At 49.9% G+C, this 71,257-nt stretch overlaps 1 protein-coding gene across 1 annotated transcript; it reads right to left on the reverse strand.

Annotated features, from left to right (window-relative positions):
• Positions 1–1,894: 1,894 nt before the first annotated feature.
• Positions 1,895–35,451, reverse strand: Myoz2 (myozenin 2). Its single transcript, XM_027952318.2, has 5 exons — positions 35,376–35,451; positions 23,180–23,349; positions 16,424–16,553; positions 12,584–12,767; positions 1,895–2,129 (listed from the first exon to the last, which is right to left on the reverse strand). Exons 1-5 carry the CDS (start codon positions 35,449–35,451, stop codon positions 1,895–1,897), a joined length of 795 nt encoding a protein of 264 aa, XP_027808119.2.
• Between the last annotated feature and the right edge of the window lie 35,806 nt (positions 35,452–71,257).

The raw sequence follows: 71,257 nt of genomic DNA on the forward strand, positions 1-71,257 counted from the left end.
TCTCCCCTCCTCCCCACTCCTCTCTACACCTCTCCCCTCCTCTCCCACCTCTCCCCTCCTCTTCCCTCCTCTCCCCTTCCCTCCCCTTCTCTCCCCTTCCCTCCCCTTCTCTCCCCTTCCCTCCCCTTCTCTCCCCTTCCCTCCCCTTCTCTCCCCTTCCCTCCCCTCCTCTCCCCTTCCCTCCCCTCCTCTCCCCTCCTCCCCACTCCTCTCTACACCTCTCCCCTCCTCTCCCACCTCTCCCCTCCTCTTCCCTCCTCTCCCCTTCCCTCCCCTTCTCTCCCCTTCCCTCCCCTCCTCTCCCCTCCTCTCCCCTCCTCTCTCCTCCTCTCCCCACTTCTCTCCTCCTCTCCCCTCCTCTTCCTTGCCTCTTCCTGTCTCTCCCCTCCTGTCTGTCCTCTCCCCTCCTCCCCACTCCTCTCTACACCTCTCCCCTCCTCTCCCACCTCTCCCCTCCTCTTCCCTCCTCTCCCCTTCTCTCCCCTTCCCTCCCCTTCTCTCCCCTTCCCTCCCCTCCTCTCCCCTCCTCTCCCCACTTCTCTCCTCCTCTCCCCTCCTCTTCCTTGCCTCTTCCTGTCTCTCCCCTCCTGTCTGTCCTCTCCCCTCCTCCCCACTCCTCTCTACACCTCTCCCCTCCTCTCCCACCTCTCCCCTCCTCTCCCCTCCTCTCCCCTCCTCTCCCCTCCTCTCTCCTCCTCTCTCCCTCCTCTCCCCTTCTCTCCCCTTCCCTCCCCTCCTCTCCCCTTCCCTCCCCTCCTCTCCCCTTCTCTCCCCTCCTCTCCCCTTCTCTCCCCTTCCCTCCCCTCCTCTCCCCTCCTCTCCCTACCTCTTCCCTCCTCTCACCTCCTCTCCCACCTCTCCCCTCCCCTTCCCTCCCCTCCTCTCCCCGCCTGCAGGAAGCTCTCCAGGGACAGAGATGCTCATTTGCGGAGCGCCATCACAAGCCCCCCAATGGATAAGGTTGGGCTACCCTGAAGCGCAGGTCCCTGTGCCCCCCAGACCTGCCCTTTTGGGCCGCATCAGGCCCCATGGCGGAGGGTCACTGCTTTGGGTTCGGACCCTGCTTGCTCACCATGTCTTTCCCTGGTGTTGCACCCCTGAGCTCCCAGACCCCAGGGCCGGGTGGAATTCAGGCTGCCCTCTCTCCCATGCACACGTTGCTGACTTGTGGGTAGATTAGTAGCACGTCATTTGTAACCCTCGTCTAACGACACCTGTGGAAAGTCGACCAACCAACACACTGGACCTGTGGAACCTGGATTCTGAGCTCAGCATGGCCACTGGAAGGGAGGGGAGGAGGTCCCTGCAGCCGCTGGCTCCCAGACTTGGGAGGAAGTGCTACGTGAACTTAATGACCAGTGAACTCTGGACAGCCTCTTCCGGCAGAGTGACCTGGTGACTCGAGGCAAGCTGCAGAACACAGAGTCAGAAGTCCAAGGAGGACATGAAAGACTTCATCCAGACCCTGCCAGACTGGCCACCAGAAAGAGCCCACGGCCCCTACACCAGCAGTGAGAGGAGCTCCTTCCTTGTCCCCCCCCCCCCCAGCGCCCTGGCGGGGTCTGCCTCTCCATTCTGCTTGGAAGACTGGGTTCGCACTAACTCATCAAATGAGGCAGACGAAGCTCTGGAAAGTTCCTCTGCCTCTGAGCCTTCTCTCAGAGAAGGCTGGGTGGTTCGACCCGGGTGAACATGAGTCATGAATGAATACGGCGAGTTAAGGGTTTCATAGCCATTTTAATCATTCACTGCATCTGAGACTGAAATGCAGCACCACACAGGAAGGCCGCCGGCCGGGATGGCTCTCTGCCAGGGACACCTGCGGGTGGCTTGACAGAGAGGAGTGCAGGGACAGCCACTCTGCCGCGGAGGTCCTGTGGCACCCGCCGCCTGCTCACAGGTCCTCCGACTCTGGCACCGTGGTGTCCTCTGCAGACTCAGCAGCTACCACTATGGGAATATTCTCAGACACCCATCCCTTCGGAGTCCTGTTGAAGGACCGTCGGCCAGAAAGGGGGTTGGCAAAAGCCATGAACCTAGGATCTGTCAGCAGCAGTAGCTCAAAATCTGGAACTTTGAATTTCACCATTTTTGATGCCTTCTCAAATCCTCCAAATGGGGTGGCCACTCTGTGGGAAATGGAGAGAAAAACAAGTAACAATTAATATTCAAAGTTAATAGGGAGCAGTTCACATTCTCAAGGTTGTGTCAGGATGGTCCTGCACGCTCAGTGCACAGTCTCCAGGCTTGGCCTGCCAGGCCAGCTTTCCCGGAAGGACCAGGTCTTTAGATGGAGCTGGCTACGTGCTGAGTTGTGAAGTACAGGAGCCCAGGCCTCTGCCTGAGCCCGTAGGAATGGTCCTTGCTGGTGCCGTTGCTGGCAATGTCCCCTGTTTAAGGTCCCTCCTCCTGCCTTCTTCTGCTGGTCTACACCTGGGGTCCCTTGGAGCCACCCTCCCTTATCCCAATTCTGTAACCTAGATGGTCCCCCAACTTCCTACAGCTTCTTTTTTCAAGTACATGTTTGTTTGGGACACCTGTGAATTACAAATTCTTTGAGGACAAGGAGCATGGCTTTTGCATCTTTCTGTCTTCATCTCAGAAACCTCCACATTCTCCCATGCTCTCTCGGTAGCGTCCCGCTTCCTTCCCACACATTTCTAGTGGGTGGTGCTAATTTATTCATTCAGCAAGAGGCACGGTTCTAAGTGCTCAGTGGAATCAAAAGTCGGAGTCTTGGGTGGTAACCAAGGGCAGCCTGAGACAAGAAAGAAACTCAAACATGGCAGGGTGCCTCGCGGTGATGGAGCTGGGCGGACAATCACAATGGGCCCTGTGATCCTGGGCGCCGGCTTCCACGTTCTCGGGACTCCCTGTGGCCTTTCTAGTTAGTTCACATGCTCCTGCCACCAGATAGCACCTTTGAACACCTCAGGAAACCAGATGGGGACCGTGAACGTCCACTCTCCCAGAATGTGAGTAGGCATCAGGGAACTCTCCAGGGTGCACAGGAAGCACACGGACTTAGAACAGGGTCACGGCGTCAGATGGAGGCTGCCCCAGCTGCTGGGCACCATCAGGGCCACAGCTGTGAGCCAGACACAATGGAAGTCGTCCTTCCTGGGCTGGAGGGAGAGCTTACAGAGCCAACGTCATCAAAGGCTGGGAAAGTGGTGAGAACGCAGCAGAGAGACCCTCGCCCACTCCCTGTCAGAACTTTCGTCTCTCTAAATGGAACGAGGTGGGCAGGGGTGAGGGACGGGCGAGGCCTAAGAGGGACCAAACAGGCTGGCCACAACCTTCTTCAACACATGAAATCCTGAACCAGAGGGGCGCAGTGCTGGCTGCGTGCTGAGGAGAAAGGGCTATGCCTAGGGAGGCCGAGGCAGGAGGGTGGCAAGTTCAAGGCCAGCCCTGCCATTTGGCGAGGTCCTGTCTCAAAAAATAGAAATAAAAATGGGTGGGGATGTGGTCCCCGGTAGGGTTGACCTGGTTGAACCCCAAAAGAAGAGAGAAAAGGCTGACCCGGGATCATCCACGTGCCCAGGGCTTCTCTCCTGAGGGGAGAAGGTGTGGACTCTGTTTCGGGAGACGGGCAGGTTGGAGGCGAGAGAGTGTTCCGGCCTGGCGGGCAGTGCCCGGGCCTGCGCTCCTCGATTCAGGGAGAGACAGTTGGCAGAGCCACGCCTTCCCGCAGCCACGCTTAGCCCGTGGGGACACAGCCATGGTCCCAGACAGCATGGGGCCTCAGCAGCCCAGCGGGGTTGGAGAGAAGCCAGGTCAGGGCTGCCCAGGGATGGTAGAACTGGGCAGGAGGAGGAGGGGGCTCAGAGGGGCTGTTGGACCACAGAAATGGAGAAGCAGGGGTGAGCGGAATGGGGCATCAGTGAAGGAAACGGTACAGGGCAGCAAGGGATCGCGGTGGCAGAGGGAGTCCTGATGTCGAGGTGACAGTGATAATGGCAACTGTGCGGCTAGCAGGGAACCTCCGTCCACACACCCTGGTCCGCTGGCATCTCTCTCCCGGCTGAAGAGCAGTGCTGTGTGTCTGTGCACCTGTCAGGATGCCTGTCCTATGGCTTCCCAGCGACGTCACCGGCTGGTCTGCCACCCCCGGCTGCGGCTCTATTTCAGCAGCGTCTCATTATTCTGGAAACGAGGGAGACGGACTTGGAAAGCACCCTGAGGAACCAGACTGGCCTTGAGGTGCTTTGATAATCGGCTTTGGAGGAAGCAATGAGAGCAAATGTTTGCCCAGCGGATACCACGTGCCAGAGGCCTGCTAACGGCTTCTCGAGCTTTTGGCTCACCCTGGGCTCCTGCTGGGGTGCGTCGTCTGGGGTGGGCTCTGAGACCCCGTTCTAGCTGTTGCTGAGGGCTCTTGGTGGCCAGGAGAACAGAGGCAGGTGGGTGATGGTCCCCCTGGAGCAGCCGCAGCCTGCTCTGTCAGTGAGGAAAGGCGACTGACTTGAAGCCTGGGTCAGGACCAGCTACGAAGTGTTAGGGACCATCAGGGACCGTAGCAGAACGAGAGCTGGCTCTGCTTGTTCAGGATCATGAAGAACTGCAAGCCGGGCCCAGCAGTGCCCCTGCGGTGCAGCCCCTCCCGGCCCCCAGCACAGGAGGCTGCAGCCAGCACCTCCAGATTCAAGCTGATTCCATGGCCTGAGGTGACATGTCACTAAAAATGACACGGAAGCCATTCAGCAGGAATGTCTGGCATTGGGAACTCCCGGCAGCACCCTGCTGGGTTGAGACCGCCCACTACATGTGCTTCCTACCCAGCTCTGTCTGAGTGCAGCACTGCACCAGAGACCAGGTGGCCCCCTGGAGCCACACAGCCACACAGTCTCTGGGAGATGGGTGTGGCGGGCCAAGATGCCAATCAACCTGTGACCGCAAGGCCCCGCCCACCGAAACCTCGTCCCTGCCTTGGATGTCCTCCAGTACAGACCAGAGCCACCTTCGTTGTTCCGCTCCAGCTCCTTGAGGACTGGAGGATGTGTCAAGCGCTCCTCTTGTCTAATTTCTAGCTTTGTCTCTATTTTTCACCATTTCAACTTTCTGTTTCTTAGGCGGCTCACACCTCCTGAGCAGGAATCTACCCTGGTGGGGTGCTGGCCCCCCGCAACAGATCATGTGCTCATTGATGCCAGATAGATTTCACTGATTGCCCCTGATCTGCATTAGAGGAGGAAAGTTCCTGTGCACCCAACCCATGACCCTTCCTTCCTAACAGCTCCTTTCTGTTTTTCCTGCAGGCTTGGGGGTGACTTGCTTTCCTGTAAATGACAGTGCTCCCATGTCCCATCGGCACCTCCTGCCAGACCGGCAACGCTGCTGTTTACACAGCGGGCTTTCTCTTTTCTTTTGCACCACTGAGGCCATGTCCTGTTTGAATTTCACTGCCCTCCACACACACGTTAAAGAAAGTCCACTAGCAGAGATGCTCAGCCTTCCACAGAGAGACTCATTGTGAGATTTTTAAGATCTGTGAAAATAATTTTAAGTTTCAGGCCAAGTTAATGAAGCAAAATTTTCCATGGAAAGATCTGAAATGTTCTCCTGAAAGATGATGGGCCAGCCCTGTAATTCCCTGAACATTAACTCTTCCAACGCAGGCTTGCCTGACGGACTGGCTCTGGGTCATCAGGTGGCAGGGAACAAGCCAGTCGACTTCAGATCCACAGCCAACAGACGCTTCCTTGTTTCCTTGGACTGATGGGACTCCACTTGCAAAAATGAATTGTGCTCACATACAAAACCTCCATAATCACTAATTATTTTGTAAGGCAAATGGTTGCATAAAATCTAAAATAAACTCTTCTACAAAGTGGCTAAAGCTATACTTTATTTAAAGTTTTCTTAATCCGTGATTGTAGGATTTATGCTGTAGAGGAGAACATGGAGATCATCAGAGGTGGAGGGCCACATTCTGGCCGTACACAAAGTGGGGAAGCCCCTTGCTCCCAGTTCACCTTTTCTCATGTTACATGGGTTTGACTTAGAATAAAACTTGAATGTCCTTTAAGGGAGCCCCGGAGCACAAGGTTGAGTTCAACGCTCACCCCTCGTTGCACTTGGAAGCCAGGTTGCATGCAGCCACCCTCGCTGCCTTGTGTGTGACTGGGGCTGCCAGCCGTGCCCTCTCACTCTCCCCGGGGACTATCTGGAAATGGCATGTTTCTCTCCCTCCCTCTCTCCCACCATCACTCTCCCTCTCTCTTTCTATCTGTTGATCCTCTTTGTTTTTTATAAAAATGAAAAAATGCAGCGGAATAAAATCTTAAAGTACTAACATGTTGAATTATCTAAAGATCAGAAGAGAAGATGCTTATGCCATGTTACCTTGACCATATGTGCAACATCACGTCAGAAACTAAGTCTTGGCCCGGGTGATTCTCCCATGGTCTTGAGTGGTTAGATGAGCGCTGTTGCCCGAGGATAGGGTCAGCCCCCTGGGCACCTGGGGAGCGTTCTGACCTTGGGTGACTAGGCTGAGCCCTGGACTGTCAGGGTGCTTGGGGCACAGCGAGTGCACAAAGGCTCAGATGTCTTCTGGGGCTATTTTTCTTTCTGAAATAAAGCAGTACTGAAGGCCAGAGGTGTAAAGAAAGCAGAAGTCACTGGAGACGGTCAGGGAGCACTGCCGGCTGTCCGATGGCCCATGGCTGGCCTGTGACAGCTGACGCCTGGGCTCTGCTGAATGCCCTCACCAGCTGCCATGATCTGCCAGTGACTCTTTGGATTTCCTGTGGATGTGCTCGGGTCCCTTGCCACAGGGCAGTTTCATTTTCCCATTCCTCCTGTTGGTGCTCCTCTTGCCCAGCGGTCTAGGAGGGACAGCAAACACAACTTTTTGAGACATGTGTGTGTTTGCTTGGTTCAGACTTTTGCCCCTGGAGGTCATTTCCACTGGGTGTGAATTACCAGCTGCGGCTCTTTGGTGACTGTGCAGTGCTCTCCTCTCTCTTCTGGGCGGAAGGCAGCCATCCTGTTTTTTCCTGTGCATTGGGAGTCAGTGGGTCATTTGTTCCCTGACTCTGGGAGCCCCTATTGGCCTGGGTTTGCCCTTCTTGAGGTGCAGCCCTTCTTGGGGTGTAGCACTTTCTGGTATGTAGTACTTCCTGGTACGTGGTACTTCCTGGTGTGTGTACCTTTTGTAGGGCTTCTGGGTGTGAATAGTTCTCGGTGGGTAGTACCTTTGGTATGAAGCACTTCCTGGTGTGCAGGACTTCCTGGCGTCTTTACTTCTTGGCATGTTTATTTCCTGGTAGGTGGTACTTCCTGCTGTATAGTGCCTCTTGGGATGCAGTGCCTCTTGGGATGCCGTACCTGTGGGGATGCAGTACTTCCTGTGTGGAATACTGTTCTGATGTGGATATGAGGTATCTTCCAAAATCTCATGTGTGAGACAATTCAAGAATTTTGGAGGTGAAAAGATTAGATCATGAAAGCTATCACCTAATTGGTGATTAATGCACGGATATGAATTAAATGGGTGGTGATTAAGGCAGACAGGGTGTCTCTGGAAGAGGCAGGTCACTGGAGATGTACCTGTGGTGAGCCGGGCTCCTTGTCCGCTACATGGTGGCCGTGACCTCCGCTGCTTTCCTCCTCCAAGCCCTTCCACCACGACGCTCCGCCTCACCTCGGGCCCAGAGCCATGGCTTTGGCCAACGATGGACCAAACCTCGGACACTCTGAGCCAAAATAAACTTTTCCTCCTCTTGTGCTGTTCTTGTCAGGTCTTTAGGACACAGGGACAAAGTTGACACCAAAATCAGTACCAAGAAGTGGGGTCATTGCTGTGACTGACCTGACAGCATGGTTCAGAAGCCTTTGGAGCTAGTTCTCAGGGACAAGAATTCTGAGAAGAAGGTTAGAGATCCAAGCTGGAAACGCTCTGGAATGTTGTGGGCGGGGCTTAATGGGCGATGCTGGTGGAGCTCAGCAGACCAGGATGTTGAGGGTGAGTCTGGGACCGTGAGGTTCCAGAGCAGGAGGAGGACTCTGTGGAAACTAGAGGGCGTTTGTGTCATGTTCTGGCCGAGAAGTTGTCGACATCTGCCATACCCTGAGAATTTCTGTGAGGCTGAATGTCAAGGTGATCTACTAACGAATCTGGTGGAGGAAAGTCCAACAGCAGAGTGTTGAGCCAGTTGCATGAATATTTCAACAAATTTCCTGTGACATCAGGAACAGAAAACCAAGCAGAGGGATTTGAAAAATGCAGTTTGGCTGGAGAAGTGTAAAACTGGGACTAAGGAAATTGTAGCCATTAAAGACAGATATTATAGTCATGCAAAAAAAACACTGAACACTTCACCCAAAGACAGTCAGAAAGATGACTTGAGGCATCTCAGGAGTGGGCATCTACTCAGGTGTGAAAGTGAAAATCCCTCAGGAAGAGAACAGTGGGACACCTGCTTGCGCAGGGGGCGGGAAGTTGTTCACTGTGCTCAGCCACCAGGCACTTAGAGGCTCTGCTGCAGCCATGGCCCCAGAGGCTTGGCTACTGCTTGAGATGGCAGCCAGCATGAGGTGCTGGTTCTGTAGGAATGCAAGAAGCTGGAGTCAGGGGGTCATGGAGTCTTCCCCCAAGATTTGAAAGGCCAGGGAGGCCAGGAAAAGTATGGCAGGCTTGGAGTCCCTGTGGGAAGCCCTAAGAGGGCAAATAGTGAAGATTGAGAAGGAAGCCAAAGCCGCAGTGGAGACCCCAAGATTAAGAAATGCCAGTAATGTGGGATGTCTGCCAAGGAAAGCTGCAGGAACTGAGCACGGACAACCAAGAGGCTGTGACCAGCAAAGCCACAGGGCAGGACGTCACAATGCCCCGGGACATGGAGCCACAGGACTTGTTTGCCCAGTGGATTTTGGTCTTGCTTTGTCCCCATCCCTCCTTTCTATGCCCTCTCCTTTGTCGTGGAACACAAGTGTTTACTCTGTCGCTACATATCAGATGTACATAACTGGCTTTCGATATTCACTTTCCTAGCTAAGAGTTTGCCATGAGTCTCTGCTGAGATTGTAGACTTGGACTTTTAGGCGATGCTGGAACTGTCAGGATGGTGGGGACTCTTGAACCTGGACTCGATGTATTTTGCATTATGAGAGAGAGATAAGCTTTTGAAGCCAGGATCAGAATATTAAGGTTTAGATATGAGGAGTCCCCCAAAAGCTCATCTGTGAGACAATGCAAAACTTTCAGAGGTGAAATGATAGTTTACATGAGAGCTGAAACCTACTCAGTGGACCGACTGGGAGGCAGAGCAGGCCGGCATGGTGTGGTGGGGAGAAGTGGGCCACTAGGGAATGTGCCTCTGGGGCTATACTTTGTCCCAGGTGAGTGGAGCTCTGCTTCCTGGTGGCCATGTCCTTCCCGGTGGCCATGTGCTTTCTTCCTCTGTGCCCTTCCACCACGATGCTCTGCTTCTCCTTAGGCCCAGAGCTGTGGAGTGGCAAGCTGTGGACTCAGCCTCTGAAACCATGAGCCCAATACACTTCTCCTTCTTCAAGTTGTGCTCAGGTCTTTTGGTTGTAGCAATGCAAAGCTGACTAAAACAATAGTTCTTGGTACGTAAGAACTCTTGAAGTACAGCACTTCCTGAGGTGGAGCTCTTCCTGGTGTGCGGCACCACTTGTGCTGTACCTCTTGGTGTGTGGCACCTCTTGGTGTGATATACCTCTTGGTGTGTGGCACCTCTTGGTGTGATATACCTCTTGGTGTGTGGCACCTCTTGGTGTGCAGTACCTCTTGGTGAGTGGTACCACTGGTTTTCTGTACCTTTTGGTGTGCGGTACCTCTTGATGTGTGCTACTTCTTATATACACTACCTCTTGAACCTAAGGCTAGAAGCTTTTTGTCAACTTTGGAAACTTCTTGTCTGCTAATTCTCCCTCTCCTTCTGGAGTCGCAGTCACACACACCATCTGCGTTGTTACTGCTCTGTGTGTCTGCTGCTGCCTAGCTGCCTTTTGAATCCTGTTCTATGTTCAGAACATTTCCCTGTATCATGGTACCAGTGCAGCCCTTAGCCGCGGCTAGTCCGCTATTCAATCCAGGCACTGAGTTTTAAAGCATCTCTATCATTCTGTCCAACAAGTGCGGAGGCCTCGTAAACACACTCGGCATGTGTGAAATGAACAGCCTGGAAGTTGTGCACACATGCGCAGCTTCCACAGCCTGAGGTGTCCCTGCTCGATCACAACCCCTCCACTCCTGGCCGTGGTCAGTGTTTTGAGCTTCATGGTAACATAGACTTATATGATATTTCTAAAATTGGAATGAAACAAGTCATTCCCAAAGGACCAACTCTGTGATTCCTCACAAAGAAAGGACTGAGCATGTGAAAATCACAGTCAGAAAGCAGGATGCGGCTACAGGACCAGGGGTGGGGGGAGCTGTCATTCATGGTGTGGATTCAGGTTTTGGGGGAGGGAGCACCTGGAGATGTGGTGGTCCTGGCAGCAAGCCAGGCTGAACGTGGTCAGTACTGCCGACTGTGCACTTAGGAAGGGTTAAGAAGGTAAGATGAGAGTGTGTTTTGCCACAGTAAAGAAGACGAAGGAAAAGCCAGTAGAGAGGAGAGGACTTGAGTCTGTGTTCCATCCTGCTTCCTGCTGTGAGGGCCCTGGATCTAGAGGAGGACCAGGGCCAGCCTGGGGGTGTGCAGGGCAGCCTCAGTCCTGGCTCTGGGGCCTCCCCTCCAGGGTGAGGGACCTGCAGGGCTTCCAGAAGGACGCGCCAATGTCCTGGCTCCCCTCCTGCAGCCCCAGAAGGATGACGTGGAAGGTGTGCTCTGTTGGTACCCAGGATATTACCCAGCAGGAATATCCTCCAGGGCCTGGGGTTCACATCTGTACTTCCTGTCCTCCAGGATGTTACCCACAGTCCTCCAGGGCCTGGGTTCATGTCTCACTTCCTGTCCTCTAGGATGTTACCCAGCAGTCCTCCAGGGCCTGGGGTTCACATCTGTACTTCCTGTCCTCCAGGATGTTACCCACAGTCCTCCAGGGCCTGGGTTCATGTCTCACTTCCTGTCCTCTAGGATGTTACCCAGCAGTCCTCCAGGGCCTGGGGTTCACATCTGTACTTCCTGTCCTCCAGGATGTTACCCACAGTCCTCCAGGGCCTGGGTTCATGTCTCACTTCCTGTCCTCTAGGATGTTACCCAGCAGTCCTCCAGGGCCTGGGGTTCACATCTGTACTTCCTGTCCTCCAGGATGTTACCCACAGTCCTCCAGGGCCTGGGTTCATGTCTCACTTCCTGTCCTCTAGGATGTTACCCAGCAGTCCTCCAGGGCCTGGGGTTCACATCTGTACTTCCTGTCCTCCAGGATGTTACCCAGCAGTCCTCCAGGGCCTGGGTTCATGTCTCACTTCCTGTCCTCCAGGATGTTACCCAGCAGTCCTCCAGGGCCTGGGGTTCACGTCTGTACTTCCTGTCCTCCAGGATGTTACCCACAGTTCTCCAGGGCCTGGGGTTCACATCTGTACTTCCTGTCCTCTAGGATGTTACCCAGCAGTCCTCCAGGGCCTGGGGTTCACGTCTGCATTTCCTGTCCTCCAGGATGTTACCCACAGTCCTCCAGGGCCTGGGGTTCACATCTGCACTTCCTGTCCTCCAAGATACCCACTGTCCTCCAGGGCTGGGATCATGTCTGCACTTCCTGTCCTCCAGGATGTTACCCAGCAGTTCTCCAGGGCCTGGGGTTCCCGTCTGCACTTCCTGTCCTCCAGGAGCTCGGTATTCCAGACCCTCTTCCCTGGTAGCCTTTCAATCATTTAAAAACTTTTGCACAACATTTCTAGTTGTTTTATGACGTTCTCCTGCGGCTGGAAAGTAAGTCCTACCTGTGGCGTATTCTCCCTCCCAGCAAGCCTTTACTGCAGAGGTGGTCTGCTTTGCTAGATGGTGAGCAGTGCACAGCCTGGAGCTCCTAGCACCTCGTGAGCGTGCCGTGGGTGCAGCTTACATTCTGGCTTTTCTTGTGGGGTGAGTTGGAGTGTCAGAGGTAGCTTACTCTAAGGTGAATGTCATGTGACCAAAGACTGGATTGTAACAATTCAAATATCCACCATCTCATGGGAATTACGAGGAAAGAACCACGGAAAACGGTCGCCACTATGCACACCGCTCCTACAGAAGGGACGTGTCCCCGCAGCACTGGTTTTGGTTTGTGCGTGTGCTGCAATCCTGGGCCGTTAGGTTTATGGGTGACCTTTCATCTGGCCTAAAGCCTGCAAGAAAATCAATTGGAGCCTGCAGTTACGTGGGAGCTCTCCCAACCCCACGAGTTATTTCTGAAAATTCAAACAGCATTGTCATTTGAAGCCACACGTAAACTACCACCAATCTGTTAATAAAATAACATTTTTAAAGTGTGAGTGGTGATCTTGATTTCTAACAAGGCAAATTCCAGAATCATTTCTTTCATTTTCTTACTAACCTTAGAAGACACCCAATATTTCTCCATAGATTCTCTTCTTAACACAAAGGCCCTTTTCCCCAGAGACATGGGTGGTGTGATGGCGAGGTCTTGGTGTCTGGTGTGCCCACTGTGCTGGGCCTAGGCTCACCTGTTAAAGCTCCTGTAGTCCTGCAGCTGGGCCTTGCCCTCGGGCTGGAAGAATTTGGGGTGTAGTGCCTCCAGTAGCTCAGGATCGCTGCCAATGGCCTGCTCCCAGGGAGACTGGTAGTACTTGGGCACGGCCGTGGTGTTGAACCTCTCAGGAGGGATCTCCTTCAGTGGTCCAGAATAGCCTGGGGAGAGCAAGCACAAGGAGCTGGTGCCCAGGGCTCAGCCCCTGCTGGGCCTCCCCTGCGACTTCTCATGCCCGGGTGAAGTCGGGAGGAGGTTGTCCTCTCGTGGTGCCTCGGAGAGCAGCAGTCTGATGCGCTAGACGTCGGATGCTCCTTCAGGCTGTTGGAGCTGTGCCCCTTCCATCAACTTGCAGTGGACCTTAGACCCTACCAATATCTAAAAATGGGGTCTAGGGAAGTGCAGTGAGGACAGAGTCCCTCCTCCCCCAGTGGACCCTGGAGGTGACCTGTCTCGCCACCTGGGCAGTGCAGAAGCTGCAGGAAGGTGGGCCCCTCTCCTCACCCTGGGCGCCCGTCCCTGCTCTACCTTGGTTCTCCAGGGTCTCACCCCCTGTTCTGTGACTGGCCTTCACCACCCTCACTCGTGCCTCCCCCAAAGCTACAAGTGTTCTGCAAGTACCATTTCAGAGCCACCAAGGCCACTGTGAGGCCACCTGCCTCCTGGGCTCAGCCGGCCGCTTGGGTCTGCACCTGCCCCACCCAGCCCTGCCCTCAGGTCCTGCCTCCCCAGTTGGTGGCTCTGCTGCGGGCTTCCCGAGGCTCCTCCCGAGCCCTGAGGTGTCTTGCTTGTCTCCATGTTCCCTGGCTCTGAGACAGCAGCCTCCTCTGCTCACCTTTCCTTGGAGGAACCGCCCTAGTCATCACCTGTGAGGGGCCACTCGGGAAGGCTCCAGCCCCCCCACCCTCCCCCCCGGGCTCGGTGGCTCCCAGAGCTCCTCCTCAGACTATCCACGCTGTCTGAAGGAATCCATCTACACTCATGGCCTTTATTGACCCTCAGATGGACGATCCCAGCTTTGCTTTTGATCTCCAAGCTGCTCTGTTTCTCCAAATGAATGTTTCATGGTGCCCCGACCTGACCATGGGTCTGGACCCCAGGCAGCCATTTCTAGATCCGTCATCCGAGAAAATGTGAGTACTGCCCGCAGACGCCACTACAGTGTCACCCTGAACATCCTCATCCTCGGCAGATCACTACCCACTGCACAAAAACAGTGGCCCTCAAATGATTTGCACTTATGAATCACCTGGGCACTGTTTAAAATGTAGGTGGGGTGCAGGTACAGCCCGGGGCAGGGTACTTGCTGGGCACACAGGAGGCCCGGGTTCCATCCCAGCACCGCAGTAAATAAGTAAATGCCATGCCGGTGACTGGCTCCGTCCCCCAGCCCCCTGGCTTCAGGAGGTCTCAGGTACAGCCCACGCGTGTCCAGCAAACACCCACCAGATCTTATGCCGTAGTCTGTGGACAGGACAGTGAGTGCCTTTCCCTCTCCTGTCCACTTCCTGTCCTGCTGCCCAGCTCAGGCCCTCTGTTTCTTGCCAGGGCTCTTGGGACAACCTTCACACGGCTGCTCCACTCTTGGTCCTCTCTCTGCAGGCCACCTCACCCAGCTGCCTGGGTGCCCTCAGAACCCCAGGTCTGAGCCTCCCCGCTTCCTGCCTGCCCACCTCCTTGCACGCCCCTGCGCTGCAGCCCTCTGCCATCCCTTGGGTCAGTTGTGCCCCCCTGGAAGGTCCTGCCTAATTCTTGTCATGTGCACGCTCCTCTCTGGGGTCTGGCTGAGGCCACCTCTCCTCTGTGGCCACCCCTGTTTCCCAGGGAAGCCGTCTCCCTCCCTGCCTTCACTGGCCCCCACCTCAGTGCTGTGTCCTCCCTTCCTGGGTCACCTGAGGGGGGGCCTTGAGGTGCAGCGTTAGGTTTATGAGGCCTGGGCCTTCCTCGCAGACCCCGCCCAACCCGTGCTGTACTTCTGCACACTTTGTCCCTGTTAACACAGCCATCCTGTGACTGTGACCCTAGTGTACAGTCACCTTGAGTTTCATTTTCCTCCAACTGTGTGCAGACGCTTCTGAAGATGTCTACCTCAGGCTCATATTCATTGTGAGGGCTTCCTAATGATCTACTGAATTAAGGGACCACAATTCATGTAATATTTTCCCATTTTTGAACATTCAGGATTTTCCAGGGTTTTTTAAATAGGAACAATTAATAACTTTTTCATTTTTGGCATGCTAAATTATTTATAGGAAATGTGCATATGTCTAACCTCTCAGTAATGTTACAATTCAGCAATACTACATATGTGTGTGCATGTATATAGTGTATATAAACATTTATGTATGTGTGTATATTTATGCACATATGCGTATATATACATATATATGTGTGTATATGAAATGTTTCTTATTTGTTTTTTAAGCACATTTCTAATATAATTGATTTCAAATAAAGACATTTTAGCTCTACAGTATCGTGACATTATAGTACTCTGTTGATTGAGAAACACTGGCTTTTGGATGCATAGTTGGTCAACCAATAAAAACTACTTTTCTGAGTTGGATTAAGCTATAGTTTGCTTCCTGAAGTTGCGATTTCAACTCACCAGCCAACAAGTCAGCCTCTCGTCCTCCTGCTTCATAACCAACTCCCCAGCCCCTCTGAACGTGCCCTCTCCCTGCTCTGTTTTCACAGACGTTTTCTAGAGGTTAATAAGTGGATACTTAGCTTTAAGTAGGTACAGGAACTTGCACTTTCAATTCCTGTCCTTGGTGTGTGTCCACGTGTACATGTAACCCGTTCCTGATGGTAGTGGGACACACACACGGTGGGGACCTTGGTGCAGACTGCATGCATTATGGATGTGCCCCTGTCCCCAAGGTCTGCTGCAGTGGCCCTTGGGGGCGGGGCCCAACTCTATCCACTCTGCGATGCATGGTATATAATGATGACCTTATAATCAACGTCCTAAGTGCCAAGAGCCCCAGGTGAGGGCAGATGAACTGTCCCCTCCCCCATCCCGTCTGCTCCCTTTCCCATTCAACAAACAAACAAATAAACAAGGGAGAAAAAAAAAAAAAAAAAAAAAACACACTCCAAACACTGGAAAGCAGCAGGCCAAAGCTCTTCTGCTGCAATGTTGGGAGAAAAGTGGCTGCTGAGGCTGGTCAGGGTGCTGGTCAGGAACCCGGCCCTGGCCCTGTGCCTGGCTGGCCTGAAGTCCTCACTGCGTTCCCAAGAATGCCACAGGCAGGCCCCCAGCCCAGCAGGCTGAGGTTCCATGTGCATTTGGATAAGATTTAATGTCTTACAGTTGGTTCACTTATGCATTTGCAAAAATACTACTCTATTGGTGCCCTTTGAGAAAAATTCTATAACCGCTTTTGCTAAGTCTACTGTTTATTTGGTGAGAAATGACAGGCATTGCTAACTTCAAAATAAAATTATCTAAAATTTTAAGAATCCATTTTGTTCATTACTCTTGAGGAAATATTGGGAGTTACTCTCTAAATAGGCAGTATTCAATTTTTCTGGAAGGTCTCCTACGCGGTGTCTAGTGGTGATTCTAAATCATATTACTAAAAGAATAGGGTTTGCCTCTTTCAAGGGGAGGGACACAGAAGAGCCCTTGGGGGGCTGCACGAGGCCACTAGACGTTTCGCACCACCCCTTTAGGTCCGAGTGTGCACATTGATGCTAACTCACCCACAAGCAGGTGTCTAATGAGAACAGCTGATTCATTTAATGAAGGCTCCCAAGGCCTGGGTCTGACCTCAGGCAAGCAGTTCCACGTTCTGGCCCTGAGGTCAGTTACCTGGAGCGAGGCTCTCTGGGTTGGGAGGGCTCCGCGGATCCGGGGTGTTGGGAGGCGTCAGGGGGGCCTGCTGGGAGCCCCCTTCCAGGATGCTCCCATCCAGCTTCCCGTTCTGCATAGCGAGGCTGTGCTGCGTGGATGAAAGAAGAGTCTGTTGAGAACGCTCAGATGCGGGTCGCCCTCCCTGGCACGGCGGAGCTTAGCACAGGCCACTGCTCCTGAGCATCTCCTGTGCCCGACACAGACCTGCCTGTAACGAGCCCTGCTGTGCGCCAGGTCTGCCCCTGGGGCTTCACGTCCATCACTCAAGTTCAGGTGGAGCCTTCCTGTGAGGCCAGTGGCCGTGATTCCTGATGGGCACTAGTTGAATGATGTGGAGCTCTCTGGCCAAAGACTGGGCTTAGGGTCTCTTATATTACCCTTGTATTTTGTAGCTGGGCTTTGGATTCTTTACTATGTAAAAATTTAAATTTTAATATGAAATTTGAATAGTAGTTGCACATACCAAGTCCTCCCCCCACCAACAGAAGGAACAGTCACACTATAAATGCATGAATTTACAGAGGGAAAACTTTTAGAAAATAAAACACCTAAAAGAGATGGTTGTCTCAGGTTTTAAATGAATTATTTTGGTATTACAATTTGTACTTCTTCTATGGCAATGATATACTACCTTAAAACTTTGCATTTAAAAAGAGAAAAGCAGAAACTCTAATAGATTATGTACTCAGAAGTACAGCTGGGACTTACCCTTTCAACAAAGTATTTTCTTGATTATGTCTGAAAAGCATGTATTTTGAAAAGAGGTGCCTAAGAGCAAATCCAGAAAGAAAGATGTAGTGAAGAGCATGGCAGAGACTGACCCTGACCTTTGTTGTCTGTGAAATGTGTGGAAAACATTTACTAGTGCCTCTTCATTTCTAAGTTTATCAGATTTTGTGACAAATATGTCTTTACATTTTCATACTTATTTACCCTTACAGAAATTTAGTGATAAAAGTCTGTTTTGTCCTAAAATTCAAATACCACAAAGGCCATAAACTCGGCTCCTGGCCTGATCAATGGGGAAGGAAGGAAAGGCGTCCTGGCCTGCGTGCTCCAGCCGCCTGCGTACAGGTTCACCTCCACGGGGTCCGGAAGGCCTGGTTTCCCATCAATAATGGTAATCAACAGATAATCCATAGAGTGCCCCCTTGTTAGTGTTGTGCACATCCCAACATGTCACCACGCATCCCACCACCACATGCAACTGTCACGCACCAACAAACAAAGGAAAACACCAAAGGTTCTGCTCCGTCCTCTTGCGAGCTGCTTAGCTCTGGCTTGGAGCAGTGTCGGTATACAATGCGACGGTCGTGAACGGTCACCTTGGTGTCACACGGATCCTCCAACTCACTACTTGCCTGTTCTAGAACCATACACTTCCAAGAAGAGCACTATTGAGCAAGAGGAGTTCAGTTCCAGGAGGTAGGACCTAGCTGTCTCTGCCTGAGGCTGACGTACACAGCAAAACATCAATCCTGTGAGCGTCTTCAGCGCTTCAGCCCTGCACACCCACTTGCACCCCGCCTCACTCCACCAATCATCACACGGGCACTGAAGAGAGCCAAGCTGGCCTGGCACTCAGACCTGCCCATCGGGTCTCATCGCCATCGGTTCTGGAGCGTCCACCAGTCCTCCTGCTGAGAACTCCCAGGTGCGGGTCACCTGGAAGCATTCCCCGTGGCTCCGTGCACCCCCTCTGTGCATCCCCAGGGTCGGTCACTCTGTCCCTGCAGCCTCCCAGGTCTGTCCTCCCGCACTCCACCGTGTAGGTCTTGGTGTGTTTCGCTCATCACTCCTTGTCCCCTGGGAACAGGGTTCACCCATTCGCTTGCGCTGTTCAGGGCCGCGCGTGGAGTGTTTGCTGGAAATGTAATGAGCAAATCGTGCCCCACGTGTCCCTGGGGGCTATTTAAACACAGGGCCTCCTTCCCACTTAGGTCTTGGCCACATGCCGCGTTTCACACTCTTCCTCTGGGGTCACCTACATGTCCCTGCCACTCAGGCTCTTCTGGGGTCACCTGCCTCCTGTCTGAGTCCCAGGAGCGCTCCCTCAGGGGGCCTGGGCGAGGTGCTTCCGAGCGCGGCCTGAGTCCTTCCTACAGGCTGCTCCCTGCTGGCGACCAGTGAAAGGCAGAGTGGCCAGTCCCAGGTCCCACCCTTCCCTGGCGGTCTGCAGCACCCTCCTGGGTCTGCTCCCTGCCTGCAGACGCCCCTCCTTCCCAGCTGCTTCCTCCCATCTCTTCTCAGTCATCCCACGCCCCGAGTTCCGCCGGAGGCTGTCTCCAAGCCTCTGCCTTCCGTCTGACCATCCTCAGCCCCAGGCCACTCCACACCAGCTCAGCACAGCGTTTTGTTCCCGCATCTGTGTCACCTGTGTCACGTTGGGTCCCCAACTGGTCCATAGTCTGGTTTGAATCTAACAGAGCCCAGTCATTATTTTTCCTTTGCTCTATGATAAAGTTTCGCTTAAACACGACTTTTGATAATCAATTGCTAAAGGCAAAGCTCTGTCACATACACACATACACACAACGCTTTGCAGTTTGAGTTTAGATCCTGAGTGTTCAGCTTAATTGACTAGTTTTTTTTTTTTTTTTTTAACTTCTGAATCTATAATACCCATTAAAGTGGAAAGTTCAGGCCAACTTTTAAATAAAAGCACAGCTGAGGTGAATACGGGACACTCCAATGCACAGTGGAGAGGTGAGCGCCTTCTCTGACCACCAGTGATCTCCTAGGGTACAGGTCTAACCTTCTCCCCTCCCCGGGGACTGACAGTGGACAGGAAGTCACTCACCTCTCCCCATCAGTCCCTGTTATCAGGAGATGCCTGGACCCCACTGCCACTGCTACACCCAAGGGAGAGCCTCTACGGTCAGGAGGGACCGCCTCAGCTAGCCCCGGCCTCACACTACAGCATCCCAGGTCATCTGTGGTTCCCTGCACAAGAGCTGGACACAGGAAAATGCATCTCTCTATGTCTTAGGTAAGCTGACCGTGGACAATTTAAAGCTGAAAGTGCATCTTATAGGTCACAAACTTGTAAGGTTTATTTTTGGCACTGGGTATTGAATCCAGGGATGCTTCACCACAGAGCCACACCCCAGCCCTTTTTATTTTTCATTTTGACACAGGACCTTGCTAAGTTGCTGAGGTTAGCCTTGAACTTGCAACCCTCCTGCCTCAGCTTCCTGAGTCCTGGGATTACAGGCACGTGTTACCACATCCAGCATAAGCATGTGACTTAAAATGTGACATGGTGTCTGTTAAAATATCATTGGGAAAAAGTGGGATTCTTTTGGGTGTGTTCTGTACTTTGTGCCAAATACATAGAAGTCATTTTTTGAATAAAATAAATATATATTCAGAATCCCAGTTTATGTAGTAGGGTCTCATTTCAAAATGACTTTTCATGGTGTGCCGGCATTTCTCAAGAGTCCTGGAGATCTGGAGATGTCGGAAACAGAGGGAAGGTCTTCATCTGACTCACCCTCTGTCTCGTGGCCTGGTGCTGTTTTCCTCGTGTTCTTCCCGTGCCTTAGTCCAAGAAGTAAGGCCGTTCAAAACGGGCTCAGGCAGCCTGCGGTGTTTCTCCACTTCTTTTCACAAACACACATTTCCTGTATTTATTATTTGTATCCCAGAAAGTAAATGTGGTTTGAATTTGCCAGTGGCCCTCAGTAGGAGCATAAGCTCAAAGCTGAATTCATGCCTTTTGTTTTTAAAATAATATTTGCTGTTTGAATAAATAGAATTGATTGTGAAGGATTTGATTTGGATTTTCAACAGTGTGAGGTCCTAAACGTCAGACTAAAATAGGGTCACAGGGGTGATAATTAGATCATGATTTTGACAATACTATAGCTCAAGGGAAGCATAAAGTGTGTTCCAGAAAGTGGTTGATACATTAGACTGACATGTGTGACATACAAAGATGGTTCAAGGACCGATCGCAAGCTCACAGTTACTTTCTGTCAGTGGTATTTGGTTTCTTCCTTACTAGATGGAAGCTGTGTTTACTTTGTTTAATTAATTAATTAGTATCATTACTTTTGTAAGGGGGATTGAACCCCAGGGTACTTTACCACTGAGCCACACCCTCAAACCTTTGTATATTTTTATTTTGATACAGGGTCTTGCTAAGTTGCATAGGTCCTTGCTAAGTTGCTGAGACTTTCCTTGAACTTGTAATCCTCCTGCCTCAGCCTCCTGAGCCGCAGGGATCCCAGGTTTGGGCCACTGTGCCCAGCTATCTATCTGTGCTTGAACTCCCCACATAGTACCTAGAACGTAGCAGGGGCTCTGTAGATGTTGGCCCCAGTGTAAATGGATAAGTGGGGCTTGATCTGGAGGAACACAGCTGTCAGCACACCCGTGGCATTTTTGAGGGTGCCCCCAGTCGCCACTGCACCTGAGGAGCACTCACCCTGGGAAGTGGCTGGTGTCTGTGGCTGGTGTCTGTTTAGGGTACCCACAGGTCTCACGCAAGATCAGAGGCCGCGCATTGTTCCTGTCAGAAGGCATCTTAGGGAGCGGTTTCCTCATTTTACAGATGAGGAAACAAATCCAGAAAGGCAAAGAAACTGCAAATTAACTGCAGATCACAGGCCGGTGGCAGAGGCAGGAGGGCCGCCTGCTCCAGGCAAGGCTGAGCCCTGGGAGCTGGCCTTCAGGCTTCAGAGCTTCCCAAATGACACTCTCATCATTCCTAGAGAGAGTCCCTCTCATCAGATTCTAAGTGGGTTCCTCAATTCAGTGCAAAGGGACTCTGGGCTGCCTACTGCGGAGTTATTTACCAGCATTTGGTTGCTTATTTCAGCCTCTTTGGGGCCGTTGTATCCAACAGTGCCCAGTTTTCTAGGAGGAGCGATGATTTCTCACAGCGTGTCCGGATTTTGGGTGTCCAGAACACTGCCCCTGGAGCCAATGCAGATGCTGGTGACCAGAGTACATGGGCCCAGAGGGAACTTTCCTGTCTCGTGGCCCCTTCCTCCAGACCTGTGGTCAGCACACCGTCCGTGGAGATCAGGAGGAAGTTAAGCAGACTGGCGTTGTTCCTTCTCCAGATGCCTAATGTCCAGGCCATTTTTCAAGGTGTTCCTAAGGCACCTTATTATTCCACCAAGTCTCCTCATGAACGCAGGCGATTCCTAACCGGGCTCTAAGGTGGAATGGGGGTCCCTCTTCAGCACTCACAGTGTGAGCACAGGCACTTTCTGACGGGAGGACACTGCGCATTGTCCCAGTGGACGTGGCGTCACGTGGCTCTGTCAGCCCATCAAGTGGTCCTTCGCAACTGGTATGCTGCAGTTGGGCATGGCTTGAAGTCCACTGGAACTCACAACCAAGTTGGGTTGAATCCAAGCTTGCTGAAGAGTGCTCATTAATGTGAAAAACATCTCGTTACCATCGTGTGTTTCTGTGCGGTGCTGGGGATTGAACGCAGGTCTCATTCATGCTCTACCACTGAGCTCACCCCTGGGTCCCTGGTCCCTCACCCCTGGGTAAATTAAATTTTTAATTTAAAATGTTTTAAGAACATAGCAAAGTGAAGAGAAACTTGAGGAATTAATGAGATGTGGTTTATGGGTATAGATACTGCATTCTATATTTGTTTTAGTAATTCTGGTAAAAGAACCTAGTAGATCAGTCTGCTCAAAACAAGTGGCCATCCATCCACAACCTGCTGGAGAGGCAGGTGGGAGCATTCATAAATCTGCAGGTGGACAGCAGACCTTCCCAACTCTGGAAGGAGACTACCACAGGAAGTGTCCAGGTTAAGTCTTCAGGTAGACTGCAGCCCTTCCGTCTCCAGGTGACTTAGCACAGGTGGTATTCAGGTAAGCCTGCAGGTAGACAGCAGGCCCCCAAATCTAGGAGGAGAGCTAACATGGGTGGTAGCCAGGTAAGCCAGCAGGTAGACTGCAGACCCCCAGCTCCAGGAGGAGACCTAGCACAGGTGGTATCCAGGTAAGCCAGCAGGTAGACTGCAGACCCCCAGCTCCAGGAGACCTAGCCAGGGAGCACCTTTGTTGTGGTCCCCACTGTCCCTCCCACGGTTTCTCTGACTCTTTGTGCCTGGTAGTTGAGAGTTCCTTCCTCAGCAATTGCTCTAATGGCGTGTCGGGGACGATAGTGTCGCCACAATAGGTAAGGCAGGGCTGCATTAGTTAATTTGTTATCAGCTTTCAGCTGGGCAAACCTTTGTCTAGAGTTGTGTTGGCTGTGGTTTTGTCACTGACTGGCACCAAGCTTCCCTACAGGATGTGGACAAGTGCTGAGAGTAGCCCTGGGTCAGTGGCTCCCAGAGTCTTGGGGGCAGGGGTAGGGCATTTAGCCAGACTGTGCTTGTCCTCGCTTTGGGGATCACTGTGTGCTTGGAATGTGTTTGCATCCCAAACATTCAACTGGTGGCGATAAGACCCTGGAAACTTTTAGCCCTGCTTCTCCCCACTCCCTCACCCTTGCTTTGCCGAAAGAAACGAGCTCCTGGTGCCAAGTCTGCAGGTCACAATGTCCCTATTGAACCCAAGCTTGCTCACACCACATATAATGCTTCTTTTGTTTCTCCACCTAAGGTATTCATTACCACAAAAAACAACGTCTCACAGATTCAACTGGAAGAAAGTATGTGGAGCAACCTGTTTGGGAGTCTAGTGAGGCAGGCACACGTGGCCCACTGGTTTAGACAGCAGCGTCAGTTATACCTACGTTTCTTTGTACTTTAGTTTCGTACTGGAAGTTCTCAAACGTGTACTTGTCAGACCTTCTCTGACGCATCTTAAACAGCCTGGCGCCGCGATTGCCGAGGTGGGATAACTCCTCCACCATGATGTCTCTGGGGACGCTGACCTTCTTGCCCAGGTCCATGCTGCCTGCATCTGCAACACAAGGTGCACATGCATGAAAACCTGCAGGGAGTGTCCCTGCTCTGGGCTCTAGAGCCACGCCTGCTGCTGCCCGGGACCGAGGTGCGGCTCTGCAATGGCAGCCCTGGGGAAACCCTGCCCGGCTCCTGACTACCTGCACGAGTCCGGGTGCGTCACTAACTTTCTCACCTCTGAAGTGTGGCTAGTGATAGTGATGATGAGTTCTCAAAGGCTTGATATGAGAAGGGAACGGGAGGCTTCCTGCAAGCCCTGGTGTGGGGCTGGCCAGCAGAGCGGGTGGAGCAGAGCGCGTGTCCTTGCTGCAGGCACAGTGTGGCCTTGTCATATGGGGTGCTCTGACAGTGCCCTTCACAGCTGTCCTAACAGGCCGTTTTTCTCCCCGCCCCCCTGTGTTTTTGTGCCAGCTCGAGCCGTGCCAAGCCCACTGGGGGCTCCCAGAGCAGCTCCCGGTCACCTCTGGGAGCTCCTCCCCTGGAGTCTCCTCTGCAGTTGTCCCTGCCTTGCACGTTCCCATGACACAGAATCCCTCTATGGTCTGAGCGCTCTCTAGGTTTCAGTGCTGTGTCCTCAGTATCTCTAGGGTGTAGTGCTGTGTCCTTAGTAAACGAGTGTCAGTCCCAGCTCTAATAAGCTTTTCCTACATCCAAAGACATTGAACTCTTCCACCTGCTTCTTGAGTCAGGAGCACAGTTTGGCACAGCCGATTGCAGGCTGCTATTTAAGGCACAGGAAGAAAAATTATTTTGTTGAAGCAACGTCGTCAGATGGTGAGACACATAGACCTTGATTCTGAGGTCTTCGGTAGTGCTTAGGGTGAGACAACAGACTTATTTATTAGATATGCCCCATTTTGCTTTGAAAAAGCTACTTTATATTTTGAGACCACATTGAGGAGCGCTCCACCAGTTACGAGAGTCATAATAATATTAGGACTTCTACTTCTGGGAAGGTGGAGATGCCTTTCCCAGCCCGTCTGGAAGGCCTACTGACAGCTGAGATGTTGCAGATAAAGCACTACACACCATGAAGCACGGAGGGGAGGCAGCTGTCCCGGGCGGGACCGGGAGGGGCAGGGGTGGATTCTCTGTGTTTTTCTAGCCCCAACCACCTGGGCCCTGCAGCTGAGGTCAGAGAGCCTTCGCACCAGCCCAGGGCTAGGAGGTGTTAGAGTCTGTAAACAAGTCAGGATGGCGCCTGGCATTTTGCAGAGGGAGTGGTTTGTGAAGTAAGGCCAGCGAGCCATTGAGTGTGGAGATTCCTGATTGGTTGACTGCTGTATCTAGTTTATGCTAATTAGATAAGCTGTGTGGAATGTGTATATACCGCTCCTGTCCTGCAGTAAACGGCTCCCACTCCTGCTGTATCAATCTACGCAAGTTGCTCGTCACCCCCCGGTTATTCTGCTGCAGCCGGACTGCGGCAAGGAGGAAGAGGACTTAGCAAGGCAACGGGACACTGTAACAAAGGCCTCTCTCAGTAACGCACCAGGAGACCCTGACCTCACCCTCCAGGGCCAGCATGTCCACAAGGAGAGCCAGAGTTTTGTTCTGAAATCAGGAGGCTGAGCTGACGCTGGGACAGTCCTCATGGCCAGTACCACACTCTGCCTCCCTGTGATGTGTGCAGACTGTGAGAGCCCACCCTCCATCCGCCCGGACGTAACGAGGAGACCTGAGCTGGAGTCGGCCCAAGCAGGGAGCCCCAGCTCCCACCCGACCCTGTGCAACCAGCCCCTCTCACAGTGAAAACAGAAGAAAGGGCAGTGCCCTTGCATCCCCAGGGAGGGCAGGAAGAGCCTGCAGAAGAGGAGCAGGGCCAAGCGGGAGAGCCAGGGCATCACCCCTTCCTGGGGTGTGGCCAGCGTTGAGCTCCACAGGGAGCACACACTCACCCTGAAGTCTCTGCGTGTGCAGCAGAGCGCGGGGAGCTGCTCCGTGTCTGCAAACCCCTGAAAAACTGGGCAGCAATACAGAAATGGGCCATTTCAATATTTAGTTCTAGAGTCAAAATAGCAAGTGTCCTTTAGATTTAAAATATGATAAAAAAGGAAAGAGATGGTATTCCTGAATTAGTTTGTTGTAAAACCAAGAGAAAGGGGAATCTGTCTCCAAGTGCGTCTGAAAAGGACCCAGTTAGCAGAGAAAGAACAGGACACTAATATGGAAAATCAAAGTCCAGGCTTTGCCAATCCAGCCTTTTCTAGAACTACGCACTCTGTCGTGGGATTACCTATTACAAATAATGCTTTGGGGGCTGGAGCTGTGGCTCAGTGGCAGAGCGCTTGCCTGGCACATGTAAGGCACTGGGTTTGATCCTCAGAACCACATTAAAAATAAATAAATAAAATGAAGGTATTGTGTCCATCTATAGCTAAAAAAAATATTTTAAAAAATAATCATGCTTTTAAACAAAATTAAGATTTTCCTGAGAAACCTTCCCAACAGGATATTCTCAGAAACTAGCCAACACTCCAAGAAGCAGCCGCCAGGGACACAGAGGTTGAGTCGGTCCTCCCGGGCAGGCCTGCCTCCTCACACCGGGCCTCCGACCTCAACAAGAGGCCAGAGCAGGCCCTACTTCCGCTGGCTCCATCCCCTGCTGCTGCCAGTTGGAGCAACGTGAAGGACAGCGTGCAGGAGAGTGGTTCCGGATGTTGCTGGTGGAATAAGTTTGACTCGAGGGCCACGAGACAGAAGCCAGAGGTGTGTCTATCAATTCCCTCTTCCAACAGCCCTGTCGTGGTCACACCACCAGTGCTTCTAAGAGGACCTTGTGACCTAGGTGATCACCACCACCTGGCCCTGGAGGTCGACGACAGAATCCGGGCCACTGTGGATGGAGGCGGGGACGCGACCTGGGAGGACAGGAGCCAGCAGGGTGCTTTGCTGGCAGATGTGCCAGGGCTGCTCTGCCTGCCGAGGGGATCAGACTGTGCAGGCACCACTGGCGAGTCCTGGTAGAACGTGGGGCCAGGCTCTGCACCAAGCCCACCCCAGGGCCTGTGGAACTCCTGGGAACCTCCCCCGTGCCACCAGGGGACTCGCTCTGGTCTTGTGCTGCGCTCAGCAGGCCCAGTTTCTGCCTGGCTCCTCTCACTGACTGAGGTCTAAAATGCAGATTGAGGCTAGAGTCCCAGCAAGGGTGAGACCCAGAAGCCAGGGAGGGGGGTCCTCAAAGGGGAAGAGGAGCAGACAGAAGAGGAATTTGAGATCGCATTTACCCCCACGGCCTGCACCTTTGAGTCCATAGGAAAGTCACTCCTCTCTGGCAGTGTGCCGATGTCACTCATGCTACCGTGGGAGGAAAGGTACCACGGGAGCCACAGGGAGCCTACGGCCTCCAGGGAGGGCACCTGGAGAAAGGAGCCGCTGTCAAGGCCCGTGTCTGTGACAATCTCTGCACCGGAGAGGAGAAGCAGGCAGAAAGGAGGAGGAGGAGTCACGCTAAGGACTGACTGCCCACTCTTCTTATTAATCAGGCCACCCCCTCCTTGACCCTTCTGCCTCCTGCTCCAGCGTCCACCAGGTCTGGCAGGCGTTTGCACGTCTTGGGTCAGAAGCACTGGAAGATGCACACAGGAACATGTGGAACCAGTGCTGGTTCGCAGGCGTCCACGGACGACGGTCGAGGGATCTGTGAGCCAGTGTCACTCACCGTGCACACAGCGGTATTAAAATTAAATTATGTGAGCATAACAATTAAACAAATTCCATCAAGAACAAGCAGTAGGGGGCTTGTGGCTCAACAGTAGAGTGCTTGCCTAGCATGTGCAAGGCCCTGGGTTCAATCCTCAGCACCATATAAAAATAAATTTAAAAAATAAAGGTACTGAAACTTCAACTAAAAAATAAATATTAAAAATAAAGAACAAGCAGTAATAAACAGTATCATCTCAGGATTCTTCTGCCACTTTTTCCAAGAGGGAAGCTCGTGGGATGACTTACGTCTATTGCATCTGCCTGGGGAAGCAGGTGTTTGCTCTGCTGTTGTGCAGCAGGGGATACTAGAGTGAGCCAGTGTCCCCTGAACCCACATCTGCATGTGCTGCGTCTTTGATGGCAGCTTGAGTTAGACACGAGGAGTATTCACACCACAGAATCTGCACAACTGCACACATCAAGGTATTTTCTACCAGACACTCAGCTGTTAAATATTGGCAGCACAGAGTTGGACACAGCATGAATGCTGGGTATGTGCTGAGTCAACACAGTGAAAGGCAAGCAACACAATCAACCTGCCGAGGTTGTCCTCTTTCCCTTCCTGGATCTGGAACGGCCGCCGGATGGATATCTAGGACCACCGTGGGCTGGGAAGGAGGACCTCTCACTCACTCCTCCAAAGTCAAAGGCACAGTGCCAGGAAGGTCTGGGGCTGCAGCCCTCGGTCACACATGTGACTCTCCAACTGTGGGAGGGCCACTGTGTGCTGGGGATCCAGGCCTGTCCCTCCTGTCACTCCTCCACCTTCACCTTCAGGGGACAGGGCCACTGTGTGCTGGGATCCAGGTCTGTCCCTCCTGTCACTCACTCCTCCACCTTCCAGGGGACAGGGCCACTGTGTGCTGGGGATCCAGGCCTGTCCCTCCTGTCACTCCTCCACCTTCACCTTCAGGGGACAGGGCCACTGTGTGCTGGGATCCAGGCCTGTCCCTCCTGTCACTCCTCCACCTTCACCTTCAGGGGACAGGGCCACTGTGTGCTGGGGATCCAGGCCTGTCCCTCCTGTCACTCCTCCACCTTCACCTTCAGGGGACAGGGCCACTGTGTGCTGGGATCCAGGCCTGTCCCTCCTGTCACTCACTCCTCCACCTTCCAGGGGACAGGGTCACTGTGTGCTGGGGATCCAGGCCTGTCCCTCCTGTCACTCCTCCACCTTCACCTTCAGGGGACAGGGCCACTGTGTGCTGGGATCCAGGCCTGTCCCTCCTGTCACTCCTCCACCTTCACCTTCAGGGGACAGGGCCACTGTGTGCTGGGGATCCAGGCCTGTCCCTCCTGTCACTCCTCCACCTTCCAGGGGACAGGGCCACTGTGTGCTGGGATCCAGGTCTGTCCCTCCTGTCACTCCTCCACCTTCACCTTCAGGGGACAGGGCCACTGTGTGCTGGGATCCAGGTCTGTCCCTCCTGTCACTCACTCCTCCACCTTCCAGGGGACAGGGCCACTGTGTGCTGGGATCCAGGTCTGTCCCTCCTGTCACTCCTCCACCTTCACCTTCAGGGGACAGGGCCACTGTGTGCTGGGATCCAGGTCTGTCCCTCCTGTCACTCCTCCACCTTCACCTTCAGGGGACAGGGCCACTGTGTGCTGGGATCCAGGTCTGTCCCTCCTGTCACTCACTCCTCCACCTTCCAGGGGCGAGGGCCACTGTGTGCTGGGATCCAGGTCTGTCCCTCCTGTCACTCCTCCACCTTCACCTTCAGGGGACAGGGCCACTGTGTGCTGGGATCCAGGCCTGTCCCTCCTGTCACTCACTCCTCCACCTTCACCTTCCAGGGGACAGGGCCACTGTGTGCTGGGATCCAGGCCTGTCCCTCCTGTCACTCCTCCACCTTCACCTTCCAGGGGACAGGGCCACTGTGTGCTGGGGATCCAGGTCTGTCCCTCCTGTCACTTACTCCTCCACCTTCCAGGGGACAGGGCCACTGTGTGCTGGGGATCCAGGTCTGTCCCTCCTGTCACTCCTCCACCTTCACCTTCAGGGGACAGGGCCACTGTGTGCTGGGATCCAGGCCTGTCCCTCCTGTCACTCACTCCTCCACCTTCCAGGGGACAGGGCCACTGTGTGCTGGGATCCAGGTCTGTTCCTCCTGTCACTCCTCCACCTTCACCTTCCAGGGGACAGGGCCACTGTGTGCTGGGATCCAGGTCTGTCCCTCCTGTCACTCCTCCACCTTCACCTTCCAGGGGACAGGGCCACTGTGTGCTGGGATCCAGGTCTGTCCCTCCTGTCACTCACTCCTCCACCTTCCAGGGGACAGGGCCACTGTGTGCTGGGATCCAGGCCTGTCCCTCCTGTCACTCCTCCACCTTCCAGGGGCGAGGGCCACTGTGTGCTGGGATCCAGGTCTGTCCCTCCTGTCACTCATTGCCCCACCCTCCCAGGGGCGAGGGCCACTGTGTGCTGGGATCCAGGCCTGTCCCTCCTGTCACTCACTCCTCCACCTTCACCTTCCAGGGGACAGGGCCACTGTGTGCTGGGGATCCAGGCCTGTCCCTCCTGTCACTCCTCCACCTTCACCTTCCAGGGGACAGGGCCACTGTGTGCTGGGGATCCAGGTCTGTCCCTCCTGTCACTTACTCCTCCACCTTCCAGGGGACAGGGCCACTGTGTGCTGGGGATCCAGGTCTGTCCCTCCTGTCACTCCTCCACCTTCACCTTCAGGGGACAGGGCCACTGTGTGCTGGGATCCAGGCCTGTCCCTCCTGTCACTCCTCCACCTTCACCTTCAGGGGACAGGGCCACTGTGTGCTGGGGATCCAGGTCTGTCCCTCCTGTCACTTACTCCTCCACCTTCCAGGGGACAGGGCCACTGTGTGCTGGGGATCCAGGCCTGTCCCTCCTGTCACTCCTCCACCTTCACCTTCCAGGGGACAGGGCCACTGTGTGCTGGGGATCCAGGTCTGTCCCTCCTGTCACTTACTCCTCCACCTTCCAGGGGACAGGGCCACTGTGTGCTGGGGATCCAGGTCTGTCCCTCCTGTCACTCCTCCACCTTCACCTTCAGGGGACAGGGCCACTGTGTGCTGGGGATCCAGGTCTGTCCCTCCTGTCACTCACTCCTCCACCTTCCAGGGGACAGGGCCACTGTGTGCTGGGATCCAGGTCTGTTCCTCCTGTCACTCCTCCACCTTCCAGGGGACAGGGTCACTGTGTGCTGGGATCCAGGTCTGTCCCTCCTGTCACTCCTCCACCTTCACCTTCCAGGGGACAGGGCCACTGTGTGCTGGGATCCAGGTCTGTCCCTCCTGTCACTCACTCCTCCACCTTCCAGGGGACAGGGCCACTGTGTGCTGGGATCCAGGCCTGTCCCTCCTGTCACTCCTCCACCTTCCAGGGGCGAGGGCCACTGTGTGCTGGGATCCAGGTCTGTCCCTCCTGTCACTCATTGCCCCACCCTCCCAGGGGCGAGGGCCACTGTGTGCTGGGATCCAGGTCTGTCCCTCCTGTCACTCACTGCCCCACCCTCCCAGGGGCGAGGGCCACTGTGTGCTGGGATCCAGGTCTGTCCCTCCTGTCACTCACTGCCCCACCCTCCCAGGGGCGAGGGCCACTGTGTGCTGGGATCCAGGCCTGTCCCTCCTGTCACTCACTGCCCCACCCTCCCAGGGGCGAGGGCCACTGTGGGTGAAGATCTATGCCTCTCACTCATTTCTGAGTCTTCCTGTATGGCATGCTGTCCCTGAGCACAGAGATCCCACGTTCTGCCCTCCTCTGCCCATAAATGGACACCCTGTGTGGGGTCTGAAGGCGTGTTCATCTTTGCTTGGTAAGTTACAGCTCCAACCCCAGCTACTCATGCTGCCCTCGTGCCTTTCAGGTTGTGTTTGTGGCATGAGGTCATCTGTTGAGAATAATATGGTCAAGCATGCTTCACTACTGATGTCAGCCACAGTGGTCAGCACTGAGGCCGGTCAGTGGATCCAATCTGCACTTTACACTGACGTCCGCCTGCAGTTATCTGGAGGACAAAAGACCTTTCAAACAGCCCCCCATGGATGCCTGGCTTCAGCAGTCCTGACATGGGAAAGAAGAGGTGAGCCCTGGCAGGCGGCTGTGTTGTGGGCGTGTTGACGGAGGCACAGAGATCCGGCCTGTGCTTGTGTAGGACACTTTCATCTGTCCACAGGAAGACAGACAGATATATTACACAGCTGGGCGCAGTGGCCACACTAGTAATCGCAGCAACTCAGGAGGCTGAGGCAGGAGGATCACAAGTTCAAAGCCAGCCTCAGCAACTTTACAAGGACCTAAGCAACTTAGTGAGACTCTGTACCAAAATAAAAATATAAAAAGGACTGGGAATGTGGCTCAGTGGTTAATGCTCCTGAGTTCAATCCCTGGTACAAGAAAGAAAGAAGGCAGGAAGGATGGAAGGAGGAAGAGGAAAGAAAGAAAAGGTATATCGTGCGTAATACAACGTAGTATATAATATATATAACATTAAAATCACAGTCTAGACTACGATTCAGAATAATGCCTGATAAGATTCTAATTGATAAAATTTACTGACAATTTTTTTCTAGATAAAAAGATTTAAGAACCCACCTGGATTTTTTATTTTCCTATTTCATGTATCTTTGTCTTAATTTGACTTTTCAGACTATTTTACAAAATCTTTGGAAATTTGCCATTAATGAAAACACTAGTGCTGCATAAACCCCTAAGCGTTTAAGAAATGAGTAACCCATGTGTGGAATTACACAGACAGAACCATCAGCTACTGTGACAGAATCCGAATGGAACCAGAGAGAACTATATCAGAACTATATCAGGCCCGAGAAAGACCGGAGAGAACAGCTGGGTCGAGGCTCGCAGTTTGGGCTTTGTGGTAAAGCAGGATTGGGCCGGTCCTCTGGGACCAGTGTCCTGGGTGCCCTGTCAGGTCCGATGCTCAGGAAGCCTGAGTCCACCAGGTGTGACTGTTGGCCAGGCTCAGATACCCAGGTGTGCTGCCGGCTCTGGCTTCTCTTGGTTTTATGCGAAGGCTGATGTGGAAAGGTAAACCCCACAGAGGAAGACTCCCGAAACTGTGCACGGACTCCTCTTCTGTCCCTCCAGCATTTCACCTTTGACCCCAGGTAGGTGAGGCTGTCCTGGTGTCCTTGCTTGAAGGTTGAAGGTGTGATTCACTCTCCCAAGACACTCGTGCAGAGAAAGGCTGCTGGGGAGTCTTTCCTCAGAAGTCTGAGCCTGGACTCCATTTTCCAAAGGGCCCTGGGACTTGGGTCAACACTGCGGTCTCCTTGCACTGGTGGAGAGGGTGGCTGAGGCCTGACTGCCAAGCCACTCAGGAGTCGGAATCTGGGAGGACGGAGCTCAGGGGAGCTCTCCTGGCCGCCTTCCCCCTGAGGAGTGGGAGGCTGGTGGGAACCCAGCCCGGGTTCCATGTCCACAGCAGCGCTGCATTTAGAACAGGCTTCCTGTTTTCAGACCACAAAGCAAACTCTCTTCCTGAAATTACCAAAATAATCTGCCCAGTTCTTGTCTGTCTGCCCGGGGAAGCTGGGCCAGTGAGGAGGAAAACGCCCACAGGGCCGGCGGGGACCCTGCGGGGCGCCTGCAGGCCCGGCTCTGCCCTCCTGTCTCTGAAGCCCGCTGAGCTGTCAGGCAGCCCGGGCTGCACTCAGGCAGCCTCTGCAGCCTCACCCCGGGGCCTGTAGGTTGACTCCTTCCCATCCACGGTCACCCACTGCTGCCACGTCCGTCTGTCCTGCCTCTGCCCACTGTGCCGTCCGTTCTTGTCAGGCCAGGCTTCCTGTCCTGTATCTTCCCCTCTGCTTTCAGTGTTGAGGTTTGAAATGAGGGGAGGACCTTGGCTGGTCCTGGGAATTAGGCGTGGACTCCGGGTGACAGGATGGGTGACAGCATCCCCCACTGACCCTGTGCAGAATGGCTAGATGCCTCTTGTGTTCCTGTCTCTTGCAGTAGCACCTGCTAGATGCCAGCAGCTGCGGCTGAGAACCCTTTGCAAAAGTGCAGGGGCTTCTGTGGATCTGTCATTCAACACTGCCACACAGCCTGGCCCGGGCACGAGTGCCATCTTGGGGATCCTGACGGTGGCCATCCTTCGACACAGCAAGGACACGATGAGGAGGAGGGGCCACCTGAGAGCCCTTGTTGTGGGCGTGTGGCATATTTGCTCCATGGACACAATCTGACCCCAGCTCAGAGGGGATCGTGCTGGACTTGGTGCAGTCGTGGTGGCAGGGGAGCCGTCTACCTTTTAGCAGCCATCCTGCACCCTGGCACTTGCACTGGCCTGGGCAGCGCCCTGAGGCTGTTCCTCCCTCACGGCTCTGGCCTCTCCCCGCGAGGCCCTGGTGGGGTTCCCATCTAGTGTCTAGAGGGCCCTGGCTTTGCTGGCCCTGGCTCCTGCTCGTCCTCCTCCTGGGGCCGAGTGTCTCTGGCGTGTGACGATAATGCAAGACGACATCCTGCCTCACCGGGGAGGAGGAAGGGGTCTGGAGACACCCTGCTCCTTGCATTTTCACGGAGGGTGGTCCCGCCCACTGGGCTCATTTTGTTTCATAATCAAGATGAAAACGGTTGCACACTGTATCTGAGATCACGCAGAGGGCTGCCTCCGTGTCTCTGGAGGCTTCAGGGCGTAGTCCCCAGGATGCTCCATCCTCAGAGGGAGAGCACTGCCACCTCCAGAGGCAGGCCGCTGTGACGTCCCACGAGAGCCCCGAGCCGTGGAGGAAAGGGGGTGGGAGGGTTTCCTCAGGCGACAGCCCTGGTCACCCCACACCATCTGAGCGCTTGGGACTGGCGCTCACCCGCAACGGGAGGGTCACCAGACGGTGGGTGGCCAGGGTCCCCTTGGCAGAGCAGTGGTTTGAGGGTTCTGCCCTCTAGGGAATGAGAGTGTTTCCCCTTTACATTTCCCGGGAACAATAGTTACATTGTAAAGAAGTAGAAAGGCCTGAGTCTGAGCCGGCAGGAGAACCCAGGTTTGGAATGAGAGCGCAGCCGAGGGGCTGATTTAGGCAGGACTTCCAGGCAATAATGAAACAAGTTATCCACAGTCCAGTTTCAAGGTGAGCAATTTGTCTCAGACTCAAGCCATGGTCTGAGTTCTGCCTTATTGACCAGGAAAACTGTATGAACAATTTCAAATAAACAACCTGAAGCAGGAAGCACAAAGATACAATTTAAAGAAGCCTGGATTTTGGAATTTTGTATTAGTACCGATTCGGTTCTGGTAGCTTGTTCAGAATTATTCTCCTTTTATTCTACTCTAACTCAACATCACAGTAAAACACGAGAACAAACTTCAGTCCAGGACAGTGATGGCGGTTTTACATCACAGAAAACAGAAAACCAACTAGACCGCAGGACCTCAGCTGTCACCAGGCCGTATGGGTGCAGGAGGACGCTTGCTGGGGGTCATGCCACACAGCCACACAGCCTGGCCCAGGGCACTAGTGCCACCTTGGGATCCTAACAGTGGTCATCCTTAAGACTCAGGGAGGACACGGCGAGGAGGAGGGCCACCTGAGAGTCCCAGGTCATGGCAGGTGCCAAGGAGGACGCCGCTCACGGTCACCAGTGCCCCTGCGCCTCAGCCCCAGGCCTCGGCTGGCTGTGGTGAAGGGCTGCGTCCCGTGCCACTGGCGGGACGGCTGGCAGGCCAAGTGCCACAGCGTGTCAGGGTGGCTCGCCTCGGCCCTTGCAGATCTGGGTCCTCTGCTGAGCCTGGGACTGGTGCTGGCTCTGCTCATGGGCAGAATGGAATTCCCCTCCCAGCCATCAAAATGCAAAGCCAGAGGCACTCGCAGAGCTTTACCCAGACGAGGTGGAACCCACTGGGAATGCCTCCCGTCTAACTATGGAAAAAGTGTCCCCAGTCAGCGTTTGGGGACTACAGGGACTTTTTCTGTCTTCCTCAGAAACTACAAGCAATCGTGGGTCTCGCACACAGGATGTTAGTGAGTCAGTATGACGTGGAGGCTGGCTTTGAGCGCACAGACAGGAATTCTCAGTGAGCCGCAGCTCTTGGGGAAAGGGGGCAGAAGGAGGACGGGGCGTGCGGCTGGATGTGCCTGGAGACCAGCTGGTGCAAGGCCCGTCCAAGCAGGAGAGAAGGGCCAGGCCGCAGCCAGCGAGCACGACGGGCCTCAGCTGCTGCTCGCCTCAGCCCCCTGCAGTTGCTCATCTGAAAATAGCTCTCCGCCCAAGGGGGGACTGCACGGCCTGGCAGCCACAGGCCGCAGCCCGGGGCTCAGGAGCCCCAGGACGCCGGCACATCAGAGTTAGTGTGAGCTGCTAGTGCCGCGGACGCGCATCGGTACCGTTTCCGTGGACTTCCCTCATGATGGCGGACGCCTGCTGCCTCCTCTGCTTCACCAGGGCACTGTGTGACAGCATGGAGCAGGTCCCTGTAGGCAGAGTGGGGCGTCACTGAGGCAGCCGCCCTCCCAGAGAGCTGCCCCATTCTAGCACTGCTGCTCTCTGCTGGAGGGCCTGGCTGTGCATCCCTGTCGGGTGACATCTGGTGACAGGAGTGTCGGGCCAGTCCTTCCTGTGCACTCACACAATGTCCCCCAGCAGTGAGGGAGGAGAGCTGCCCGTCCAGGGTTATTTTTAACCCACCATTGTCTCCTTGGCCTTCGAGTGTACCCACGTCTGGTCCGTCCATCCCAGACAAGGGAGAGAGAGGGGGGCACCAGAACAAAGAGGCCCCCGGTCAGCGCCTGACCACTGGCCCGCACAGCTGCCCCTCAGCCAGAGTGCGCTGCTGCACCCTGCCCTGAGCCTCCTGGACAGCGACCGGCAGCCCTCGGGGAGCGACGTACTCACCTTGCTGCTGGACGCTGGACGGGGCCTGGGAGCAAGGGCGATCCTGGAGGAGACCTGGAGATGGAGAAGATGGCGGAGATGGCGCTTGGGCCTGATGGGTTTTATCCTTGAACCTGGGACGGCATGGTCCCCAGCTCTGACTCGAGCGGGACTGAGCCTCTCTGAGGAGACTGGCATCCCACTGACCTCATGGACTATATATAGCACCAAATACTTCAGCTACTCATATCTTCCTGGCAGAAGAAAGGAACAGGGGAACATTAGCTTCTCTCCATTGTTCCAGCTTGTGAGATGTGAAGGAGGGTGCATCCACGGACCCGCAGAGCCCCTATCCCTCACCTTCTGTTGGAAGAGACCGCAGCCAAAGGGGACTTGAAAGACTTTCTACAGTGTGGTCCTTACACTGTACCTCAGTCGAGGTGGCAAGAGACGTACCCGTGAATTAGAACAGAGTGGTGGGTCACTCATAACCAAAATGAACACTATGGACAGGGACATCTCTGGAGACCTGTGGGCACCCACAGAGCTGGCCCTGAGTCAAGAGTGAACGTGGACGCTCAGTCCACAGACGGCTTCACTCCTGAGGGTACGGGGGGGGCATTGTTAGGGACACGTGGCTGAGCAGGAGCCGAGCCTCAGAGATCAGGTGCTGCACCGTGGACCTCAGGTCCAGGGCTTCCGCAGACGGAGGACATGGGGCTGGAAGGTGGGCCACATCAGCCCCTGGCTCTGGCACAGAGCATGCTCCCTTCTGGACTTCCGTTAACGGTTTCCCTGCTCTGGGAACTTGCCTCGCTCCTCAGGCCAGGGACACTGCTCAAAGGCGAGGCCGTCACAAACCCTCCACAGTCTCCTGAACACAGTGCCACATGGAGTCCTTCCACCTTCTCTGCTTCACGGCCCTTTCGGTTGTTTTGTTAGTCAAGAGGAGTGACTGAAAATCCCAGACAGAAACTTAAGAGAAGACGGAGCCCTTCTCTCCTGGTAAGGCTGGGCTGGAGGTGAGGAAACCGGGGTCACCTGCTAACCTCTGCTCTACCTTCCAGAAGTGTGGGCCCCAGAGCCTCGTTGTCTGCCACTGCTCCTCAGCCTGCTCAGAGCTCAGGCAGCAGGAAAGCGCCTGTCTCCCCAGCGCACATCTTGATGCTGGGCAAGGTCGTCTGTATCCTGATGGGCAAAGGCAGTCGTGCAGGCACAGGTGGCTCAAGAGGCTGAGTCGGGCTGTGCTCTGACTCTGAGAAGGAAGATGGTGGCCATTGGGTGAACACCCCAGTCTCTCCAAGTATGTTGACCGGAGTCTGCTTGTCCATCATCCCTCCACCTTTCTGTGCACCCATGTAATGTCTTTTTCCTGGTAAGATAGGGAGTCCCTGTGTCTTGGCTTCTCCAGTCCCTAGACTTGTGTCAGGCATGAGGTTGTGCTCAGGGGCCAGTGTACGATGGCAGGGCTGGGGTAGGTCGTGCAGTACATAGAAGGTTGGGTGGCTTTGGGTCCTCTTCTAGACACCATAGACACATGGGAGATGTGGCAGTGAGGTGAATGAACAGGGATGAGGTCAGGCAGGGGAGTGAGGCTGGAATAGGCTGTGTGTTCTTAGGCTGGCCGCAGGCCTCAGAGTGTGTCCTTGGGTTGGATGTAGGATGCAGAGGGCAGGCTTAGAGTGCAGGCTGCAGAGGGCAGGCTTAGAGTGCAGGCTGCAGAGGGCAGGATTAGAGTGCAGGTGCAGAGGGCAGGATTAGAGTGCAAGCTGCAGAGGGCAGGATTAGAGTGCAAGCTGCAGAGGGCAGGATTAGAGTGCAAGCTACAGAGGGCATGATTAGAGTGCAGGTACAGAGGGCAGGATTAGAGTGCAGGCTGCAGAGGGCAGGATTAGAGTGGAGGTGCAGAGGGCAGGATTAGAGTGCAAGCTACAGAGGGCAGGATTAGAGTGCAGGTGCAGAGGGCAGGCTTAGAGTGCAGGCTGGAGAGGGCAGGATTAGAGTGCAGGTGCAGAGGGCAGGATTAGAGTGCAGGTGCAGAGGGCAGGCTTAGAGTGCAGGTGCAGAGGGCAGGATTAGAGTGCAGGCTGCAGAGGGCAGGATTAGAGTGCAGGCTGGAGAGGGCAGGCTTAGAGTGCAGGTGCAGAGGGCAGGCTTAGAGTGCAGGCTGGAGAGGGCAGGATTAGAGTGCAGGTGCAGAGGGCAGGATTAGAGTGCAGGCTGGAGAGGGCAGGATTAGAGTGCAAGCTGCAGAGGGCAGGATTAGAGTGCAAGCTACAGAGGGCAGGATTAGAGTGCAGGTACAGAGGGCAGGATTAGAGTGCAGGTACAGAGGGCAGGATTAGAGTGCAGGTGCAGAGGGCAGGATTAGAGTGCAGGTGCAGAGGGCAGGATTAGAGTGCAGGCTGGAGAGGGCAGGATTAGAGTGGAGGTGCAGAGGGCAGGATTAGAGTGCAGGCTGGAGAGGGCAGGATTAGAGTGCAAGCTGCAGAGGGCAGGATTAGAGTGCAGGCTGCAGAGGGCAGGCTTAGAGTGCAGGCTGCAGAGGGCAGGATTAGAGTGCAGGCTGGAGAGGGCAGGCTTAGAGTGCAGGTGCAGAGGGCAGGCTTAGAGTGCAGGCTGGAGAGGGCAGGATTAGAGTGCAGGTGCAGAGGGCAGGATTAGAGTGCAGGCTGGAGAGGGCAGGATTAGAGTGCAAGCTGCAGAGGGCAGGATTAGAGTGCAAGCTACAGAGGGCAGGATTAGAGTGCAGGTACAGAGGGCAGGATTAGAGTGCAGGTACAGAGGGCAGGATTAGAGTGCAGGTGCAGAGGGCAGGATTAGAGTGCAGGTTCAGAGGGCAGGATTAGAGTGCAGGTGCAGGGGGCAGGATTAGAGTGCAGGCTGCAGAGGGCAGGCTTAGAGTGCAGGCTGCAGAGGGCAGGATTAGAGTGCAGGTGCAGAGGGCAGGATTAGAGTGCAGGCTGGAGAGGGCAGGATTAGAGTGCAAGCTGCAGAGGGCAGGATTAGAGTGCAGGTGCAGAGGGCAGGATTAGAGTGGAGGTGCAGAGGGCAGGATTAGAGTGCAAGCTACAGAGGGCAGGATTAGAGTGGAGGTACAGAGGGCAGGATTAGAGTGCAGGCTGCAGAGGGCAGGATTAGAGTGGAGGTGCAGAGGGCAGGATTAGAGTGCAAGCTACAGAGGGCAGGATTAGAGTGGAGGTACAGAGGGCAGGATTAGAGTGCAGGCTGCAGAGGGCAGGATTAGAGTGCAGGTGCAGAGGGCAGGATTAGAGTGCAGGTGCAGAGGGCAGGATTAGAGTGCAGGCTGCAGAGGGCAGGCTTCGAGTGCAGGCTGCAGAGGGCAGGCTTAGAGTGCAGGCTGGAGAGGGCAGGATTAGAGTGCAGGTTGCAGAGGGCAGGATTAGAGTGCAGGTGTAGAAGTCAGGATTAGAGTGCAGGCGCAGTGGGTAGGGTTAGAGTGCAGGTGCAGAGGGCAGGCTTAGAGTGGAGGTGCAGATGGTAGGGTTAGAGTGCAGGTGCAGAGGGCAGGGTTAGAGTGCAGGTGCAGTGGGTAGGCTTAGAGTGCAGGTGCAGAGAGCAGGATTAGAGTGCAGCTGCAGAGGGCAGGCTTAGAGTGCAGGTGCAGATGGTAGGGTCAGAGTGCAGGTGCAGAGGGCAGGCTTAGAGTGCAGGTGCAGAGGGCAGGATTAGAGTGCAGGTGCAGAGGGCAGGATTAGAGTGACCTATTGCGATCGCTTCTAGGCAGCCATTTAAGGTGAAATTGTTTATTAGGAGTCCGTAAAAACTCTTTTGGCCAAGCCTGTGAATTCGCTTCCCTCTGGAGATGTTTGATTGCCTGGTGCTCCTGGATCCAGCACTTAGGTGGCCTCCATTACTCAAGCTGCTTGGCCCTTGAAATCCGCATCTGTAAGATGGAGTTTTCAGGACCCACCACAAGTCACGAGGATTCCCACGTAACGTGGGCAGCAGTGCCTTGCACTTAGTCCCTTTGGCAGTGTACTCTTCCTCTTCCTCTTACCATCCCTGCAGCGTGGACAGGTTTAGCTGGAGCCTCAGGACCGTGAACTAGGTGGTTTAATAAGGAGTAAAAACACTTGAAGGAGGCCCCCTTTCCCATGGTGGTGTTCGCAGTTCTAAAGAAACAGCATCAACAATCATTTTGTTAATTTTGGTTTCCAAAATTAAAACAGATATTTGTAAAGGTTTTTTAAAGTTATACAGGATATGATATATTGTTTTTGTTTATTTTACTTTCCCAAATGGACTTAAAATTGTCTTGCTTCATTTTTTAAACTCACTTTCAGGTGCTAGCTTGCTGGTGGCCTAGTTATTAAAGGTTCAGAGGAGGGAAGACTGGACGGCTGGCCTGAGTGTCAAGCAGCGTGTGCAGACCCTGCAGCTTGGGACACGGCCGCGGTGGGTGCTCAGAGCACCTCAGTTCTGTTGGAAAGCTGCTGGCACCACCAGGTCTCTGCTCCCACTGCACAGGGTCCAGCAGAGGCTGAGCCCCAGCTGGAGTGTGTTACCCCATTCTCCTTTGTCCCCACCCCTCGTCCCCAGGGAGGCCTGCAGGTACCCTTCCCGAGGCTTCCTGTGAGGTGAGCACATGGGTCCCTTGTCCTTCCCTTGGGCACTTAAGCCAGTTGGTGCAGAACACAAAAGGTGGGTCTTGGTGCTAGGGCTTGACATGTGGAGAGTCTGGGGAGACGCAGATTCCAGCACCCCTCAGCCAAGCCTGATCTTGGCTCCTTCAGCTTGTGCTAAAGAGAGATGAAGAGGCTAAACACCTAGGCCACGTGGCCGCCACTCGAGGACTGCAGCCCACGGAGACCGGAGGCCACATGGCCCCTCTCCTGGAGCACTGTTCTCAGACTTGGGCCCCTCCTCCACCACCATCCTCCACACCCATCACTGGGTTCCATTTTGAGCGGCGGTGGGACAGGAGGACTTCAGGCCCTCGTTCTGTCTCGACCCTCCAAGAGCTGAGGTGCTGCACAGGCTATGCACACAGCCCCCCATATCTCAGGTAGACACACCTCCGCACCAGCTGCAGGTTCCCCTCCCTGGGGTGGCCATTCTTCCTCAGGTGCAGAAAACCATATGCAGGGGACTCTCCCCTTGTTCTCCCAACAAGTGCTCACTGGGCAGCCATCAGGCACAAGGTGTGGTTCATGCACCAAGGAGCAAGCGCTGTGTCTTCATCCCCGTGGAGAGCATCTGGACACGACATCCAAGGAATCACTGCTGCATTTACCCAGTGATGGATCCCGAGAGGTGATGAAGCAGAGAAGACGGGCGGCTGTGGCGGAGGGACTGCGAGGAGCACCGGAAGGCCAGGGAGGACTCTGTGACGAGGGGCATCTGTGCAGCAAGTCTGGAGCACGTTGACCCGAGAACACCCAGGCAGACAGCAGGGCCGAGGTTCTGCAGGGGAGCGACCCGGGTGTGTGGGAGCAGGGAGCCAGCAGGGGCAGAGCAAGGGAGGCAGGAGGCTGGCAGAGGAGAGGAGGCCTCAGCTGTCACCAGGGCTCTGGATGTCCTCTGCCCCCGAGAGGAAGCTGTCAAAGGGTCTGTCCAGAGAAAGGAAGGTGTGACTGTCTCAAGAAGCCACGCTGGCCGCTCAGTGGAGGGTGGACCCTGCGGGGCAAGGTCAGAGGCAGAGAGGCCACTGGAGGGCCTTGCAGGTTCCCTGGGCTTGTCCTTGGGGAAGTCATGTGGGTGGCGAGGCAGGGTCCAACTGGGCACAGAACCAGAGGGTGTGCTGTGGGTACGGGGTGCCCGTGGGAGGGAGAGTGCCATGCCCTCCTCTGAGCTCTGGGAGATCTGAGAGGACTGGGTGCTCAGGGAGTGTCAAGTGCTCAGGTGTGGACAACTGATTCTGAGAGGTCTGCAGAATCCCCCGGGAGATGGGCAGTAGCCAGCTAAGCATGGGGCCTCGAATGTCTGGGAAGAAGTCTGAGATGGACGTGAACACTTGAGGTGCTCAGCACTGATCAAGTGCATACTTAAGCCTCAGAGCAGGAGGACCCTTCCTGCGGGCTCCTCCTCAGCAGCCCGAGTTCCTAACGTGGGAGCTTGGGACCTGTGCTCTTCCTGCAGCACCCAGTCACCTCGCCCTCCGCTTCCTTTCACGTGCCTGGACAAACTGGTCTGCCAGTCTTGGTTGCGCTTCATGACCGACCTGTCCCTTGCCGCGCTGTTACACCTGACCACCTCTCCTGGCCAGACCATCATGGTCACCAGGAGACTGGCCGACTCCCCCTTCATCTGTTCTCACAAGGCACCAAGGACCTTCAGCAAAGTTAAACCAGGTAGTTCAACTCCTTGCTCAAAGTGCCCCAGGTCCAGCATCTTAGCCAGAGAAGACCCCATCCCCATAACAGCCTAAAATGTGCCCTGCAGTCTTACCACCCAGGCAGCCTTCCTGTTGTCCACCACTGGGATGGCTCTGTGAGTGAGCACTTCCTGTGGGCTTGGGCCTGCCTGGACACCACCCCAGTGCTGGGAGGTCACTGGAGAGACCCTGAACACCACCGTGTGTCCAGTGGTCACCAGAGGCTGATTGCCATGTGTTAGGGTCCGTAAACAAGTCAAGATGGCACCTGGCACTTTGCCAAGAGGAGTGGTTTGAGAAGTAATGCCAGCGAGCCATTAAGATGATAGATTCCTTAATGACTGACTGCTGGGTCTAGATTATGTCAATTAAGTTAAGCTGTGTGTAATCATTAAGATGATGATTCCTTATTGGTTGACTGCTGTATCTAGTTTATGTTAATTAAGATAAGCTGTGTGTAATTAGTTATGTAGATATACCCCTCTTGTCCTACAATAAACGGCTCCCACTCCGGCTGTATCAATCTTCACAAGTTGCTCGTCACCCCCTGGTTAGTTTGCTGCAGCCAGACTGCGGCAGATGGTGGCCCGTACAGGGAGCCCCAGGACACTCGGGGGTAAGTGACAAGGAAAAGCTGCCCATCCGTAGAATAGATAGGACGGGAGCAAATCTGCTCATCCCTAGATAGGGCGAGAGGAAATATGGCATTTCAAGAAAATGGAGAGGATTGATGCAGTATGTTTGTGTCTTGTTTTGTCTTGCTGTATTGTATTGTCTTTGTGACAAAAATATGGAAGGGGTGAGAAGTAAATTGATAAGGGAAAGAGGCACCCCAGTGGAACCAAGAGCAGTTAGGGCATACGTTGATAGAAGCCCAGGAACTCTAGTCAGAAAGAAGAACAAAGTTCAGAGGAGGAAGGATTATCAGGAAAAAGTTGCAGCAAAAGGCTATTACTGAATACTTTTCGTAACCAGAGGATTCGTGAAGCGGCTTGGCGCAGTGGCTGCTGTGTACGCAAGCCGGTTGTGGTACAGACTTTCCAGCCGGCGGTGGCGGCGGCAGCCGGCTCTCCCCCTCCCGGGGAGCGGGACGCCACTGCCGAGAGCCCAAACCCGGAGGCACGGTCTCGCAGGCTCTTAAATGGCTCCCACTGCATCAGTCTTCACAAGTTGCTCGTCACTCACCCACCCACCCACCCCCCCGGCTATTTTGCCCAGCCAGCCGGGCTGCGGCAGCCACGTGGACGCTCCTGGGAGCCCGACTGGCTCGTAACGTCTTCCTTCCCGTGTCTCGAGCCCCTGCTGAACTCCTAGCCGCCTCTTCGCCTCCCTGTGGGTCTAAGCGTTTCATCTAGGAATTTAGAGAACCGTGGATGGAGTTTTCTTAAGTTGTTGTTTTCCGTGAGGAGAGGCTCAGGCTGTGGAGGACCGTCGCTTCTCAGCCTGTCAGTGCCGGTGCCTCAGTGGAATTAGAATGGCCACAGCAGCTGTCACCTGGCCTCTGAGTGGCATCACTGCCACGAGCCATGCTGGCTCCTCTGCTGAGTGGCCTCCTGACCCCTTGAAGTTAGCCGGCCCTTGGGCCTGGCCTTTCTGTGCTCTGCGGGGCAGTGGATGGCCCGTCCTGTCTTCCTAAGCTGCATTGCACAGATGTTCCAGGGCATGGGTCTCCTGGGTTCCCAGCATCCTCTGGGCCTCCTGAGCGCCTGCCAGTCACTTAGTTCCCAGCAGGCTGCGTCTCTACCCCCAGGTGTGCTCTGTGTGAAGCAGGCCCAGACAGGCCAGAAGAGGCAGCGGAGTCCTATCTCTGAAGCCCTGATTCCAGCGGTGACCCACGACATGCTGCTTGTTCACTGACAGAGCAGATCATACCCCAGAGAGAAGAGAGTGAGCTTTACAGAAACCGAGGCCTCAAAGGAATGTGTATTTCCAATGAGGACGATCTCAAGAACTTTGCTCCAAGTGCCTGACTTGGAGCCAGGAACGCTATTCCAGGTAGCTGGTTCTGAGGTCTGACCCAGCCAGGGCCCTGGGGCTCCTGGGTACAGGTGAGATTGTGATAATGGCTTCGTCTCCACTGGCCTCCCCATCCTGAGGGCAGGTTGTAGATGGCGGAGGTCTCTTGGCAGCCTGCCGTCCTGCCCCACTGCATTGCACTCTGTCTGCTCCCTGCTACTGAACAGCTTGAGGAAGCAGAGCCTGATCTCCTTTCCCATAGACGCAGACCTCTAAAACCCAGCAGACGCCAAGATCCCGTGTTGAGAGCCACAACCAAGTCAGAATGGCGCCTGGCATTTTGCCAGAAGGAGTGGTTGAGAAGTAATGCCAGCAAGCCATTAAGATGATGATAATTAAGTTAATCTGTGTATAATTATTAAGATAATGACTGATTGCTGTAACTGGATGATGCTAAATTAAAACAAGCTGTGTATTCAGTTGTGTATATAAACCTCTGCTGTCTGGCAATAGGTGGCTCCTGCTACCTCGGGTGCCCGCTACTTTTGGTTCTCGCGGAGTTCCCGTTGAGTTCCAGTGGAGTTCCAGTTGGGTTCTGGCAATAAAGGAGTTCCTGTTTGAACTACAAGTGGCTCGTGACCTCCCGGTTATTTGTGCCCAGCCAGACTGTAGCATTTGGTGGCCCATACGGGGAACACCTGAAGCTTGGGGGTAAGTGAAACTGCTCGCCTCTGAGGGCAGGGCGAGAGAATGGGTGACCATTTCAAAAAACAATATGTTCTTGTTTTGATTTGTTAAATTTCTGTTTCAAGTTGCCTGCCCCTAGAAATAAATAGGATGCTAGAAAAGTTGTTCAGCCCTGAGGAAGAGATAGAGATAGACCACGGATACACATGTCAAGAAAATAGAAAAACTGATACAACGAATTTTTGTTCCGTTTTGTTTCGGTTTTGTTTTGTGTTATCTTGTGGGGTTGCATTATCTTTATAGCAGAAATATGGATTTTAAAATTAGTAAAAACCAAATCAAAAGGGTGTTAAGTGAATTGCTAGAGGAAGGAGGCATCTCAGTAAAATCAAGAACAGTTAGGGCATACGTTAAGATGATACAAAGGTATAGCCCATGGTTCATTAAAGAGGGGTTGTTAAATATATCACAATGGAACCAACATGGTGAAGGTTTAAAAAGAATAGAAAAGGAAAGCCCAGGGACTCTGCCAGTTGGCACATTACCATTGTGGACGTTGGTACAATCTTGTTTGCTTAGTCTAGGAGAAGACATCCTATATCAAGTAAAAGAGGAAGTCTCTCGAGTTAGTCAGACAAGGGAAAAAAGTTTAGAGGAGGAAGGGAGGAGGCAGGAGGGCAGCAAATTCACCATGCTTTAGATTTCAAAACAGCGAAGCAGCTGAAAGAGCTGTAACAACTTATGGTCCTCAAGCACCCTTCACTGTAAGCATGGTCGAATCCATTACCAACTTGGACATGATGCCAGCAGATTGGACTAGTATGTGTAAAGCTATGCTAAATGGAGGACAATATCTGTTATGGAAGGTTGCCAATCAGGAATTTTGCACGGAGACGGCTAGGCGAAATGCAGCAGCCGGTTATCCTCAGAGAAATCTAGATATGTTGTTAGGAGAGGGACCTTAGGAGGGTCAACAGCAACAAATTAGATATGATCCTGCCCATATACTCACAATCATTTCAACTGTGGTTAGGGCATGGAAAACTTTACAGGGGCATGGAGATTTACAAGGTCAATTATCTAAGGTAATACAGGGAGCTAATGAACTTTACGCTGAATTTGTAGATAGGCTTATACAAACAGCTACCAGAATCTTTGGGGATGTAGAACAAGTGATGCCATTAATAAAACAACTAGTCTACGAGCAAGCAAATAGATGGTGCAGGGAGGCCATTAGACCATGGAAACATGGAGATTTAAACACATAGATTAAATTATGTAGAGACATTAATGAACAAGGGCACGTCTTGGCAGCTGCAGTAAAACAGGCTTTAGGTGCCAGGCCAAAAACATGCTACAATTGTGGACAAACAGGACATTTTAGAAGGAGTTGCTCCATAGGAGGAGGGTTTAACAAAACTGGATATGATCAAAGGGGTAGAATACCGGGTAATTGCCCACGATGCCATAGAGGAAGACATTGGGCTAATGAATGCCGTTCTCAGACTACTCTAGAGGGTACTCTGTTATCAAAAAATGGACAAGGACCAGGTGTTTACCCATGATATCATGGAGAAAAACATTGGGCTCCATTGCCAAAAAATGGACAGGGGGGCCCAATGCTCCGGGACCCACAACCACAAATATACGGAGCACTGAAGGAACCCAGCAACACCATCAGGGTAGTGCCCAGGACACATTATCCATTAGATCCCTCATTAGACAAACCAGAGGAAGTGCAGGATTGGACATCTGCACCCCCGCCAGAGGGGTGGAGCAGTACTAACTCCAGAGATGGGAGTTCAAATCATTCCCACAGGGGTAAAAGGACCTCTTCCCTAAGGAACAGTAGGCTTATTATTAGGATGCAGTTCTTCTACACTAAAAGGACTTATGATAAGTCCTGGGGTAATTGATCCCGATTATGAAGGTGAAATAAAAATTATAGCCAGTTCTCCAAAGGGTATATCAGTATTTCACCAGGAGATAGAATAGCACAGTTATTAATAATACCCAGCCTGCATGATAAATTTTCCAGTAGTACTATAGAAAGAGGTTCCAAGGGATTAGGCTCCATAGGCGTAGATTGGGCTATGCTGTCTTTAAATTTAGATTCTCGCCCCATGCTAAAACTAAATATTCAAGGACATGAATTTAATGGGCTAATGGATACAGGTGCAGACCTTAGCATCATCTCTCGTCAAGAATGGCCAAAACAACAAGCCACTCAAATGCTTCAAGGCCTAGGAGTGGCAACTAATCCCCATAGAAGTGTGCTGGTATTAGATTGGAAGGATCCTGAAGGATGTGAAGGAACTATACAGCCATATGTATTGGATCACCTTCCTAAAAATTTATGGGGATGAGATGTCCTAGATCAATTAGGACTAACATTAACAAATAACATCAATTCAAATGCACCCACTATTATGGCTAGATAAGGTTTTAGGAAAGGAAAAGGATTAGGAGAAAAAGGATAAAGTATAGTGGCACCAATACAAATAGATCAAGAAATAGATAGACATGGATTGGGTTTTCAGGAGGGGTCACTGATACAATAAAAATTACTTGGAAATCAGAAAGGCCAGTATGGGTTCCTCAGTGGCCCCTGACTAAAGAAAAGATACAAGCAGCCCATGACCTGGTCAAACAACAATTAGCAGAAGAACATATACAACCTTCTATATCTCCCCATAATACTCCCATTTTTGTCATCAAAAAGAAATCTGGTAAATGGAGATTATTGCAAGATTTAAGAACTATTAATAACGAGATGGTTATTATGGGACCTGCTCAATCAGGGATTCTTCAATTGTCTGCTTTGCCAAAAACCTGGTATGTTTTAGTTATAGATATTAAAGATTGTTTTTTTTTTTTCATTTCCAATTCATCCTGAGGATAGTCCACGTTTTGCATTTACTGTCCCTGTGTTGAATCATTGCCGCAGTCTGGCTGGTCACAATCAGGAGCCACTTGTCAAAAGAAACTAACTTTATTTTTAGAACCACACATGCCAAACAAAACAGCCTCTCAGGAAAAACCCTCAGAGCCCCAACTGCCACCACCGGCTTCCCACAAGCCTCTCCGTTAACCATAAGCCTCTCCACCTCCCCCATCCTCCTGCTCTTGAGGCCGATTGGCTGGGTCGTGTGGGCAGAGCCAAAAAAGTCCCCCAATGAGCAACTCCGTGGTCTGAAAGGGCAGGGAAACAGCCCAATGAGCATCACCGCAGAGGAGCCAATCAGCTAGATGTTGCTGGGGCCGCTGTGAGCCAATCATCAGCCAGCAGCTGGAAGTTTGCTGGCAGCTGGAAGTTTGCTGGGGCCCCTTCGGCTGTGGCTCTCAACATCTCCCCCTCTCTGTTTAAACAACAAGCATGTGGCTTAGGGACCGTGCCTGCCTTAGGTTGTCCAATAGTACATATGGTTCTTACCTGTTAGGTTGGTACCATTGCAATTGGAACTTACCTGTCACTGACTACCAGTCCAGTATACAGCCACACCTGTGGAGAGGTCTTTGTACCAGCGGGGGGGGGGGGGTGAGGTTCTTTGCCTCACCTATATTGGCCCCCAAATTTTAGCTGAATGATCATGACAAGCAGAAGGGAGGAAGATACACCAAGCCAATTGATGGCTCCTTTTGGAAAAATTGTACCACTGATGACATCATCAGCAAAAATACCCCAACACTACCACAAGTCGCTGCACCAACAGATAGTTCACAATGCATACAGGTGAGTTTACAATGTGTCCAGGCAAGTTCTGCAAGCAGTTCAGTGGTGGCTATTGCAGAAGCTGTAGATTGGTTTTATCTTTGTCTTCACCAGCACTGGGATGAAGATAGGAATTCTGGCAATAATGGCTAAAGAAAAAATTATGTAACATTCCAGAAGGCACTAAAAGAAAACAATTTTCTTAATAATTTACATTGTCTTCACCGGCACTGGGATGAAGATAGGAATTCTGGCAATAATGGCTAAAGAAAAAATTATGTAACATTCCAGAAGGCACTAAAAGAAAACAATTTTCTTAATAATTTACATTGTCTTTAAGAGAATTATTAAATATAATGAAAAGGAAAGGTGAAAGTAAACAAACAGATCTGTTAACCTTCTTTTTTGTTTACACATTAAAACAATCCTCAACAGTTGTTTACCCAATTTAAATTAAACCATTTAAATCACGTGAATAAAAAAAAATATATATTTGGATCCATTTTTTCATGAGCGCTCATCATATATGATATATGGACATATGTACATTCAAACATATAACACAAAACACAAGTGTGCACACATAATATAATACATACAACACATAACCTAATAGTAAAGGCCTTATAACTTTTTACAGGTGAAATCTCCATTGCAATGTTTAAAAACTCATAGTCAAAAAATGGAACTAACCCACTTGAATCGAAGTGTGAAATATGACATATCAAGAAATTTGTAATGTTTTGAACAACCAACAATAAAAAATTAAAAAAAAATAAAAAATAAAGTTATGAGCAAAAGTCAAAAAACAAAAATGGAACTGATCAGCAAAACATTAACCTAGGCCAGTATGAGCTCAAAAAACAAAATAGAATGTGGGAAAGGGCAATAATAAAATAGATATTGAAAAAAGCATCTTGGTTCTATCGCAGATGTAAGGATAGCCAAACTGGAGTTTTGGATATCAGCTGTTATGGACTTGAGTCAAATCATCTTTTTTTGGTCTGTAGAAATCGCTTTAGTTAATCTCTCTGGAATCCAAATCGGCTGCTGTTCTCCCTGTGGAAACACACAAACAGACCCCCGACTCCAGACAATTACTGGGTCAGGACCTTTCCATTGTCCTGTTAGAATATCCTTCCAAAGTACCTTGGGCTTATGCACATTTTTTGGACACATATGCCTTTCCGCAGCACTAAGTCCTGATGAATCCAAATTTTAAAAGTTTAGAGTAAAAAGGGTTATTTTAAGTTTATCTTTGGAGAATATATACCCCTTCCCAATTCCGTCTTTTTGCTTTAATAAGTACATTTTAATAGTTTGATGAGCTCTTTCAACTATGCCTTGTCCCTGTGGATTGTATGGGATTCCTGTTATATGAGTAATGCCAAATGATGAGCAAAATTGTTTAAAAGAGGTAGAAGGATAACCAGGGGCATTATCTGTTTTTAACTGTTTTGGAACGCCCACAGTGGCAAAATTTTGTAAGCAATGAGCTATAACATCTTTAGTTTTTTCTCCGGCATGAAGGGAGCCCATCAAAAATCCAGAAGAAGTATCAACTGTAACATGAAAATATTTTAATTTTCCAAATTCTGACAAGTGCGTGACGTCCATCTGCCAAATATGGTTAGGTATCAATCCTCTAGGATTGACTCCAAGATTAACTTGTGGTAAAAAGGTCACACAATTTTGACATTGTTTTATTATTTGTCTAGCTTGTTCCTTAGTTATTTTAAAATGCTTTTGTAAAATATTAGCATTGACATGGAACTTTTTATGAAAATTTATAGCTTCTTCTAGTGTAGAGAAAATATGTATGTCATGTGTAGTTTTATCTGCTAAATCGTTGCCCAAACTAAGGGCTCCAGGCAATCCTGTATGTGCCCTGATATGTCCTATAAAGAATGGATCTTTTCTGTCCCAGATTAGACTTTGTATAGTGGAAAGCAAAGAGAAAACAGTAGAGGAAGGGGAAATCCTACCAGCATCTTCAAGGGATACTATAGCATTAACTATATACTGACTATCAGAAAATAAATTAAATACAGAATCTTTAAACATCACAAAAGCTTGTAATACTGCTTTAAGCTCTACCTTTTGAGCTGATTGTTTGGATACTAAAAATGTAAAAGTTTGATCAGGTGTAACTATTGCTGCTGTACCATTATTTGATCTATCAGTGAATATATTTGGAGCATTCATGATAGGTATTTTTCTTGTCATTTTGGGAAAAATTACAGGATGCAATGGCCAAAAAGACAATAAAGGATTAGATGGTAAGTGGTTATCAAATGAAACATTAGATTTGCACATGATTATTGCCCAAGTATTTAACTCATTAGCTAACTCATCAATTTGATTCATAATATATGGAGTAATAATTTTATTGGGAGAAATTCCAAACACTCCCTTTGCTGCTTTTATTCCTTTGAGTATTAATTGTCCTACAGCCTCAGGATACCTAGTAAGAATAGTGTTAGGAGAATAAGATGAATGTATCCATAATAATGGACCTTCTTGCCAAAATACTCCTGTAGGAATATTTTTTGTTGGTAGTACAATAAATAATAAAGGCAAACTTATATCAATTCTATCCAAATGCATATTTTCCATATATGTTTCAATGATTTTTAATGCCTTTCTTGCTTTAGGAGTTAACTTGCAGGGTGAATTTGGATCTGATGGACCTTTTAGGATATCAAATAAAGGTCCCAACTCTCCTGTTGGTATGCCTAGATAAGGCCTTATCCAATTTATGTCTCCTAATAACTTTTGAAAGTCGTTAAGTGATTTGAGTTGATCTACTTGTATTTGAATTTTTGGTGGACAGACCATGGTTGAGGATAATAGAACTCCTAAATAATTAATTGGAAAATTTAATTGTACTTTATCTATTGCTATCTCTAGATTATAATTTTTTAATAAGTTTGTAAGTGTGGCATAACATTCTAGCAATGTGTTTTTAGCTTTGTGTGCTAATAATACATCATCCATATAGTGAAATATTTGTAGTTCAGGATTTTGATTTCTAAGTGGCTGGATTGCTTTGTTAACATAGATTTGACTCATAGTTGGGCTGTTAGCCATCCCTTGAGGGAGTACTTTCCATTCATATCTCTGATCAGGACCTTCATGATTCAGTGCAGGGATAGTAAATGCAAAACGTGGACTATCCTCAGGATGAATTGGTTGAAAAAAAAATCTTTAATATCTATAGCTAAAACATACCAGGTTTTTGGCAAAGCAGATAATTGAGGAATCCCTGATTGAGCAGGTCCCATAATAACTATCTCATTATTAATGGCTCTTAAATCTTGCAATAATCTCCATTTACCAGATTTCTTTTTGATGACAAAAATGGGAGTATTATGGGGAGATACAGAAGGTTGTATATGTCCTTCCGCTAATTGTTGTTTGACCAGATCATGGGCTGCTTGTATCTTTTCTTTAGTCAGGGGCCACTGAGGAACCCATACTGGTCTTTCTGATTTCCAAGTAATTTTTATTGTATCAGTGGCCCTTTCTGAAAATCCAACCCATGTCTGTCTGTTCCTTGATCTATTTGTATTGGTGCTGCTATACCTTGTTCTTGTTTTTCTAATCTTTTTCGTTTTCTAAAACCTTGTCTAGTCATAATAGTGGGTGCATTTTGGTTGATGTTATTTGTTAATGTCAAACCTAATTGATCTAGGACATCTCGTTCCCATAAATTTACGGGAAGATGATCCAATACATATGGCTGTATAGTTCCTTCACATCCTTCAGGATCCTTCCAATCTAATACCATTGCACTTCTATGGGGATTAGTCACCACTCCTAGGCCTCGAAGCGTTTGAGTGGCTTGTTGTAATGGCCAATGTTTTGGCCATTCTTGACGAGAGATGATGCTAAGGTCTGCACCTGTATCCAGTAGGCCATTAAATTCATGTCCTTGAATATTTAGTTTTAGCATGGGGCGAGAATCTAAATTTAAAGAAAGCATAGCCCAATCTACACCTGTGGAGCCTAATCCCTTGGAACCTCTTTCTACAGTATGACTGGAAAATTTATCATGTAGGCTGGGTATTATTAGTAACTGTGCTATTCTATCTCCTCGTGAAATTACTGATATACCCTTTGGAGAACTGGCTATAATTTTTATTTCACCTTCATAATCGGGATCAATTACCCCAGGACTTATCATAAGTCCTTTTAGAGTAGAAGAGCTGCGTCCCAATAATAAGCCTACTGTTCCTTTGGGAAGAGGTCCTTTTACCCCTGTGGGAATGATTTGAACTCCCATCTCTGGAGTTAGTACTGATCTGGCAGAGGCGCAGATGTCCAACCCTGCGCTCCCTCTGGTTTGTCTGAAGAGGGATCTGATGGACAATGTGTCCTGGGCACTACCCTGATGGGGTTGCTGGGTTCCTCCAGTGCTCTGTATATTTGTGGTTTTGGGCCCCAGAGCATTGGGCCCCCCTGTCCATTTTTTGGCAACGGAGCCTGATGCCTTTCTCCACGATATTGTGGATAAACACCTGGTCCTTGTTTGTTTTTTGATAATGGAGTTCCCTCTATGGTGGTTTGAGAATGGCATTCATTAGCCCAATGTCTCCCTCTACGGCATCGTGGGCAAATACCTGGTATTCTACTCCTTTGATACCTAGTTTTGTGAAACCCTCCACCTATGGGGCAATTCCTTTTAAAATGTCCTGTTTGTTCACAATTGTACCATGTTCTTGGCCTGGCATCTAAAGCCTGTTTTACTGCAGCTGCCACAATTTGCCCTTGTTCATTAATGTCTCTGGCATCTAAAGCCTGTTTTACTGCAGCTGCCACGACTTGCTCTTGTTCATTAATGTCTCTACATAATTTAACATATGTGTTTAAATCTTCATGTTTCCATGGTCTAATGATATCTCTGCACCAACGATTCGCTTGCTCATAAGCCAGGTGTTTTAGTAATGGCATTGCTTGTTCTGTATTCCCAAAAACTCTGGTAGCTGTTTGAATAAGCCTATCTACAAATTCAGCATAAGGTTCATTAGCTCCTTGTATTACCTTAGATAATTGACCTTATAAACCTCCATGTCCTTGTAAAGTCTTCCATGCCTTAATTGCATCTACAGCAATTTGTGCGTATACACCAGGATCATATGCAATTTGTTGCTGCTGATCCTCATAAGGTCCCTTTCCTAACAACATATCTAGATTTCTCTGAGGATAACCAGCTGCTGCATTTCGCCTAGCCATCTCCTTGCAAAATTCCTCATTGGCAATCTTCCATAACAGGTATTATCCTCCATTTAGCACAGCTTTACAATATTAGCCCAATCTGCTGGCATCATGTTCAAGTTGTTAATGGATTCGACCATGCTTACAGTGAAGGGTGCTTGAGGACCATAGGTTGTTACAGCCTCTTTTAGCTGCTTCACTGTTTTGAAATTTAAAGCATGGTAAACTCGCTGCCCTCCTGCCTTAAATACAGGGCATGTTAATATTTGAGATCTTGTCTCAGGATCCCAACTATCAACTGCGGGGGTTGGGGGCCTCCCAGCATATGGAGGCGGCATTGTTAGTTGGACACTTACGTCCTCTGGTGATAGAAAGGTGTTAGTAGCAGTCTCCTGTAGAGGTGGTGCTGTTGGTTGGACACTTACACCCTCTGGTGATAGAAAGGTGTTAGTAGCAGTCTCCTGTTGTAACTTTGCCCCTGATGGCTTTTTCTGTTTTACACTTTCTTTCTCTGTCTGACTAGTTCGAGAGACCTTCTCTTTTACTTGAATTTTTTCCTCTGTCTGACTAGCTCGAGAGACCTTCTCTTTTACTTGAATCTTTTCCTCTGTCTGACTAACTTGAGAGACCTTCTCTTTTACTTGAATCAATATGTCTTCTCCTTCCTCTACCATTGTCTGAACTGAAGGCTTTGGACTAAGCAAACAAGATACGAACGTCCACAATGGCAATGTGCCAACTGGCAGAGTCCCTGGGCTTTTCTTTTCTATTCTTTTTAAATCTTCACCATGATGGTTCCATTGTGATATATTTAACAACTCCTCCTTAAAAAGCCATAGGCTACATTTTTGTATTGTATCAACGTATGCCCTGACTGCTCTTGATTTTACTGGGATGCCTCCTTCCTCTAACAATTTACTTAACACTCTTTCGGTTTGTTTTTTACTAATTTCTGATCCCATATTTCTACTATAATACAACCCAACAAGATAACACCAAACAAAACCGAGATAGAATGAAATAAAAATGGAACAACAAAAAATCATTATAGCCTTTCTCCCTATCTGTTCCTCAGATGCAAATAGTTTTTCCTCAGATGTGAACGGTTTTTCTTCCGTCTCACTCATCTCCAGGGACAGTCAACTTAAAACAAAAGTGAAGCAAAACAAAAGAGGAATCTTAAAATGGCTACCCATCCTCTCTCCCTGCCCTCAGGGGCGAGCAGTTTACCTTATCACTTACCCTCAGTCGCTCCCCGTACGGGCCACCAAATGCCGCAGTCTGGCTGGGCACAATCAGGAGCCACTTGTCAAAAGAAACTAACTTTATTTTTAGAACCACACACGCCAAACAAAACAGCTCCTCAGGAAAAACCCTGAGAGCCCCAACTGCCACCACCGGCTTCCCACAAGCCTCTCCCTCAACCACAAGCCTCTCCACCTCCCCCCATCCTCCTGCTCTTGAGGCCGATTGGCTGGGTCGCGTGGGCAGAGCCAAAAAAGTACCCCAATGAGCAGCTCCGTGGTCTGAAAGGGCAGGGAAACAGCCCAATGAGCATCACCGCAGAGGAGCCAATCAGCTAGATGTTGCTGGGGCCGCTGTGAGCCAATCATCAGCCAGCAGCTGGAAGTTTGCTGGCAGCTGGAAGTTTGCTGGGGCCCCTTCGGCTGTGGCTCTCAACAAATCATAAAGGTCCTGATCAGAGATATGAATGGAAAGTACTCCTTCAAGGGATGGCTAACAGCCCAACCATGAGTCAAATTTATGTTAACAAAGTAATCCAGCCACTTAGAAATCAAAATCCTGAAATACAAATATTTCACTATATGGACGATGTATTATTAGCACACAAAGCTAAAAACACATTGCTAGAATGTTATGCCACACTTACAAACTTATTAAAAAATTATAATCTAGAGATAGCAATAGATAAAGTACCAATAAATCTTCCAATTAATTATTTAGGAGTTCTATTATCCTCAACCATGGTCCATCCACCAAAAATTCAAATACGAGTAGATCAACTCAAATCACTTAACGACTTTCAAAAGTTATTAGGAGACATAAATTGGATAAGGCCTTATCTAGGCCTACCAACAGGAGAGTTGGGACCTTTATTTGATATCCTAAAAGGTCCATCAGATCCAAATTCACCCCGACTGTTAACACCTGAAGCAAGAAAGACATTAAAAATCATTGAAACATATATGGAAAATATGCATTTGGATAGAATTGATATAAGTTTGCCTTTATTATTTATTGTACTACCAACAAAAATATTCCTACAGGAGTATTTTGGCAAGAAGGTCCATTATTATGGATACATTCATCTTATTCTCCTAATACTATTCTTACTAGGTATCCTGAGGCTGTAGGACAATTAATACTCAAAGGAATAAAAGCAGCAAAGGGAGTGTTTGGAATTTCTCCCAATAAAATTATTACTCCATTTACTATGGATCAAATTGTTGAGTTAGCTTATGAGTTAAATACTTGGGCAATAATCATGTGCAAATCTAATGTTTCATTTGATAACCACTTACCATCTAATCCTTTATTGTCGTTTTGGTCTTTGCATCATGTAGTTTTTCCAAAAATGACAAGAAAAATACCTATCATGAATGCTCCAAATATATTCACTGATGGGTCAAATAATGGTACAGCAGCAGTAGTTACACCTGATCAAACTTTTACATTTTTAGTACCCAAACAATCAGCTCAAAAGGTAGAGCTTAAAGCAGTATTACAAGCTTTTGTGATGTTTAAAGATTCTGTATTTAATTTATTTTCTGATAGTCAGTATATAGTGAATGTTATAGTATCCCTTGAAGATGCTGGTAGGATTTCCCCTTCCTCTACTGTTTTCTCTTTGTTTTCCACTATACAAAGTCTAATCTGGGACAGAAAAGATCCATTCTTTATAGGACATATCAGGGCACATACAGGATTGCCTGGAGCCCTTAGTTTGGGCAATGATTTAGCAGATAAAACTATACATGACATACATATTTTTTTCTACGGTAGAAGAAGCTACAAATTTTCATAAATCCTTCCATGTCAATGCAAATACTTTACAAAAGCATTTTAAAATGACTAAGGAACAAGCTAGACAAATAATAAAACAATGTCAAAATTGTGTGACCTTTTTACCACAAGTTAATCTTGGAGTCAATCCTAGAGGACTGATACCTAACCATATTTAGCAGATGGACGTCACACACTTGTCAGAATTTGGAAAATTAAAATATTTGCATGTTACAGTTGATACTTCTTCCGGATATTTGATGGGCTCCCTTCATGCTGGAGAAAAAAACTAAAGATATTATAGCTCATTGTTTACAAAATTTTGCCACTGTGGGCGTTCCAAAACAGTTAAAAACAGATAATGGCCTTGGCTATACTTCTACCTCTTTTAAGCAATTTTGCTCATCATTTGGCATTACTCATATAACAGGAATCCCATACAATCCACAGGGACAAGGCAAAGTTGAAAGAGCTCATCAAACTATTAAAATGTACTTATTAAAGCAAAAAGAGGGAATTGGGAAGGGGTATATATCCCCCAAAGATAAACTTAAAATAACTCTTTTTACTCTAAACTTTTTAAATTCGGATTAATCTGGGCTTAGTGCTGCGGAAAGGCACATGTGTCCAAAAAATGTACATAAGCCCAAGGTATTTTGGAAGGATATTCTAACAGGACAATGGAAAGGTCCTGACCCAGTGATTGTCTGGAGTCGGGGCTCTGTTTGTGTGTTTCCACAGGGAGAACAGCAGCCAATTTGGATTCCAGAGAGACTAACTAAAGTGATTTCTACAGACCAAAAAGAAGATGACTTGGCTCAAATCCATAACAGCTGATATCTAGAGCTCCAGCTTGGCTATTCTTACATCTGCGACAGTGATTCTCCCACACCTGGAGGCTAATGAATAATGAACAACATTAAGGCCTATTTCAAATGTAAAAAACCTTGGGGCTTGGTTGTGGTAATACCTTCAGACCCATATGCAAGTTACAGGAAGAAGAATGGGATATCAAAAGAAGAGTCAAACCCAGGTGGTAACCAGGATGCTTTTTTCAATATCTATTTTATTATTGCCCTTTCCCACATCATGAAGTTCTATTTTATTTTTTGAGCTCATACAGACCTAGGTTAATGTTTTTCTGAACAGTTCTATTTTTTGACTGTGGAGTTTTTAAACATTGCAATGGAGATTTCACCTGTGAAAAGCTATAAGGCCTTTACTATTATGTTATGTGTTGTATGAATTGTGTTATGTGTGCACATTTGTGTTTTGTGTTGTATGTCTGTATGTGCGTATGTCCATATTTCATATATGAGGAGTGCTCATGAAAAAATGGATCCAAATTTTTTTATTCATGTGATTTAAATGGTTTAATTTAAATTGGGTAAACAGCTGTAGAGGATTGTTTTAAAATGTGAACAAAAAAGGAGGTTAACAGATCTGTTTGTTTACTTTCACCTTTCCTTTTCATTATATCTAATTCTATTCAGGATACTAAATTGTTTAGAAAATTGCTTTTTTTAGTGCCTGCTGGAATGTTACATAATTTTTTTTTTTTTAGCCATCATTGCCAGAATTCCTATCTTCATCCCAGTGCCGGTGAAGACAAAGATAAAACCAAACTACAGCTTCTGCGATAGCTATCACAACAAACTGTATAAACTGATGCATCAATGAATAATGTAACTCAACAAGTGATGCTCAATCAAGGAGTCGATTTACTTTGGGAGGAAATGGACATATTAGTGGATTCCTCTGCTTTGAACTGCTTGCACAACTTGCCTGGACTATGTATCACTTGTATGCATTGTGAACTATCTGTTGGTGCAGCGAATTGTGGTAGTGCTGGGGTATCAATTGGCTTGGTGTCGTGGCATTTTGTATCCTCCTCCCTTCTGCTTGTGACGGTCGTTATCCACAAGTATGGCTAAAAATGCTGGGCTGGTAATCAATGACGGGTAACATCCAATTGCAATGGTACCAACCTAAGACAGGAGGCTGATGATTTGAGGTCTGACCATCCAATGACGGGTAAGGACCGTAGGTATATTGGACAACCTAAAACAGGCACGGTCCCTAAGCCACACACTTGTTGTTTAATTAAACTGAAGGGTGGAGATATTGAGAGCCACAGCCGAGTCAGGATGGTGCATGGCATTTTGCCAGAAGGAGTGGTTGGGAGGTAACACCAACGAGCCATTAAGATGATGATAATTAAGTTAAGCTGTGTATAATTATTAAGATAATGACTGATTACTGTAACTGGATGATGCTAAATTGAAACAAGCTGTGTATTCAGTTGTGTATATAAACCTCTGCTGTCCGGCAATAAGGCAGCTCCTGCTACCTCGGGTGCCCGCCACTTTTGGTTCTCGCGGAATTTCTGTGGAGTTCTGGTGGAGTTCCCGTTGGGTTCAGGCAATAAAGTAGTTCCTCTTTGAATGTACAAGTGGCTCGTGACCTCCCGGTTATTTGTGCCCAGCCAGACTACAGCAGTCCTGGGCTGTGCTTCCCACGGCTCTCCCTCTGGCTGGCTCCAGATGACTCCAGCCGGCTCTGGAGAGGCAGTCAGCACCCAGCAGCCCGATACTGCTGGATCTGAAGTGGCATTTTACAAAATGGGTGTAGTGTGCTTCTTCTTTAGAAAACAGCAGGTTCCGGTCTCCACCAGAGGCTCTGAGCCTCTGTGCCGGGGTAGGTTGGGGGTCTTGACACCTGTGCCTCCACCCCTGCTCAGCGGTGAGTTCTGGGCAGGGTCCTCCAGAGGCAGAGAGAGCAGCCAAAGTGGCCGGGACGCAGGGGAGGGCTTTGGGTTCTCACAGAAGAGTCCTAGTTATTCTACCTTAAAAGTTTACCCCTGAGGGACAGATCACGAGCTCGCTGTTGACTGGGCAGGACGTTTCAGCCAGGACAGGCCAGTGGAGGCAAGTCCCTCCATGGAGAGCTTTCCATAGCTGAAGACGGTTCTTGGACCCAAGGGCAAAGGCTGCCGTTCTTGGTAGGAGGTGCGCCTGGCACCCACTCAGGTCTGGAAGACTCGGCAGAGTGCTTGCAGAAGCCTGAGGGGGGAGACTCCTCCTGGGCCCTGCTGTCCACCTCGGCATGCTGCCTTGTCTGCAGACCTGGCCTGGAGAGTGTCTGCCCCTCCCTGAGGCGGGCGCCTTCGTCCTGGGACTGCCCTCCTGCTGCCAAACGCTGGCAGATTCAGGGTACCACCAGCAGGAGGTGGGTGCCTGGAGTGGGGTCTGCCTGGCTGCCCTGTCCCCAGTGACCAGTCCTTCAGCATGGCCTTTCTCTTTCTTAAGAGCAACTACAGAAAACAAAACAAAAGTCCAGTCCAAGACGCAAAAGCCTTGTGTCCCAAGGGCAACTGAGCCACACACTCCGCCTCTCTGTGTCACTGGTGTGGTTCCTGAGAGTGGTTCTGATTCTTTATTACTAATCCGAGTACCCTAGACTAGGACAGCTCATGTTTCCCGCTTTTCTTTGTTTTCAAAATTCAAGATACCTTTTGGAAGTTACTCCATTTGTTCTGCTACGCATGCACATTAACAGAATTCTGGAGATACTCATTCAAGAGCCGGCCTTCCTGGGCTAGGTGCAGTGGCCATGCCTGTGATCCCAGCTACTGGGAGGCTGAGGCAGGAGGATGAAAGTCCAAGGCCAGTCTGGACAACTTATGGAGACCTTGTCTCAAAATTAAAACAAAAACAACAACAAAACCTGGGGCCGGAGGTGGGTGGCTCACGCTGGGGCACATGCCTCCCGTGTGGAGGCCCAGGGCTCCACCCCAGTGCTGTGGCAAAGAGAGCCAGCCTCTGCCTGTGGCTGCTTAGGTCCCAGAGCCTCAGAGCTCTTGGACGGTTCCTCCCGAGGGGACGGCGGCTGTGCCCTGAGTCTTTCCTGGACCCCAGCAGGAGCCACAGAAGGCCATCTGTGAGTGGGACACACAGGCACGTGGGAGGCACCCAAGTCCAGGACACTGCCCCGTGCCAGTCTGCTCTCTGAAGGAAGAGCTCAGTCACTTGTCCCATGGGCCCCATGGCCTGCCTTGGTGGGCAGCCGGGTCGGGGCTGTGGGAAAACAGCTCTCCTCGGGACTGGACTTTGCCGAAAGGGAAGCAGAGAGAAACTGCAGGAAAGGGGCTGTGGCAGGCCCCTGCCTGGCCTCTGGCTTTCTGTCCAGGCTCACGCAGGGCGCAGAGTCCAGGAGGTCCGTGCAGGACTGACAGGCAGGCCGGCGTTCAGGGCACAGACATTCCCGTGGACAGGTGGGGACCCACAGCGGGAACGGCAGGCCGGCTCACCCCGTGCCGGGCCTGGGTGCGTGCATCTGGAAGGGGAGGTGGACACCGTGGGCCCTGTCCCACAGCCCCTCGCAGGCTGCCTTGGTGGCCTGCAGGGTGGGTGCTGATGGCTGCCCTTGATATTCCTGTACAGACCTGTGGCTGCTGGAGGCAGAGGCGGGACAGCCCCCCGGGAGCCCCAGCCTTGCCCCACAGTCCTGCAGAGGGCCGCTCTCCGCCTCGCTGCTTCGTTTGCTTTTCTGCCCTCTCTGCTCTGTAGCACGCGGGTCACCCTCTGACCCGGAACCTGGCACCGCAGTGGCCTCGTCTCCCCTCGGCTCCTCCCCAGGCCGGCACCTAGCTCATCCTCCTACTGCAGCTTTGACACTCACACTTCACCCCTCGCCCGTGGTGACGTTCCACATGCGCCACGAGCCCGCGGCCTCTCTGTCCCCATCTCCCCACCTCTGCCTTCCACAGTGCACATTGGCTTATATATTACTTTTATAAGGAAATAATAGATCATGCAGAGTGAGGACAAATGTGCTGATTCCCAGATAACACCTGGTCTGCAGCGGTGGGTGCTGGCAGCCCACAGCAGCTCCAAGAGGCTTGCAGAGCCACGTGGGATGCCTTGGTTATTGTGTGATGATGCTTCCCCAGGCTGATTCTGTGGTGTGATCACAGAGAAGGCAAGTAACTTTCCCAAGGTCACACAGTAGCAAGTGACAGGACCTGGCACTGGAGCCCCATTTTGGTTTTTGTGGCCCTGGGTATTGAACCCAGGGCCTCACACGTGCTAGGCAAGCGCTCCACCACTGAGCCGCACCCAGCTCTTTTGATTTCATTTTGAGACAGGGTCTCCCTTAGTCGCCCTGATGGGCCTGGAGTGTGGGGCCCTCCTGTCTCAGCCTCTTGAGTAGCTGCGATCACAGGTGAGGGCCCATGTCGCCCCAGCCCCAACTCATCCCCAGCATGTTCAGTTTTAGGGACGATTTCCCTTATGGAGAAAGAAATAGGTGAAGTGCGGACATCATCGAGTTTGTCAGTAAGAGAGGGTTGGGAGAGACTCATTTGGTGGTGCTTTGTCCACTCCTCGGCAGTGACCACAGCTGCTGGATGCTGTGTCTCTATGTAGGGCAGCAGTGTGAGCGTGTGCAGGGAGCCGGGCAGCGAGGGCCATTGAGATGGGGATGAGTCCGTACCACTTTACTGAAGCCAGATTTAAAGACAGGTAGTTAGTGTAGTTAGGTGAATCGGGTCTAATATCCAGTCAATAAAGGAAATAGAATTCAGTCTGAGCCTGGGAACCCAGAACAACCTCTGGGAGATTGAAATGGCCTGGCCCATCCCAAAGAACTGATAACCAAGCAGCTCCCAGCAAGACAGGGAGATGCCAATCAAACCACCCAGGCCCTTCCGGCCCAGATCACTCCTCCCTGCCCCAATGCCCACCTGCCTTCCACCTGTGTCCTTCCCACCTGCATCCCCCACCACATGCAGGATAGAGGAAGATAAGCCAAATGAAGGACAGGAATGTAGAAGAGCGAAAGAAGACTTAGATATGAACAAGGGAAGACCTCCCCTTTCCACGGACTCCGCCTCTCAGGTGCCCTCTTCCTGGGTGGGAAGTCTTTTGCTATCCTTTAATAAAGCCTTCCACTTCCCACTCTGCTCTTGCCTCCACATGTTTCTCTGATGCTCTGCTTCAGCATTAGGGAAGCAACCACTCTTCACGGTAAACGGCGATGTATTTATTTCACGGTCTGATGCTCCTCCTCTCAGCCCCCTGACAGAGTCCAAACCAGGAAAGAAAGGAAGCTTCAGAATCGGGCATCCTCAAGGCTTCTTCAGGAGGGTCGACCGCATCCCCAAGGAGGATCTTCCGAAATGTCAGAGCAATCCTGCTTCCTTGCACCAACTCCTCCTATAAAAACAAAGGAGGCCAAACCCCAACGTGTCCTTTGGCACGCGGGACTTCAGCCCTGCCTGTGGACCCAGGTCTTGCTGACGTGTCCATGTGTGTTTGATCTGGTGTGCTGGCAACAGATAACTTGCTGGCAATCAGAACTTTTCTCGGGAAATTAACTTGCAGACTCACTGGCAGGATCTGGTGCTCAAGGTGGCGCTGTGGAAGGACAACCCATTGCGCACCCATTGGATTCCAGAAAACCGCTGTTCTGAGGGAAAAACAGGATATTTACTTGTAAAGTGTTTTATGTTTAAGGTATATTAATCTAATAACTACTATCAATAATTCTGTGGCTTTAGTATTTTACCCACCATTAGTTCAGGAAACTGAAGGGATTAAAGTGACTCTGCCCAAGGCCAGGGAGCTATTCTGAGGGAGTCATCCAGGTGAACTGGGGCCACGGCTGCCTCGGGGCTGGGCCTGTTAACACAATCGTGGGTTCACTTAGAAGCTAAGTCAAGATGACCCCATTTCTGCCCACACACCTTTTCCTGCTCCCCTTCCCTTTCCCGCCTCCTGCAAGAGCCCACTTACCCAGAGGCTGACATCTCCCCTCCCCTGAACCCTGACCACAGCACTCACAGACTTTCTGAGTGCAGACAGGGGCCTGCCAACTCCAGGAGCTGGTGCTCATGTGCCTGCTCCTCCTGCCCCCTCCCCTTTGTGGTTCTTGCAGTTTTGAAGCTTGCTCTCCACCTGCAATAGCAAGCGGAAGCCCACCCCAGTGCACAACCCAGGCTCTGACTTAGCAAAGTTTAATTCAGAGGAGTTCTGCTGCTATTCTCTCTGCACAGAGGCAGCCTGTCATATTTCCTGACAATAAATTTGCTTCCACTTAGCATCAGGGTGTTGTATTCAGTGATTTTAGTCCTTCCCTAGCAGTGCCTAGCCTTGGGGCCATGCCTGCCCCTGGGGCCAGGTCTACAGTTGGGCCATGCCTGCCCCTAGGGCTATGTCTGCTCCTGGGGCCATGTCTACAGCTGGGCCATGCCTACTTTTGGGGCCATGTCTGCTCTGGAGGTCATGCTTTCTCCTGGGGCCAGGGGCTTCAGGTGGACACTGCCTACCCCTGGGCCCATCGACACCAGCTGCCCGCTCATGGGAAGCTCCTTCAATCCCACTTATCCATGCTTGGTCTGATTAGAAAACTCTCATCTGATGTGACCTCTATCTCCTGGGCCACAGAAAGTGACCTTGGAGTGGCTACCCAGTGAGCATGCACTTATCAAGGCAGTCCTCCTGACCAGGACTGGACTACAAGGGGACCTGAATAATGAGGGACTTTTCTTGTAGATATATGTATTTTTTATTTCTCTTGGATGAAGGATGGCAGAAGGCAAGGGAGGCCATTTGGGCAAACTTCTTCTTCATTGGCTAGGAAGCTGTTCATGTGGAAACCAGAGGCTGTGGGAATAGTCAGGACACATTGAAAGATTCGGTCCAAGAAAAGGAAGCGGATGTTCAGGTGGAGCCAGGTGGAGGAGTGGGACTGGAAACAAGACCCGGTCTGGTTGCCCTGAAGTCCACTGCTTTATCTTTCCTCCAGTTTGGTCTCCTGGATCAATAGATATCTCTTTCCCTTTGCCCAAGTTAATTCTAGTTGGCTTTATGCAATTTCCACCCAAAGAGTAAAGAGGCAGAAACAGAATTTGGATAACTTGCTTGCCCCCATTTCTGTGCCTCCCACCAGACCACAGTATCTCCCTCCCTCTGTGCCAGGAGAGATACAGCAGGCCCACCCTAAGCCCACAACAGGCCCTACCAGGCCCAAAGCCGGCCCCCACAGCAGGTCCTAACCATCCCCAGGCCTACAGCAGGATGCCACAAGGCCCCCACCAAGCCCACACCAGGCCCTCACCAGGCCCTCACTAGACCCTGACCAGGCCTGCTAAGAGCCAAGTATATGATGCATGGCATTTTTGGTCAAAAGGTGATGCCAGCTAGCCATTGAGATGATATGATTATGTTAAGATTTGCATTCATATGGATATTGGACTCCTGCTGTTCACCTAGGCCGGCTACGGGACTCCTGGAGAGTTCCCATTGGTTGGGGAAGTACAGTAGGAGGGAGTTCCAGGGGAGGAGCTCTCTCTGCAGGTCCGGGAGGAGGCCGCGTGGGTGGAAAAAATCTTCCCGGGTGCGTACCGGACATTGGCGGCAGTTTCAAAAAATAATAAAGTTTGTTCCTGCTTGAGTGGCTCGTGATTTTGTGCCCAGCCAGACTGCGGCAACTGGCAGCCCGCACGGGGAACGCCTGAAGCTTGGAGGTGAGTAAAATTGCTCGCCCCTGAGGGAAGGCAACAAAATGGGTGACCATTTCAAAAAACAATGTGTTCTCGTTTTGATTTATCTTGTTTTTGTTTCAAGCTGCCTATCCCTAGAATTTTCTCAGGCAAACTGGGAAAAATGGTTGGCTCAAGGTTTGAAGTTGTTCAGCCCTGAGAAAGAGAAAATTGATACAACTATTCTTTATTCTGTTTTTGTTTCATTCTGTTTCGGTTTTGTTTTATGCTATCTTATTGGGTTGCGTTACCTTTATAGTAGATTAGAAACTAGTAAAAAACAAACCGAAAGACTGTTAAGTAAATTGTTAGAGGTCCAGACTATGGTAGAAAACATGTTAGGTCAAGCGAAAGAGAAGGTCTCTCAAGCTAGTCAGACAGAGGAAGATTTGAAGAAAGAAAGCTTAGAGGAAAAACAACCATCAGGCGGGGAATTACAACAGGAGGCTGCTACTAACCCCGTTCTATCACCAGAGGGCGTAATTCAACCAACAGCTCCATCTACAGCTGAGCGGCCCTCAACTCCCGTAGTTGATGGACGGAATCCTGAAGCAGGACCCCAAAGATTAGCATGCCCTGTACTTGAGCAGGCAGGAGGGCAACGAATTCACCGTGCTTTAGATTTCAAAACAGTGAAGCAATTAAAGGAGGCTGTAACAACCTATGGGCCGCAAGCACCCTTCACTGTGAGCATGGTTGAATCCATTACCAACTTAGACATGACGCCAGCAGATTGGGCTAACATGTGTCGATCTGTGCTAAATGGAGGACAATATTTGTTATGGAAGGTTGCCAATGAGGAATTTTGCATGGAGACAGCTAGCCGGTTACCCTCAAAGAAATCTAGAGATGTTATTAGGAAAAGGACCTTATGAGGGTCAATGGCAACAAATTGAATATGATCCTGGCGTATACGCACAAATTGCTGCAGACGCAGTTAGGGCATGGAAAACTTTACAGGGGCATGGAGATTTACAAGGACAATTATCTAAGGTAATACAAGGAGCTAATGAACCTTACGCTGAATTTGTAGATAGGCTTATTCAGACAGCATCTAGAGTATTTGGAGATACAGAACAGGCAATGCCATTTATAAAACAACTGGCTTATGACCAAGCAAATCGTTGCTGCAGAGAGGTCATCAGACCATGGAAACATGAAGATTTAAACACATATATTAAATTATGTAGAGACATTAATGAACAAGGGCAAGTCTTAGCAGCAGTACAACAGGCTTTAGATGCCAGGCCAAAAACATGCTATAATTGTGATCAAACAGGACATTTTAAAAGGAGTTGCCCCATAGGAGGAGGGTTTAACAAGGCTAGGTATCAAAGGAATAGAATACCGGGTATTTGCCCACGATGCCATAGAGGGAAACATTGGGCTAATGAATGCCATTCTCAAACCACCATAGAAGGTATTCCGTTATCAAAAAACAGACAAGGACCAAGTGTTTACCCACGATATCATGGAGAAAGACATCAGGCTCCATTGCCAAAAAACGGACTGGAGGGACCAATGCTCCGGGGCCCAAAACCACAAATATACGGGGCAGTGGAGGAACCCAGCAACACCATCAAGGTAGTGCCCAGGACACATTATCCATTAAATTCCTCATCAGACAAACTAGAGGGAGCGCAGGGTTGGACATCTGTGCCTCTGCCAGAGCAGTACTAACTCCAGAGATGGGAGTTCAAATCATTCCCACAGGAGTAAAAGGACCTCTTCCCCAAGGAACAGTAGGCTTATTATTGGGATGCAGTTCTTCAACACTAAAAGGACTTATGATAAGTCCTGGGGTAATTGATCCCGATTATGAAGGTGAAATAAAAATTATAGCTAGTTCTCCAAGAGGTATATCAGTAATTTCACCAGGAGATAGAATAGCACAGTTATTAATAATACCCAGCCTACATGATAAATTTTCCAGTCGTACTGTAGAAAGAGGTTCCAGGGGATTAGGCTCCACAGGTGTAGATTGGGCTATGCTGTCTTTAAATCTAGATTCTCGCCCAATGCTAAAACTAAATATTCAAGGACATGACTTTAACGGGCTACTTGATACAGGTGCAGACCTTAGCATCATATCTCATCAAGAATGGCCGAAACATTGGCCATTACAACAAGCCACTCAAACGCTTCGAGGCCTAGGAGTGGCAACTAATCCCCATAGAAGTGCAATGGTATTAGATTGGAAGGATCCTGAAGGATGTGAAGGAACTATACAGCCATATGTATTGGATCATCTTCCTATAAATTTATGGGGACGAGATGTCCTAGATCAATTAGGTTTGACATTAACAAATAACATCAATCCTAATGCGCCCACTACTAGGGCTAGACAAGGCTTTAGGAAAGAAGAAAGATTAAGAGAACAAGAACAAGGTATGACAGCACCAATTCAAATAGATCAAAAAACAAATAGACATGGATTGGGTTTTCAGAAAGGGCCACTGAGACAATCAAAATTACTTGGAAATCAGAAAGACCAGTGTGGGTTCCTCAGTGGCCCCTGACTAAAGAAAAGATACAAATAGCCCATGACCTGGTCAAACAACAATTAGCGGAGGGACATATACAACCTTCCGTATCTCCCCATAATACTCCCATTTTTGTCATTAAAAAAAAATCTGGTAAATGGAGATTATTGCAAGATTTAAGAGCCATTAATAATGAGATGGTTATTATGGGACCTGCTCAATCAGGGATTCCCCAATTGTCTGCTTTACCAAAAACCTGGTATGTTTTAGCTATAGATATTAAAGATTGTTTTTTTTCAATTCCAATTCATCCCGAGGATAGTCCACATTTTGCATTTACTATCCCTGCACTAAATCATGAAGGTCCTGATCAGAGATACGAATGGAAAGTACTCCCTCAAGGGATGGCTAATAGTCCAACTATGTGTCAAATTTATGTTAACAAAGCAATCCAGCCACTTAGAAATCAAAATCCTGAACTACAAATATTTCACCATATGGATGATGTGTTATTGGCACATAAAGATAAAAACACATTGCTAGAATGTTATGCCACACTTACAAATTTATTAAAAAATTATAATCTAGAGATAGCAATAGATAAAGTACAATTAAATCTTCCAATTAATTATTTAGGGGTTTTATTATCCTCAACCATGGTCCGTCCACCCAAAATTCAAATACGAGTAGATCAACTCAAATCACTTAACGACTTTCAAAAGTTATTAGGAGACATAAATTGGATAAGGCCTTATCTAGGCATACCAACAGGAGAGTTGGGACCTTTATTTGATATTCTAAAAGGTCCATCAGATCCAAATTCACCCCGCATGTTGACGCCTGAAGCAAGAAAGGCATTAAAAATCATTGAAACATATATGGAAAATATGCATTTGGATAGAATTGATATAAGTTTGCCTTTATTATTTATTGTACTGCCAACAAAAAATATTCCTACAGGAGTATTCTGGCAAGAAGGTCCATTATTGTGGATACATTTATCTTATTCTCCTAACACTATTCTTACTAGGTATCCTGAGGCTGTAGGACAATTAATACTCAAATGAATAAAAGCAGCCAAGGGAGTGTTTGGAATTTCTCCCAATAAAATTATTACTCCATATACTATAGATCAAATTGATGAGTTAGCTAATGAGTTAAATACTTGGGCAATAATCATGTGTAAATCTAATGTTTCATTTGATAATCACTTACCGTCTAATCCTTTGTTGTCTTTTTGGTCTAAACATCCTGTAGTTTTTCCAAAGATGACAAAAAAAAACCCCTATCATGAATGCTCCAAATATATTCACTGATGGGTCAAATAATGGTACAGCAGCAGTAGTTACCCCTGATCAAACTTTTACATTTTTAGTACCCAAACAATCAGCTCAAAAGGTAGAGCTTAATGCAATATTACAAGCTTTTGTGATGTTTAAAGATTCTGTATTTAATTTATTTTCTGATAGTCAGTATATAGTTAATGGTATAGTATCCCTTGAAGATGCTGGTAGGATTTCCCCTTCTTCTACTGTTTTCTCTTTGTTTTCTACTATACAAAGTCTAATCTGGGACAGAAAAGATCCATTCTTTATAGGACATATCAGGGCACATACAGGATTGCCTGGAGCCCTTAGTTTGGGCAATGATTTAGCAGATAAATCTACACATGACATACATATTTTCTCCACAATAGAAGAAGCTATAAATTTTCATAAAAGTTTCCATGTCAATGCTAATACTTTACAAAAGCGTTTTAAAATAACTAAAGAACAAGCCCGACATATAATAAAACAATGTCAAAATTGTGTGACATTTTTACCACAAGTTAATCTTGGAGTCAATCCTAGAGGACTGATACCTAACCATATTTAGCAGATGGACGTCACACACTTGCCAGAATTTGGAAAATTAAAATATTTACATGTTACAGTTGATACTTCTTCCGGATTTCTGATGGGCTCCCTTCATGCTGGAGAAAAAACTAAAGATGTTATAGCTCATTGCTTACAAAATTTTGCCACTGTGGGCGTTCCAAAACAGTTAAAAACCGATAATGGTCCTGGTTATATGTCCACCTCTTTTAAACAATTTTGCTCATCATTTGGCATTACTCATATAACAGGAATTCCATACAATCCACAAGGACAAGGCATAGTTGAAAGAGCTCATCAAACTATTAAAATGTACTTATTAAAACAAAAGGAGGGAATTGGAAAGGGGTATATATCCCCCAAAGATAAACTTAAAATAACCCTTTTTACTCTAAACTTTTTAAATTTGGATTCATCAGGGCTTAGTGCTGTGGAAAGACATTTGTATCCAAAAAATACAAAGTACATAAGTACAAAGTACATAAGCCTAAGGTACTTTGGAAAGATATTCTAACAGGACAATGGAAAGGTCCTGACCCAGTGATAGTCTGGAGTCAGGGGTCTGTTTGTGTGTTTCCACAGGGAGAACAGCAGCCAATTTGGATTCCAGAGAGATTAACTAAAACAGTTTCTACAGACCAAAAGGAAAATGATTCGACTCAAATCCATAACAGCTGATATCCAGATCTCCAGCTTGGCTACTCTTACATCTCCGACAGTGATTAACCAGGATGCTTTTTTCAATATCTATTTTATTATTGCTTTTTCCCACATCATAAAGTTCTATTTTATTTTTGAGCTCATACAGACCTAGGTTAATGTTTTTTCTGATCAGTTTTATTTTTTGACTGTGGAGTTTTTGAACATTGCAATGGAGATTTCACCTAGGTAAAGCTACAAGGCCTTTACTATTGTCTTATGTGTTATATGTTACGTGTGCACACTTCTGTTTTGTGTTGTATGTCTGTATGTGCGTATGTCCATATATCACATATGAGGAGCGCTCATGCACATGGATCCAAAATTTTTTTTTTTATTATTCACGTGATTTTAATAGTTTAATTTAATTTGGGTAAACAGCTGTTGAGGATTGTTTTAATATATGAACAAATAGAAGGTTAACAGATCTGTTTGTTTACTTTCACCTTTCCTTTTCATTATATTTAATAATTCTGTTCAGGATAATGTAAATTGTTCTAAATATTGTTTTCTTAGTACCTGTTGAAATGTTACATTTTTTTTTTTTAGCATCATTGTCAAAATTCCTATTTTCATCCCAGTGCCGGTGAAGACAAAGATAAAACCAAACTACAACTTCTTTGAGAGTTATCACAACAAACCGTGTAAACTGATACATCAATGATTTATAACTCAACAAGTAATGCTCAATCAATGAGTCGATTTATTTTGGAAGGATATGGACATATTGATAGATTCCTCTGCTTTGAGCTGCTTACAGAACTTGCCTGGACTATGTATCACTTGTATGCTTTGTGATCTATTTGTTGATGCAGCGAATTATGGTAGTGCTAGCGTATCTTTGCTGATGTGTCACCAGTGATG

The sequence above is a fragment of the Marmota flaviventris genome, chromosome 7 (genome assembly GCF_047511675.1).
Source record: "Marmota flaviventris isolate mMarFla1 chromosome 7, mMarFla1.hap1, whole genome shotgun sequence".
Lineage (NCBI taxonomy): Eukaryota > Metazoa > Chordata > Mammalia > Rodentia > Sciuridae > Marmota > Marmota flaviventris.

Coding starts and splice junctions, on each gene's coding strand:
- Myoz2 (XM_027952318.2), bottom strand. CDS start 35,451: ATGCTGTCACACAGTGCCCTGGTGAAGCAGAGGAGGCAGCAGGCGTCC. Junction 16,554..23,179: donor AAACTAAAGTACAAAGAAAC/GTAGGTATAACT, acceptor TCATCCACGCAG/CACAGCCTCGCTATGCAGAA. Junction 12,768..16,423: donor CCCAGAGAGCCTCGCTCCAG/GTAACTGACCTC, acceptor TGCTCTCCCCAG/GCTATTCTGGACCACTGAAG.